General features: G+C 37.3%; 6 protein-coding genes and 1 long non-coding RNA gene across 8 annotated transcripts; 4 read left to right on the forward strand and 3 right to left on the reverse strand.

Annotated features, from left to right (window-relative positions):
- Nucleotides 1-9,641: 9,641 nt before the first annotated feature.
- Nucleotides 9,642-11,124, forward strand: LOC137740024 (B-box zinc finger protein 32). Its single transcript, XM_068479810.2, has one exon. The coding sequence runs from the start codon at nucleotides 10,089-10,091 to the stop codon at nucleotides 10,902-10,904; it is 816 nt and encodes a 271-aa protein (XP_068335911.2). The 5' UTR covers nucleotides 9,642-10,088; the 3' UTR covers nucleotides 10,905-11,124.
- A 2,297-nt stretch (nucleotides 11,125-13,421) lies between these two features.
- LOC137741030 (beta-glucuronosyltransferase GlcAT14C) lies at nucleotides 13,422-15,964 on the reverse strand. The gene is made up of 4 exons (XM_068480837.2): nucleotides 15,198-15,964; nucleotides 14,839-14,914; nucleotides 14,596-14,705; nucleotides 13,422-14,419 (listed from the first exon to the last, which is right to left on the reverse strand). The coding sequence occupies exons 1-4, from the start codon at nucleotides 15,736-15,738 to the stop codon at nucleotides 13,869-13,871; spliced, it is 1,278 nt and encodes a 425-aa protein (XP_068336938.2). The 5' UTR covers nucleotides 15,739-15,964; the 3' UTR covers nucleotides 13,422-13,868.
- A 2,866-nt stretch (nucleotides 15,965-18,830) lies between these two features.
- Nucleotides 18,831-23,531, forward strand: LOC137739688 (uncharacterized). The gene is made up of 9 exons (XM_068479352.2): nucleotides 18,831-19,269; nucleotides 20,546-20,755; nucleotides 20,894-20,996; nucleotides 21,272-21,351; nucleotides 21,421-21,498; nucleotides 21,808-21,899; nucleotides 22,435-22,546; nucleotides 22,839-22,964; nucleotides 23,052-23,531. Exons 1-9 carry the CDS (start codon nucleotides 19,027-19,029, stop codon nucleotides 23,160-23,162), a joined length of 1,155 nt encoding a protein of 384 aa, XP_068335453.2. The 5' UTR covers nucleotides 18,831-19,026; the 3' UTR covers nucleotides 23,163-23,531.
- A 1,648-nt stretch (nucleotides 23,532-25,179) lies between these two features.
- Nucleotides 25,180-28,563, forward strand: LOC137740251 (F-box/kelch-repeat protein At1g51550-like). Its single transcript, XM_068480098.2, has 2 exons — nucleotides 25,180-25,906; nucleotides 27,429-28,563. The coding sequence occupies exons 1-2, from the start codon at nucleotides 25,480-25,482 to the stop codon at nucleotides 28,397-28,399; spliced, it is 1,398 nt and encodes a 465-aa protein (XP_068336199.2). The 5' UTR covers nucleotides 25,180-25,479; the 3' UTR covers nucleotides 28,400-28,563.
- A 913-nt stretch (nucleotides 28,564-29,476) lies between these two features.
- LOC137739767 (Galactose oxidase/kelch repeat superfamily protein) lies at nucleotides 29,477-34,639 on the reverse strand. 2 transcript variants are annotated; one of them, XM_068479472.2, is made up of 7 exons: nucleotides 34,253-34,639; nucleotides 33,367-33,552; nucleotides 32,058-32,287; nucleotides 31,525-31,695; nucleotides 30,841-30,946; nucleotides 30,311-30,517; nucleotides 29,477-29,909 (listed from the first exon to the last, which is right to left on the reverse strand). In XM_068479472.2, the coding sequence occupies exons 1-7, from the start codon at nucleotides 34,469-34,471 to the stop codon at nucleotides 29,739-29,741; spliced, it is 1,290 nt and encodes a 429-aa protein (XP_068335573.2). In that variant the 5' UTR covers nucleotides 34,472-34,639; the 3' UTR covers nucleotides 29,477-29,738. The 2 variants fall into 2 exon arrangements, with proteins under 2 accessions (XP_068335573.2, XP_088556587.1); XM_088700461.1 differs by lacking the exons at nucleotides 29,477-29,909; nucleotides 30,311-30,517 and adding an exon at nucleotides 30,528-30,680.
- A 9,056-nt stretch (nucleotides 34,640-43,695) lies between these two features.
- LOC148694209 (uncharacterized) lies at nucleotides 43,696-44,857 on the forward strand. Its single transcript, XR_015966965.1, has 3 exons — nucleotides 43,696-43,961; nucleotides 44,167-44,475; nucleotides 44,836-44,857. It is a non-coding gene; the product is annotated as an uncharacterized LOC148694209 (long non-coding RNA).
- A 205-nt stretch (nucleotides 44,858-45,062) lies between these two features.
- Nucleotides 45,063-46,081, reverse strand: LOC148694210 (23 kDa jasmonate-induced protein-like). The gene is made up of 2 exons (XM_088700468.1): nucleotides 45,573-46,081; nucleotides 45,063-45,462 (listed from the first exon to the last, which is right to left on the reverse strand). The coding sequence occupies exons 1-2, from the start codon at nucleotides 46,026-46,028 to the stop codon at nucleotides 45,283-45,285; spliced, it is 636 nt and encodes a 211-aa protein (XP_088556594.1). The 5' UTR covers nucleotides 46,029-46,081; the 3' UTR covers nucleotides 45,063-45,282.
- Between the last annotated feature and the right edge of the window lie 25,078 nt (nucleotides 46,082-71,159).

The raw sequence follows: 71,159 nt of genomic DNA on the forward strand, positions 1-71,159 counted from the left end.
TTTGGTTTCGATTTTGGCTTTTGAAAACCACACCGAAACCAAAACCAAACAGCACCATGAATATTAATAAGCATTTAATTAAATGTATATATTAGATGTCATGTTTTAATAGGTTGTTTGTTAGAGTCCATACATTTAGTATGAATCCAACCACACTAGAATATCATCAGTCATCACTTTCTTTCTCTTCGACATAATATCACCACTCATGAGTAGGGGTGGGCACTTGAATGCATTGTCCTACAATAGATATGTGATCAACGGGTAAATGTTCCATACAAAGGAAGTTGAGAAATCGAAATTGCAAGGGAAATAATGCTTAGCTTCCTCATAGATTTAAGGGTGCAACCATGCAAGTCTATTTGCTGGGCAATTAGACCATCTCCAAATGAGATGTCAAATATGCCAAATAGGATTAAAAGACATTTAGGTGTTCTCCAATGGATATGTCATATATGATATGGCATGTGAGTCATTTGACTCCTTACTTTCTGGCTGCTTTTTTTTACAGAAAACAAAGAAGGACTTAAAAATATTTATTTGAATTTTTTAATACATGGATCCCATTAACAACCAATAGAATAAAAACTACAATTAATTTTGCTTATTTTTTAATAGTTAATGTAACTCTAGGCCCAATAAAATAATAAATTAAATATTTGACACATTCATTGGAAAAGAAGAGAATTTAGCACTTGTATTCAATTTGGCACATCAACCATCAAATAAAAATTTGACATATTATATTTGACATCTCATTTGGAGATGCTCTTATAATATACATCTGCCATGAGTCCGTAACATTGGATCATTGATACATGTTATCTACTACACAGAATATGCATGTAAAGTTGCAAACCGTTCATGCATTTCTTCTTCCCAAGCCTTAAAACTTTTGTGTGGCACTTGGTACCTAGCTAGCTAATAAGGTTGCTTTGTGAGGACTTTTTACTGGTTTTTAATGAGGAATTAGTTTCATTTTATATACTGATTATGACATTTTGTAGCGGTTCGATTAGCTACAGCTTATGTTTAATTTGTACCCCTTAAGAGCACTCTCTATGATGTCTAGATTGGGAAATGCTTAATAATATGTTCTAATGTATGATGTCTTTCATTTTAAGTTCTGATTTATGATCTTACTAGAAACTACTTTTCTTCTAGATAAGTTTTTTTTTTTTTTTTTTTTAAGTTCTTTGTTGATTGCATTCATGTAAAGCTTGAGGAAACGAGCGTTTAGTATTTTAAATTGTATATGTTTTCTTAAAAACCGAACCAAATGGTTTGGTTTCATTTGGCTTCAAACTGCACTGAACCGAACTGTGCCCACCCCTAGTGGAGAGCAACTTACATAAGATGGATTCACCATCAGGTGGCATTTCAATTCAATAGTACAATGTCATGTGTTGAAAACACATTGATTTATTGGAATTCGAAACCACATTATCAGTAAACCCATTCCATCAGTCCTTCTTTGTGTTGTGAGATTTTTTTCTTCTTGTCTGGGAAATATATGCATATTAGAACAAGTTTGATGGCTAAATCTGATACAAAAAATAAAAATAAAGAAAGAAAAAACACAACTAAAAAGTTAATTTAAGGGTTTGTAACTCGAGTAGCAAGAGCATTTATTCATGCACTTGGGGTCTTCCTATTATTTGTTAAAATAAGTAACGATTACACACACTATACCCAATTGGCCTGCTTAGTGGGCTGATTAGGATAGGTTGTAACTAATAAAAATGGATTTGAGTTCAATAAATTTTTTATTGTGTCAAAATATGAGATGACAGATGGGTTATGAATCCACAATAAAATGAGTTATATAATCTCTTTTTCCTAAAACTCAATCTCATCCAACCCACCAGACAGCCCTGTTAAAATTAAAAATGATGTCTTATGTTTATAAACTCTCAATCCAATAGACTATTGACACAAACTAATTTTTAGTTTGTCGATATTGTTATAAATATATATATATATATATATATATTTATATATAATCGAATTTAAATTTCTCATCCGAACCTATAGCAAAAAATAAAATAAAAAAATATAATGGCACTAGTTGATTAAACACATGTAAAATATGTTTGAATACAACTGTATGTTGGGCATGGACAAACGTCATGTGTAAAAGGTAGTACTGTTTTTCGGTTAGGTTTCTGTTAACACATGGACAAGTTAGGGATCGATGATTATCGTTGGCATGGGGTCAAATTAAAAAACGTGTTTAAAACTCCCAGTTAGAACCCTAAACCCAACCACATGTTCATGTTTGTCTCACAAGTCACAACCTCGTAGTACTTTCTTTCTTAATTTGTATTCAATCCTGTTTTCTGCTCGTGAAAGTTATATAATTCAAGAAACGTAAAACTGCATGTTAGAACTAATCATACACTTATTTTCTAATAAGCGAGAAGTGTTAGAATTAGTCGTATACCGGTCGATTTATTGATATTTTATTAATTTTCCGATAGTCTGTCTGTATCTTCTATTTCTTCGATCACACGATGGGTATAGGTCTTTTGCTTAATTAGGGAACTGTGGCATGTTGATGGATTTATGTTGGATTTGCATAAAGAGAGAGAGTGAGATGAATTTTGAATTAATTGTATGTGCTGTTGCTTGAGGAGAGGGATTTTCATTTTTATACAACAAATGGGGACTTTTTTTATAAATTTTTTTTATTATTGTTAAGAGGAGGTGTGGGTTCAAAACTATTATAATAATTTAAAGAAGGGGTATGCTATCTACACATTTTTTTTTTACTTATCACACACCTTTTGTTAATTTCTGTCTTTTGATATTTTTTAATTCAATCGATCTGACGCCAGCAAATTAAGAGGGTGTGTTGGAAGTAAAAAAGGGTGTGTGGATTGCACACCCCTTTAAAGAAATGGAAGTTTCGAATCTGGAACACATGGATGGAAACCCAACACCGTATCCACTAAGATATTGGACTATATGCGAAACATAATTAAAATAAGAAACAACAAATGGAGACTAATTTTGGTGTCTATTTTGCATTCTTTTACAATAAAATTGACTCTCCATTAATAGATCATCTTTTGCAAAAATAAATTCAATCCGAAACCTTTATCCATTTAATGAAATTTCAAAGTTTCTAAGAACAACATATTTGTCAAATTATTTGGTCACAACTAGGCTTTGATAATATTTTGCAATTGTATCTTCGAAGTGAAACTTAGAAAGTAGTCAGTTTAAATTGTTAAAATTCAATGTAGACACAAGTCCGAGAAATACTTCTAGTTTCTCATAAAAACAAATGAAGATCTATTTCCTTAAGTCTCATTACAATGTGATGTCAATATAGCAATATTAACACGGCACTAAAGTCACAAAGTATCAATATAAAAATATGATATTGTCAAATTATAGATGCAAGTGTCAAAGCGTTAATTCGTCATAACTCAATTTTCATCAACGATAAAAAACCAATCAGCACGTTCTAACGCAACAAAACCTTATTTTGAGATTCTAAGAGTATCTCCAAAGGAGATGTCACATTTTAAATATAAAATTTGAATTTGACAGCTTATGTGGTATTTTGACATCTTTTAAAATTTTACTCTTCAACCGATATGTCAAATTAAATATTATTTTATTACACTAAAACACAATCCACATATCTACTAAATCATCAACCTAAAACAACGCTAAACCAATTCGGGCCAAAATCCGGTCCGAACCGGATCGCGATTGCTCTGTTAAAGTAGCAGACGATGACGACGAAGATAAAATTTGGTAAAGTAGCAAACGATGACGACGAAGACAATCAAAACAACAATAAAAAAGGTGGCGATGATACGGTGAAGGCGAGTTGGCTCAGTGAGTTGAGTGAGTTGTGGGAATCGGGTGGCGAGTTGAAGCGGGAGGGAAAAAGAGGAGGTGGTGGCAGGGTGGTGTCAAGGCAGCAGAACAGCGACGTGCAGAGCTCGACGAGCTTGTCGAAGAGGAAACGACGTCGTGGTATATGATGGCTTGGGGAAAGAGGAAGAGGGGTAGGAGATAAAAATAATAATAAAATATTTGAAGCTACTATCAAATTTGACAGCAATCCCCTTGCTGCCAATCCATGTCATCGCCACATAAGATTGACATATTGGTTGGAGAATATTGTTGTGGTCATTTTTTACTGTTATAGCTTATGTGGATATTTTGACATCTTCTTTAGAGATGCTCTAAGAAACATATAGGGTGCGTTTATTGTACCGGATTATCTCTAACTGGACTAGATTTAAGGACTAACCTGGACTGGTTTAGACTAGATTAAGCATGATAACTCAGTGAAACGTTTGGTGCAGTGTCAAACTAAAAAGTTGGATAATAACAAATTCTAATATTATATTATTTAATTCATATTTATTAATATTTTATATTATTTAATACATATTTTATTACTACTACTGTCACATCCCCACCTAGGGCAGATCACTAGCACTAAAAAGTTGGATAATAACAAATTCTAATATTATATTATTTAATTCATATTTATTAATATTTTATATTATTTAATACATATTTTATTACTACTACTGTCACATCCCCACCTAGGGCGGATCACTTCCCGGGCCCGCTCCACCACCGTAGCACGATATTGTCCGCTTTGGGCTTACCATTCCCTCATGGTTTTGTTTTTGAGAACTCACGAGCAACTTCCCAGTGGGTCACCCATCATGGGATTGCTCTCGCGCACTACTCGCTTAACTTTGGAGTTCCCATGGAACCCGAAACCAGTGAGCTCCCAAAAGGCCTCATGCTAGGTAGGGATGAGAATATACATATAAGGATCACTCCCCTGGGTGATGTGGGATATCACAACTACTGTCTGGTTTTTTCATTCTAGAAACCTCCCATCTCTATTCCCAATTCTTTTCCGCTAATCCCCCATTTTCTTCCTTATTTTGCTCCGTCCCTCTCCCTCTGTTTCTTCCAAATTTTTATTCGTCCATCTCCTTCTTCATCTCAATCTTTTTCTTTGTATTTCTATCTGTTCATCTTCCTCTTTTCTTCCTAATTTTTCTAGAATACAATTGGCGGATCAGAACCCAAATCAGAGTCTAAGTCATCTGGGTATTCATGGGTCTGCTTTTTCAACGTCAATGGCGAAGGTCTGCGATCAAGGAGTCTGGACTAGGTGCAGTGTGATTAGAGTGACTGTTGTGCGTTTTAGACGCAGAACGATTTTTGTAAAAAAAAAAAAATTGGCTTTTTTGTTTAGAATTTTGGATTTTGATCTAGTTATGAAAGTGGAAATATTGCAGAAATTTTTGCCTATTTTGCTTCGAATTTTGCAGGATCTGGATTTGGAAATGGTAAATGAAAGGGGCGAAGTAGGGCACAGTTTATATATGGGACCTAGGTTCCGAATCTGGCGAGGGACAAGTAGATGGGAGGGGCAAAGCGAGGAGGGACGAAGTAGGGAGGAGTTGGCTTAGCAGTCTGGCCGATTTTGGGGGGTCTCGCTAAGACCCTTTAGCAAAGTGCTTAGTCCTGTTTAGTCGGAATAAGTCTCATTAAAGCTTGTCCCGGTTTGTATCAAACACAAGACTAAATTACCAATTAATCCAATCTAATATAATGAATGCTAATGACTGCAAACAAACGTACTCATACACTACCCCTTATGTAATTCACAAACAACCAACACATAAAATTTGTGTGGTTCTCATTGCCCAAAACTCCTCAAAAAAAAAAATCTCACATTTCAAAAAGGAGATTGATACCTTTCTCTAAAAGGAACCTCTCATGCAATTGCTTTTTGTACCATTGATTTTGTGCACACAATAACCTCTCGATTGATTAAAATTTGAGTTACAAAAAAAAAGGAGAAAAAGATAGCTCCACATGTCGGTCCCACCGACGAATCATTCGCATTCCAAATCACGCCAAACTTGCGGACAACCACCGGTTCCTCGCTCCCCACCGCGAGAGATTTTTCGATCTGAATGTTACATCATATGTTACTATATAAATAATAAAATATATATGTTAAAAAATTAATAATTTAAAAAATAAAACTTTTCATCATTTGTAAAAACACATAATGTATCATCTGTGTTTCGGTTACAATGAAAAATTTTCTTCTCCACCGCGTGGTTCTACGTCAACCGTCAGCTTTCGCCGCACACGTGGCGCTCATCCGCTGGGCCGCTGCCTGATTCAACTTTTTAAACCGATTTTTTAAATTTCTTGCGCAGGTGCAATGGTTTGTTTTGTGTGGTTGAAATTGGAGTTGAAAAGTAACTGTTTGCTGAGATTTTGCCACGCGTCGAAACAGTATGGTCACGCTTCACGACGAGCGTTATGAAGGCCATGAAACACCTCCGCCGTGACCCCACCACCGTCTTCTCTCGTTCAAAACATAAACAGAACAATGGACGCTTCTAATTTTATCCACTATAAAATATCTTCATAAACTTGCTTAACTAATAATTTTTTACATTTTATAATACTTTCCTTTTGATTTTTCAAAATTGTATCACAAAAAATACTTCTGTGCATCAGAAAATATCTAAAATTGTTTTTCTTTGTAAGTAAGAGATTTTAAGTTTCATTATCGTAAAAAAAAAAAATTACGTTAAATGTCAAATAATAAGTACAAAAATTTATTTTTTGATTCAATTGAACATTGTAACGATGCTTCTCATGACTAGAAATTCAAGCGAAAGTAATTAGCCAAATTTACCTTATATAAATAAAAAAATGATAAATTATAGCTCATGCAATTCAATTTATTAGAAACTAGTTTTTGCCTACATACTCTGTGTGTATAAACACAATTTTTTTAGAAAAATGGGAAGGAGAGAGGGAGAGAGATAACTTGGGAGGGGAGTGGGAGGTTTTTGTTTGATTTTTTTTATTTATTTTAAATATTGGAGATATTTTAACATTAGCTCTAGATGAGTTTTCAATAAAAACAGTAAAATTTGGACCTGTGAAATTATATTACTGCACATTATTTTTTTTTTGTGATAGAAGACTAAATAGTTTTTTCACGTTCTTTTACTTGACAAAGAAGGTTTCATTAATGTAGTTTTAGATAATTTATTTTCTAATTTTGACTCTTTTTTTCAATGCCACTATTTCTACTAACATGCTATCATCTAGATGCATGCTTTAAATATTTTGTGTTGTGAGACTTGTAACTCTATCAGTTATAGACACTTCACAACTTATTTTCCATCAGAATATTTTAAAATATTACCCGCTCCGTTAGAATTATTAAGTTGAGCACTCGATTTAGGCTGCTAATATCCAGGAGAGAATCTTGCCTTGTATGGCTAGAAATGTCTTCCCTTTCGACTTCTCAGGGTTTGGGCACTTTTTTTTTTTAAAATTTAATTTCCACTTAAAAATATAAAAGAAAAAAAAAGGTTATTTATTTGAACGTTAAAATTCCTTTTGAGTTTTTAAGTGACTGTCAAAAGTTTATCATGCAAAAGAAGTTCCAAAATTCTGCAAGGTGTTTGGAGGTTGTGATTTACAAGGATGGTGACGTAGTCAAATAGTGACACGTGGTGATTCTTCAAAATGCCGCTCAAACTTTTGGTGGAGAATTAGTTGCTGTTGGAGGCCCCACTTCGCACCACAGTTGGTAGCAGCCAGATATTTTTTCAGGGTATCTCAAATTTATTATTTAATATTACAAAGGCCAAAGAACTGTTCTTCACTATTTTACCCCCTTTTTATTATCGTTTTACTGAATTCACCCTCAACACCAAATAATGCCACAATATTTATTTTTTAGGGTTAAATTCTGTTTACTACCTTCATGTTACATGATTTTCAACATTTAGTACATAAAGTTTTTTTCGTCCTAAAGTCATACCTAAAGTGTTAATTTTGGGACAGTCTCATACATCCGTTAGTCTGACTATTAAGTCTTCCGTTAATTGGTGACGTGATGCCCACGTAGACAATGACTGGGCACCACATGTCATTAAAAAATTTAAAAAATTAAACTATTAAAATAATTAATTAAATAAAAGTTAAAAAAAAAAAAAAATTCCTTGCGTCTCTTTGTCTTCCCCACCCCGATCCCCTTCCCTTCTCCCTCTGCACCTCTGCACATCCGCTCTCTCTCACTCCCCAAATCCCCAGATCCCTCTGCACCTTTGCACATCCATCCTTCTCCAGATCCCCTTTGTCTTCCCCACCCCGATCCCCCACCCCGAGCGACTTGCTGTGACACGTGCGACAATGGAGACCTTTCTGTGGAAGAGAGGGTCATCGTGCTTCCATCCAAGGACGAGGGACTTGTCAGGTTCCCGGAGCTTGACAGAGTGGAGTGTGTGGGAGTTGAGGATGGTGCGGACGGCGTTGAGTTCTTGGATGGTGAGGGGGTCGAGAGGGTGGTGGGGGGTGTCGGAGCTGTGGTCTTTAAGGCGGGGCGTTGGGATAGGGGGTTTATATTGGATGCGGTTTTTGGAGGAGCACTAGGCAGAGTTTGTTGCGCAGTTGCGGAGGTCGGAGACGTACGGGCGGCGCGTAAGGGAGGTGGGACCAAGTGAAGAGGAAGACTAGGCCTATGCAGAGGGAAAGGGAGAAAAAACGCAAGAATCTCCGATCTTCCATGGATTCTATGTTTCTGAGTTTGAGTTTGAGGGAGGGGGAATGATCGATGTACAGAGGTGCCGAAAAATGAGGGAGGGGAGTCGGGGTGGGGAAGACAAAGGGGATCTAGGGATTTTTTTTTTATTACTTTTATTTAATTAATTTTTAATTTTTAAAATTTCCACGTGGATGACACATGGTACCCAATCATTGTCCACATGGGCGTCATGTCACAGTTAACGGAAGACTTAATAGTTTGACTAATGGATGTATGAGACTGTCCTAAAATTTCCACTTTAGGTATGACTGTGGGATAAAAAAACTTGATGCATTAAATGTTGAAAACCACGAAACATGAGGGTAGTAAACAGTCTTTTGCCCTATTTTTTTTAGTAGAGAGTTAATGCTAGTGAATTAAATAGTTAACTGTTAATGAAAGAGTAAGAATCAAACTCGCACCGTAATACATAAAAATTATCGTGTTCTGTTATGCGGTAAAACGTCATCTGCGATAGTGCCACAATGTTTAGTTTTTCTTAATATGTTTTAATAAAAAAAATGATGTCCTTATAAATGGAGAAATATTACAAACTTATAGTGATCATATACATAAAATACTGCAACTGAAATCAAGTTTTGATTCCTTTATAATGCAATTAGTTTTTAGGGCATTTCTCTACACAATGAAACTTAGAGTACGAACAACAAGCAATATTCTTGAATTTAAAGACCATGCGAGTTTGGTGAGAAGTTTGAAAATGGTAACCATGTTACTTAAAGAATTTGAAACTGAAAATCAATGGGTCAAACATGTTATAATTATAATCGATAAAAAGAAAGTTTCTGTATGAGCCTTATCTTTTAAACCTCAGAATTTTTTTAGCTTCACCATTGGATAATGAAAAGCGATTCAATTAATATGAGGTTTTTTGAAGAAAAAAAAAATGTAATTAGAAGGGGATAGAAATGCAATAATGAAAAGTAAGAGGAGTGAAGGTTGCAAAACCCAGAGGTTGGAATACATGGAATACATGAGATAAGAGCATAAGTGGGCAGATTTCGAGGGAAACGAGGATTATGTGGAGAGAGACTGAGTTGTGTGTTAGAGGAGAAGTCTTGGAAGGCAGAATACAGACATGAACTCACGCACACTTATTTCTCTTCCTCTCCCTCTCCCTCTCCTCCTCTCATCATTCCTTCTCCTCCATAACTTTTCTTCCTCCACTCAAACACTCCCTACGTTTCCAACCATAAAATTATAAAAATTATAAATAAAAATAAAAAAAATCTCTCTCTCTCTCTCTCTCTCTCTCTCTCTCTCTCTCTAACCTCTCTGTCACTCCCCACACCATTTCATTCCTCCACTCCACACCGCCTTTCTCTCCATATAATCCCCCTCGCCACACCCACATATCCTCTCACCGCACCAACTCTCCCAAACTCCTCCCAAACTCCAAAATCGTCTCGAGACTTCGATTCCTCTTCTTCGCTCCGCAGGAAATAGAGAAATGAAGAAAGTTTACAGGTCTTGCGAGCTCTGCGACCAGGAAGCCTCTTTCTACTGCCCCTCCGACTCCGCCTTCCTCTGCTCCCGCTGCGACGCCCGCGTCCACCAGGCCAACTTCCTCGTCGCCCGCCACCTCCGCCAGCCTCTCTGCTCCAACTGCAAATCTGTTGCAGGAACCCTCGATCTCCACTCTCTCTGCTCCTCCTGCTCGCCTGAAAATTTTCCCGGTCACTGCGACGGCGACGCCAAATCGTCTTCGTCGTCGGATTGTTCCGCCTGTATCTCCAGCACAGAAATGGGGACCACAAAGACCGGGTATGAGAATCGGAAATCCGAGAGCTCCGTGACGGATGTTTCCGGTTCGAATGTTCTGTACAAATTCTCAGGCATGAAGAGGAATATCCTACCCAAATTCTCCGGCGCCAGGAGGAATAATAGCGTACGGAGGGTGCGAGCGCGAACTTCGAGGAGCGTGGATGCGAAAGCGGAGGGCAGTTTCGTAAATTGGTTTAAGAAGCTTGGGGTGAATGGTAATTTGGCGGCTGCGGTGGTTGCGACCGCGTCAAATGCGTTTGGATTTTGCCTGGAGCGGTTGGCGAGTGTGCCTCCGAGAGTGTGCCTCGCGGCGTCGTTTTGGTTCGGGTTGAGATTCTGTGGGGACAGGTCGGTTTTTACGTGTCAGAATTTGAGACGGGTGGAGGAGCTCTCCGGAGTGCCGGTTAAGCTGATCCTAGCCGTCGAAGCTAAGCTCGGGAGTGAGCTGAGAGTTAGGCACGCACGGCGGGACGATCTGGAGGAAGGCTGGGCGGAGTGTTGAGACTTGAAAGCGTGTGGAGTCCTTTCGCACGTGCGGCTGCGTACGCGTGTGAACTCCGGTGTCAATTATGATAGTGATTAACTAGTCCGTAGAACATTTAATTAGGCTCCAGCTGTGGGGAAAATGATTAAATTAACTTTGTAATTTCGATTGGTTTTCATTAGATCACAACCAGAAATTCTTGAAAATCGATCGATCTTGGTCACATTTTCACCACTAATTTTGGTTCTTCTTAGTGTTTTAATTCTTGAACATTTTATGGCTATTAATGCCCTAATATCGCTAGGGCTCAAAGTCTTATGGTAGACGATTTTAGCTTATATTCACGACACCACAAGAGTTTGACTCTCAAAGTGACCTCTTGTCCACATTTTGATTTGTGAGAGCAGAAAATTAGGAATGATGAACATCCTAGAGATTTTTCAATTATATTTATTCATTATATATCGTGTGATTAGAAATTATTGTAAATTTTTTTATTTAAAATTAAATATAAACATTACTTCACCAAAATTAATCTCGTAATATACAATAAACAGATGTGATTGGACGTTCCTTGGATACTCCCAAAAGTATCCAAAGAGGATCCTCATTCGAAAATTAGTGCCACACTATTCAAAGAAAGATCCATGTTACTAAAATGATGGGATTCCGCAAATGATGATTTAGTCTAGTAAAATTAAGTCCCTTTATTTTGTTAGATCTCAAAATTCATGGACATATGTTTTTTATATTATTAATTAACTCTTAATTATCTTTCTCATCAAAATATGGAACTAAGTTTAATTTCGTTTCAGTTTAATACGAAAGTAAAAGGTTACAAAGAAAACCCTCTCGAGCAGTTCAAACTACAATGCTTCATAACCACATTGATACATCATTAGGGAGGATTTGCAACCAAACAACATAAGTAAGAAAAAGAGTTACACGCATCTGCCTCAAAATTAGTCTCCTAATGGATGATTTGCAACCAAATTTTTGTCTTCTCAATTAGTATTTTTAGCATTTGTTGCTATAAAAGAAATACGTTTCTCGCACAACCGTATTATCATATGTGGTACAAGATATTAGGATGTGTTACCAGTCACCACATAATTATAAGATGCATGTGTGTGGTGGGTTCACATTTGTTGACATTTTCTTAAATTACACTCGACACTTGTGTTCAAAGCTATCACTCATCAAGTTAACTTGCTCATCTGACCAAGTAAACTTCAAAATATTGAGAGGGTCCTTTTTAGATAGTGTGGTAGTAAATTTGCCAGGTCTCAGTACGTAAAAGCAACCAGAAGGAAGAGGAATACTAAATAGGCAAGTTAGATGACATACGATGGAATTCATAAATAAGTTGGTATATTCAGTACAAAGAGTAGAACAATTGCAGGACCACCTGTCGGTTCAACAATGCAATGTCACGTACAAAAAAATTTACAAATAACATTATATCATTTTACCTAAACAACATAGTGATAGAACCATTATAGGGTGACCTCATGGTTAAGAACGAATTTCAAACTCGTATTCCACACGGTATGTTCTCGGTTCGATTCTTAATGCTGGTGAACCCTGCGATGATGGTCAGGGAGAGGCTAAAGTACCTCTGTGAGCCTTCCCGACCCCTGAAAATGTAGACTGTCGAGGCAAAGTCACCAACTAATATCCTTTTTGAAAGATACAAGAAAAACCAACACGATGACGGTAAAGCTTGTTCCACGTGAGTCATTATATACAAAGATAGGGTCCATAAAATAAAGCAGATATCATTTTTAAGATCAAGTACGATATTTATTCATTGAAATTTTGGAATGCATACAAACATAGAGGGTATAGTGCAATTACATGGGCCTCGACAAATTGAGGACTAAACGTGTTGATTTTGATTTCCGAGGCACTGAGAAGGGTTTGGTGGAGGAGGAGAAAGAAACATTCAATAAGTTAGGCATGTATGTGGCTGCAGTCAGTAGTAGTTGCAAGAATCCAATGAAAAGAGAGATTAGTGGGAGGATTATTTTCAAGCATGATTTCTTAATTGGTGGTAATTAATGATTGTCACTGCCACGGATTGGACACATTTCCGTCTTTGTACAAGCCTCGTGTATAATTAATAATTATCTGTCTAGACAATTAGGTCTGTGTAAAGATGCCTTGCCGACCCTGAATCCCATCTTTGGTTGGTTGGAGATCAATTGTTTTCTGCATCCATGGCCTACGAGATTTGTAGGGCTTTTTCTTGGCAAGAAGAGAGAGAAGAAATGCATCAGATCGTTAAAATATTACGGAATGAGTTTCATAAAAATATGTATCAATATTACATAAAATGTAATGTTAAATTTGCTTCCATAATTATATATGTATGTATTGTGAGCATTTTAGTACATAGTAAAATGATTTTTTTTTTATGGTAAGAAGATCATCTAATTATTATAACCTAGGGTTTAGGAGGATCTAATTATTATAACCTAGGGTTTAGGAGGAGAGAAATTTGAACGGGGCGGGCACATTGTCTAGCCATCTACATTTGCACATGGTTAAATGATTTCAAATAATAAAAGAGATGGAAATTTTAGATGTCAATACAATCTAATGTTATTCTTTTCAACTCGTAATTGAGATGAGATTCGACTCTCGTGAATGAGAGTTCAATACCAAATTATTGTTCGCTCGTTGTGGGACTTAACTCAACCTCTGCCTCCAATATCATTGTATATAAAAAAGAAATGGTTATCAGCTTGCGAGTTTCATAGCCTGTTCAAATTCAAGCTGAAAAAGTTTGGAATTTGGAAGATCCAAACAAAATTTGTCATCAAACGCATTGGGGGAGATAATGCAGAACTAATCTTCCTGTTTTACTAACCATACATGCTTAGTCCAAGCAGAAATCCAAGCCGTCTTCTCAAACGTAGTTTGAAGTATTATTTGTTAACAAAATTCTGGAAAAGTTCCTAATCCAAGCTTGGAAGAATGTCACTGTTCTTGGCAGTGACTGATTGTAAATCTTCCTTCTACAGCAAGCTTAGGCAAAAATTCTCGGAGACTAACGCCGCGAGGACCCGGCGTGACATGGTTAATGTTGCCCCAACTTGGACACAACTCTTCCAGACCAGCTGCTGAGTTCTCCAGGCTCTTACTTCTCCCTATCCCGGGGCACCATTCGCCCGGAACCAACCCTCCTGAAGTCCGATTCAGGACACTCTCATCGATCTTTTTTAGCAGCGGATCATCATCTGCTCGAAACGGTCTTGCAAAGGCTGCTCCACTTGCCAGCATTTGATCGTAGTGTGATATGTTTAGGACTTGCGCTTCTCCGAGCGCGTTTGTGTCCCAAATAATGTACCTTAGGTCATTGTTCACTAAAGAGTTTTGGAACTCAGGTGAGCTGCAGATGATTGTGTGGAAGTAGGATTCAAGAGGGTAGGGCACATTGCTGAGGTACATCAGTAACTTCCTGGGAAAGTTATCCCATCCTTTGACACAGTAGTTCAGGAAATCTCGGGTTAAAATCGTCCAGGGCGAACCTATATATTTCACAAAATTATAATGAAACTTAGAATTTCGCCAACTTGCAGCTATTCTAATCGCATAACATGTTGAATACGAGAGGTTTTCAGTAACACTACATGTCAGTGTGACTGTCAGCTCACAAGTTTCTCGTTGAAACAAAATCAGTTGAAATTCTTTAAGAACAACTTACCTCCAAAGATTTTGAAAGCATCTGGCATGGTTCTGTTCTCTACAATATACAAAAGAGGAGCAACATGTTGAAGGTATAAGCTAGGATCGTCAACGATTCGATCCATATGCCTGCAGAAAACCAACTTCCATTTAGAAAACTCAGGCCATGGTAAATGGTGAGTGAAAAACTCAAGGTGCCTAATTTCTTTGCAGAAAAATATACAAGAGAAACTAAAAATGGATAAAAAGGTATTTTTCTTACTCTTTCCAGCCAGTCTTGTTTGTAAAATGAATAAAATTGGTATTCCTTGGCAATGAAGTGAAAGCATGGAGCAGATCTGATGAACACAAAAAGTTTAACAAATTTCTAGTCAGTAAATCAAATTAATCAGTTAATCAAGATGGTTATACAAACTAAAGTCATAAAGTTGCCAAGTATACATGTATTCTATCGAAACTAAAAATGAAATCGTTATCAGAATGACCATTAGGATACTGAAACCCGAAAAAAAAAAAAAATATTCCTGTCATTATAGATATTTAAATAGCCAGATTTAAGTGATTTTCAGCATTAAGTGAGTTTGCCAATGATTTAAGTGCTTTTGATGTGAAAGCACTCACCATCCTGATTCATGAGTGGATAGTCAGAAGCACTTAAAGTGATGAACCAGTCCCAATCTGCACTGAGCTTTAGAAGCAATGCTGCAGCATTAAGTGTGGCAGCAAGAGCAGAAGACCCCATCTGGTTGAGAGCGTAACTTTTCCCAACAACATAAACATTTCCGAAAGATTGAAAAACTCTTTCGGATTGAACAGAGAGAACTAGCTGCCCTCTATCATAATCCGATGAACCCGAATCAAGCTGCAGCAAATAATGATTTCTTGGATGATATATTGCCTTCAAAAGCCTCAAAATCTTCTCACTTTCTCCTTTAGTTCCACATATCCAATAAGCAAAGATTGGGGGGTTGCCATTCCCTTTTAGTGGCGCTCTCATTGAGAGTTGGTTTTTGTTGCCATATCCAGAAAACACATTGTGAGATGATCTTGAAATTGCTCCCAGCAGGACTAAAGTAACCGAAAGTGCTAGGATCCATAGACGATAACCAAAACACCACGAAGAAGTGTTTGGTGTTCTCATTGGGGGAAGCTTTAGAACCATTGAAATTTGCAGACCTGAGCGTAGCCAAGTTGACTAAATTACGGTTTCTCTCTACACTGAAGTTCTAATCTTCCTCTCTGCAATTTAGATTAGATAAGACTATCGCTCGGATGAAGAAGAGAAACCATTCGAATCCGAAAACTTGGATAAAAGCTTTAGTGCTCTTGAGAAGAGCAAAAATGTATCCATGAACTTGAAAGAAAAGGTTGAGTTTGGTGAAGGGTTCATGGGAATCTTGGACCAAAACAAGTGACAAAGGCAGCTGTGGAAACAAGGCGAGAGGTTGGGGAGATTGGTTTTGAAGAAAACAATGAGAAATATTGTCAAAGTTGGAATACGTTCAACGCAAGGAAACGAATTGTCCATTATGGCAGGCCTTTCGAAAGGGACTTCGAGAAAAAAAGAGAGAGAGAGTTGATAGGTGACTTTTTTTTTATACTGATTAAGGTGTTCTTTCATTGTAATCATTTTAATTGTAACCACTTTTATTGTGCCACTTTCGTAACACTAAACTTTTTGTCGTTGGTTGAAAACTTTGAAATGCAAGTTTTTGAAAAACTAAACCATGTCATTGGGTCTGAATAAAAAATACAGGGGATGCTCACCTTCTTAGCTTCCTCTTCACTTGGATTTCATAAAAAAATTTTGTTTGACTAATTTTTATTTTTTTGGAATGATGCTGTCATCGGCACTCTAAAATTGTCGTCCCTCACGCTTTCTTGTACAAAATGCCGTTTATTTTTACAAATCTAAAGTATCATAGACTCTTCTAGAATGCCAATAACAAGAAACTTTGAAAAAATACGAGTTAAAAAAAAGTTTCATACTATAGGTTCAGTAGTTTTGGGCCAATCACGTTTCAGTTTTTGTAGTGACCCAATTCTTCATAGGCCACTTATCCTTACGAAGCCCATTACGTGGGCGGGTCAAAATGCACCCGACCCGGTTGCATCAAATCTCACTTTCATATGAAACCAGCAAATCCTTGGTGAAAAGATTGTAACAAAAGGACTCAATAAGATTGCTTTCCAGACAAGTAACTGCTCAACCTTTGCGCAAAAGTAACGGAAGAACTCTCAAGAGAAACCTGCATCATGGCGTTGTTGACAAATCGAAGACCCCTTGCCTCTCGAGAAGTCACGCAACGCAATCCCCGTTTCTCAAATTCAAATCCAGCTGAAAAGACGTAAATTGGAAAATGCAGATAAAGAGTGATCGACAAATCAAGACGAGCATGAGGGAGAGACTGGGAGAGTGATCGACAAAGAGTATTCTTCTTTGTTTTTTCGTTGTCACATTGGCAAGGATCCTCCCACTTAATTTAGTTTTTTTAGAAGCAGTTTGAAGGAATTAAAATGTCCTCCATTTGGTGTAGGTGATCTTGGATTGGCTAATTGGCAACAATCTTAAGGAGATTGCACACTCCTCATTGCGTTGTAAGTTGGACTGACATATCCTATAATAATTAGGCTTTGATTTTATAAATTGAAAACTCAAAATCAATGATAATTGATTTTGTTGATGAATGAAGAGAGAAGATAGAGTACGCCGCATCTCTTAGATTCAGTCTCTCAACAAATAGGAATGAGCAAAATGAACATAGTAAACCCACTCATGCCTACTACATGACTCAACTCATGTGTACAACTTAAGACACACAGCTGTGCTATAACAGGTGTCATTCATATAGCCTATGAGTTAGTTATAGTCTTAGCTATTCATTACAAACAACAAAAGGACTAATAAACCCATAAATTCAACATTTAAACAAAGTGTATTCTGCTAGGTTTAAAGTGTTATAAGGTATTCATCTCTCAATCTATCGCTCCCCAATCCCTTTATTTTATTGGGTAAATATTTTATTTTGACTTTTAATCTTGGCATCGTTTATGTATTCAGTTGTACTCTCTAGATCGCATAGGTCCTGTCCCCCTTCGGCTGTAATCCTTTTTTAGTCCACATATATTATTTTATAATCCTGATATTTTATCATTGTTAATAATATTAATTAGTTTGTAAAAGAATAGACATATTAATCAATCTACAATCTACAAAGGTCACCATTTGAAATTTCGCTAAAAGCATTTGAAAACTCAAGGCCTACTTGACATTTCGTTTTGTATAACATGAGTACACATTTCGTTTTGTACAACATGAGTACATTTGAGTTTTAGTAGTATATACTTTTTAGTACGTTTATGGGACATTTGAGCTTTAAAGGTACCACAAAGTTAGTACGTTTATGGTACTTTTGAGTTTTTGATTACTGAACATTTTAATTGTGTAATTGTGTTCGGAGGGATTAATTTTTTAGATCGCATCAAAATAAAAATAAAATCCCCTTTAATTAAAACTTATCTATTAAATGTGTTTCTTGACCTGTCGTTTATTGTAGGAAGAGATTAAATGAATTTTACAAAATTAATTTCTTAGATTATAGGCAATTAATTGAGGTTGGATGAATATTATCTAGTGTTATTCCTCTTTACTGGTAAGTGAAATCTTATGTTTGATTATTACTAACGGGGGTGTATTCAATTGAGAATTGAAGAGATTTTAATGGATTTATAAATCTATGAATTTTTATGAAGTTTAATTGATTTGTAGAGATTCCATATAAAATTTTGATTCAATTCTCTCGAAATCTCATGGGGAGAGGGGAGATTTGTGGATGTTTAAAATACACTACAAAATCTATCTGATTCCCTCTAATTCCTCAACCTTTTGAAATTCTTTAAAATCAAATTCTAATTGAATACACCTGAAATATTATAAACTTCTTTAAAATCTTAATTGAATACACCTAGATTTCTAAAAAATTTAATAAAATATCTTAAAATTCTGATTAAATACCATTAGATTCATTACAAGATTAAAATCCTTCAAAATCCCAATTGAATACACCTTCCTAAAACGAATTTGAATCATATTATTGGTAGAAAACTGTTTGTTAAAAAAAGAAGAAAAAGAAAATACCTTTCACAAATGATAAACAATTGGTACAATTCAAATCCAACACCAACACCAACACATAATCCCCTTATCATTAAATTACTAATTATATAACTTTTTATTAAGATTCTTATAAAATTATTCATGGTTGGGCTTTATTTGATTTTAGGTCACTTTCCTCCATTGCATGCCACTTCTAAAAACGCACAAAAAACACAGATTTTGGGGGCACACAGAACACAAACCCAATACGATCACCATCTGTAAACCCCAAAATCTCTCGTTCAATTTTCGCCTCCGTAAAATCTACACTCTTCCTGTGTCTGTGTAATTCCCATGGAAGCCCTCACAAGCTCTGCCTTCGTCCCGGAGGCGCACCCAGTTCTAAACAACCCCACTTCAATCAAAACGCCGAATAATCGAAGTGGATTTCTAAAAGTCGGTCAAAGTTGTCGTTTTTCGGGGATTCGGGTTCGAGCTCTCTCCGGGGAGGCCTCTGGCTCCGGCGAAAGTGAAGAGCTGAGGAATCTGAATAATGGGTTCGGCTTGCTTTCTGAAGACACACACTCTCTCTCTCAGGTATCTGCTTTTGCATCTTTCTCTACATATTTTGTTTGTATGTTAATTTTGCAAAGTTCCCAGCAATTGTGTGCGACTCTCTGTGTGAGTGTTTATTTATTAATTTAAACTTTTGATTAACTCGTATTTTGTTGTTAAGTTGTTGTGGGAAGTGGAAATTGGAGTGCTGTTCATATTGGTTTAGTTTTTGATTCGTAAGACTTGTAAACTTTTGTGATCGAAGAAAAAGCGAAGAATTTGTTAGAATAGAATTAATTAACCCGGAATCCTCTCTGTAATTTTAGGAGTGTAATGTGTTAATTGTATTTATTTTATTTTAGGATTCCGTCCAGGTTATGTCAAACCGATTGTAAATTATTAATTCAAGGTCTCATATTTCTACATGGTATTGTCCCATGTGTGAAGTCTAACAGCCACACGTCACTCGATCTGTGTTGTCCACGTGCTAGGCTTGAAAATTTTACCACAAGTGAGGGGTTGTGTTGAGAGGGAATCTCACATCGGGAAAAGTTGGGACCTTGGATGTGCTTATAAGTGATTGGTGTACTCCCCATATTGCCAATTCACATATGTATTGGAACTCAGATATTGATTTTGCTGAAAAATCAACAATCTTTATCAAGCAAGGACTGTCAAGTATCATTGATATCATAGATAGCTAAATTTTGATTTATTCTTGATATTTCACAAAACATTGCTCAACAATTATATCTACAAGGGCTCTTCTAGAAATACGCCCCTCGGTGCTGGAGCAGGATGTGAATATTGTCTAATTCCTTCTAACCATAGTTGATACGGCAGATTGGTCCCAAAAAAAAAAAAAAACAGAGAATCTAGTAGACAGTCACAAAGCGAATTTAGCCAATTCACAATGCCTGTCTGTGAATGGGACTGAAAATCTAACTTAAAACCTTGGATTTCTTGCCTCCAGCCATTAGAACAACATTTGGAAAGTACGTGAGTTCAGGACACCATAGAGCATTGCCTGCCTTGCCAACTTGCACCCTTTGTTTTGTGGTTAAGTGATTTTCAACAGCTAGCCAAGCTCTAATGTTGCTTAGGAATGGCCTCTTTAGCACAAGGTAGTTTTTGAAGTGTAGTATAGCTTTGGTGTGGAATTAGAACGCATGAAAAAAATTTAAGAATGGACAATTAGGTCTCTCACATTTGTTTTGCAGTGTTAGTTGCGTCTTTTCTGCACGTATCTGTTTTGTAGTTCTCTAATTTTATAATTGTTTCTGACCATATTCTGTTTTCTGTTTTTCTTTTTCTGAAGGGTGATTTAAATCACTTTGATAGTAGCGAGAAGAATGTGGATGAGGCATTAATGGTAGATATGTCTCTTACATCCTCTTCTGCAAGTGGAGCAGGAGGTGGAACAAGAGCTGGACTCTTTAGAACTCCAATTTCTGGCGGGGTGCAGAGTGCAACTTCAGTTCATGGTTTACCCCGTCCCGCCTTAGCTGTACGCAATCTTATGGAGCAGGTAAAAACATTTTTTTTTTTTTTAATTATTTATGTTTAACTTCTTAAGATGCACAATATCTTCACTTGGAGAAGATTTATCTTGCTAGTTGATTTTTTATTTTTAAGCTTCTAAGTACGTCTTGCTTCTTAATTCAAGGCCAGATTTGCTCATTTGTGCACCACAATGTCTCGCATGCACCATCGGCGACAAGGATATCCATTTGGTTCTCTAGTTGATTTTGCACCTGATTCATCAGGGCGTAAGTTATTGAACTTTTACATTTAGTTAACCAGTTCTTTGTCATTCCTCAATAAAAAAGAATTTGCATGTAAAGTTAAAGTCTAGGTGGTCTTAAAGTCCTCTTACTATGTTCTTTTTGTTTGTACAACCTGAACAATCGTACAGAGGCCATTTAAGAGTCTTTTGTGTCTTTGTTTATGTTGGTTGACAATTTGAACCATAAACAAGTTTGTTTCTTTTGGTCTGTATTTTGGACCTCTGCCGATAAAGCTATTATTTATCAATGATATGCAGATCCTATATTTTCGTTTTCACCGTTGGCCATCCACACAAGGAATTTGTTAGCTGATCCAAGATGCACACTTGTTGTGCAGGTTAGTGATTTGATTGCTTCTAGTCTATTTTTTCTCCATTTGGATTTTGTTAAAAGTTAGCTCTTGTAGATTCCTGGATGGAGCGGCTTGTCAAATGCAAGGGTAACCATTTTTGGTGATGTCTACCCACTTCCAGAGCATCAACAGGTGATTTTCTAACTCATACCCTGGCAAGGACATATTTGGTTGCCTGGCCACAATTTTGTTTTTTTCCTCTAGCCAGTGGTTATCTGCAACAAGAAGCTCTCACCTTAGAATGTGCTGAGCTTGAAGACTACAGTGTCCCAGGCATCCCATTTGGTGCACTCTTCTTACCAGTCATGGAAAATTTGAGTTGTCAGCATACTTTTAACTCGCAGCTGTTGCTGCTGCATGTCTGCTTAAATATGTGTGATAGAGAGCAATGTATTACTAGACAATTAGCAGTAGGTTCATTGCATTTGGCTGTGTTTGTAGGAATGGGCTCATAAGCAATACATAGCAAAGCATCAACAGGGGCCTTCTCAACAATGGGGAAACTTCTACTACTTCAGGATGCAGAACATAAGGTTGTTTGTTTGTTTTGGCTTGAGTAATTAGTGTTATTTATGTTGATTCCTTGATGAGAAAGGTTCTTGTGTTTCATGCTGTTTTCTTTGCATTGTGTCTGTAATTGGATTTTGACTGCTAGTGCTCTTGCGAACCATAAATTGTCAAAACCATTTTGGGACAGGAACCTTCTATGGACTCCTGAAAGTAAACCTGTGTCAAGGTCCTCGTAAAGGCGTTGTCCATTTACAACTGGGGCAGGCTAGTTGTATTTTTTATTAGGTGGTAAAGTTGTGACCGCGAACCATTAGGTAGAATCCATGGTGCTGGATGCGGCCTTTCTCTTTTGCTTGTTCTTACAGAATGGAACTTTTAGGGCACAATAGTAATGCGCATTGGAGTGGGAATTTATTCGCAAGGATGAATTAGGTGATGCGTTGACCATGTAGAGGAATAACTCTGTCCAAGTATTTCCATGTTTTCTGAGACGATCATAAGTGGTACTAAATGCATTTCTTGGCATGCTGGAACTTGTATTCTTTTTATTTCTTGCAGTGACATATATTTCATTGGTGGCTTCGGCACTGTTGCTTGGGTTGACGTCAAAGAATACGAGGCCCTGCAGCCTGATAGGATTGCAGTTGATGGAGGGGAGCAGAACCTGAAGGTAAATACTCTTAATTATTTTATTAGAGAGGAAATTATATAAAGGGGCAAATAGACTTTTGAATTTTCAATAATGTTAATCACACGCACATACATAAGGCTGTAAGGGATATTTCTTTTGTGTTTTGAATACGCTCTCAATAGATCTTGGTCAACTTTTAGCATGCTAGTATTTATCTGCTTGTATGGGGCCTTTAAGTTGATGTCGTTTCCCCCAAGTAAATTTTGCAAATTTGCATATCACTCCTCTTTGCCAGTTAGGCCTACCCAGTTTTAATTTTCTATTCATATAGGAACTCAATGCAATGTTTTCAAAGCCCCTAAAAGAGCTTTTATCTGCCGAGTCTGAGGTGGATGATGCTGCTCTCATATCCATAGACAGCAAGGGAACTGATATTCGGGTCCGCCAAGGTGCACAGGTAGGTTTCTAAAGTAACAACCTTCTAAATCTCTAACATTCCTCGGTTTCTTATGATTCAAAAAATCATCTTCCGCTCCATTTGCAGTTCAACATACAGAGGATATCATTTGACGAAGGCCATTCTGTCGAGACACTGGAGGAAGCGAAGGTTGCTCTCCGAAAGCTGATAAACAAAGGCCGAGTATTTAAGTTATAGAAGTGATGAGTGATGACGGTGATTTGCTCGTGATGCATTTCCTTACAAGAGAATGGACAGATCGGTGTGGATGGACTGTAAAACAAGTCGCTGTTGTGTCGAACTGGGGTAAAAATAACCGCACCCTGTTTCGTCAAGCTACATATAATGCTGTTAACCTATAGGAATTGTAATAGCTCCATTATTTAGTTTGGAGTTGCACACAAGGTGTTGCTTGCTCGTGCTCGGTGGCCCTTGTGCTACTGACACCCTTCTTCGTAGACTCACTGAACTCTGCCTCCTCTTGATTACTCTCATCTTACTTTTTCTCTATTTTTATTCTCAGTAATACTTTTGCGCTTCAATATAATACTGGTCTTGATACCCTAATTTTCATGAATCTGACGAGAAGAGTAGCGCGGCTTGTAACTCAGCAGGATATTGAAAAGATTAGTTGTATGAGAATGTTGTGTCTGGCCTTGGGTAGGGTTACACGTGGCACGTCATCTATTCGTGCAAGACTCGTAGAGGGGGACCTTTTGGATTCTGGTTCAATACAGTCCCCTTTTGTTGAACTCGAATGCAGAGGAGAGAATTTTTCGTACTAAGATGTCACATTAGCGGTATTTTACGTCGGCGACGCATTGTTACGAGACGGTTATTATTTCGTATAAATACAACAATTCGTTGGACCCGCATACGCGAGGAAGACGTTAGACTTTTCTCATCCCATCTTGTCAATAATGTGGATAATCTCTCTTTGAAATGGATAATATGCCGTGGGTTTACCAACTTGATCTTGTTGGAGCTATCATTGGTCCATTAGATGCCTCTGAGAGAATCCAACTTTCAGATCCAACGGTCCACACCTTGCCACACGTTTGTCAGGGGATTGGATTTCTCCACGTCATTACATAATCTCAACGTCGGGACAAACATTCTCAGGTAGCATCAAAATTCCATGAGCTCGCAGCTTGTGCCTGGCAGACGCAGTTTATAACTTCACCGACTTTCAATGGTCCTCTCTTGCATCCTTGATTTGTCTGCAAAAAGAACAGACAACCCCACATTCTATGTCACACCGCTGGATGTCAGAAAACTAAATAAGTATAAGATTGCCAAATTAGGATATCTGTTACATCAGGTGGGGCCTAGCGTGACATCGATTGAAACTAAAATACCGAATTTTTATGTATTTATGAGAGCTGTTTTACAAAAGATGTGGTATCTAATACGGGTGCACCTACACACGTTTTAATCTTGTGTAGGAGAGCATATCCTCCACATGCATGAAACTTTGGAAATTACCAATTTTACCATTGTAAATAGAGACATGAAACTACTTGAGCTTTCATGTGACGGCACTTGAAAGCCTTGTGTTTTGATGTTTCATATATGGGAAATCATATACGTACACTTTTTTTTAGTCTCTCGTATAACACAACTTTTTATTGAATCAACAAAAAAAAAATATCGATAAAAACATTAACAGTAATAATGAAGCAAATCAAGAAAGAATTAATAAATAAACATTTTTTTTGTTTTTTCGTTTGTTTATTAAATCTCATGACAAGAAATAAAAAGGCGTGTGGGAAAACCTAAAAACGATGTATAAAAATCACCTCCCTTCATATATTTAGACATGTCAAAACATGCAACACTTTGATTCAAGCGCATCACTTCTTCTAACGTCGAAAAGAAAAATACTACTTAACTGATAGCTAGTCGGTTACTCATATTGGCAATGGGTGTATTGTATCATGATCTTTTTAATTAGTTCGTGCTTACATTATTCGTAGTAAAGAGAGCTGAGTCGAATACATGACTTCAAGTGCAAGAATAAATGTTCTTTTTTTGACTACTTTTAACTTCAAGTTTCTTGCTGTAGGTGCTTACATTTTGAGTTTCAATCCCTTGGCTCACCATCTGTAGAAAGAAGAGACTTAGATTTTTGTCCCATAACCCATAACTTCAATTTCTGGTTAAACTCAAAGTTAACTCACAATAACAACCCTAGATAAAAGATGAGCTATGCTTTGTTGGAGTGAAATTTGAAATTGAAAAGCTCATAATTTTCATAAAACAAGACAACAAACAAGAGGGGCACTACAATCCAATCCTCCTCTCCCTCTTTTCCCAAACAAAGTTGTACCATCTTCTGAAACCAACAATGGAAAGGAGAAGAAAAGAAAGAAAACAGAAAACATTTACCTTTCCTTTTGCCAATTACCATGAACAATAATCTGAGCAAATCATAAAACCCCTTTTTGTATCCCTCTATAATTCCCACTTCCTCAACAACACAGCCATTAAACCCCAAAAACCCAAGCTTTCATCAATGGCAGAAACCAGCACTAGCAGCAGAAGCAGTAGCTTCGGTTACTCCTCCAGTGGCTCACCAATTTCCAACTTAGCCCAAGACCACCTCTTTACAATCCTGCTGCGCCTCCCTGCGGATTCAATTCTTTGTTTTGCCATGACCTGCAAAAAGTTCAGAGCTTTGGCAGCATCTGACAGTCTGTGGGAGTCCATATGCAGGAGGGACTGGGGACCCAAATCAGTGGAGGCCCTCAAAGCTTCAAACTTTGGCCTACAGCAGCTGCCATGGATGAGGCTCTACAAGCAAGTCTCTAGGGTTGATTCTGTTTATTGCCGTAAACTTTCTGACCCAGATGGGGGATTGGGATTTCCATGTCCCAGGGCCTCTCATTCCCTAAATTTTGTGTCTGGTTGCTTGGTGTTGTTTGGTGGTGGATGTGAGGGAGGTTAGTCAGTTAATCTTGCTTAAAATAATCCCTTCTCAAATTTTGTTTTGTTTGTGATATATTTCTTTTGATTACAAGTGGTACTACTTCTCTAGCTACACTAAGGAGGGGAGGGTTTGAACGCGATAGGGAGGGGTTTGAACGCGATATGTAGTAGGTTGAAGAGGAAGACCCTATCAATCTAGCACTTGCATGAATACCTCGTGTTCTTGAGTTTGATGATTTGTTGTTAATTTTGTTGGTTTTAATTAATTATACTGCATGTTTTATTGAACTTTATGATCTATTGGCTAGATGGAAGCCACTGCTCATGCATTGTTGTCTATATGTTCATAACTAGTTTATGTGCCTAATTGGGCATGGAGTCTGCTAGGTTTTCATGCCCCCTGGTACTTGTTCGATGTCAATTCTACTGTCTCTTTTAGGTTTTGGAGGCTTGCTGATCTTGCAAAATGAGTTGAGATATTGTGAGCATTACTCGACGAGATGCCTAATTGTTTATTGTTTAGGATCACCAGGGTAATGCTGAAGATTTTGGATTTACAACTGATTTCCTGTTATCATATGTATGTAGGAATAAGGCTTTTAGAAGTCTGACCAACCTGAAACTGACCAGATACCGAAGGTGTCTACATTAGAAACACTGGCCTTACGAATATTTGGCAACCTGCTCAACTTCTAAATCCCCTACCCCTCCCCCTCCTCCTCCCCCTCCCGGTTTCTTATTTAGATAAACCAAAATTTTCAGATTTTTGTAGTTAGCAGATATTGGTTTGAACAGAGTACAGGATGTATCTTGGAAGCACATATTTTTCTTAATCAGAGAGGTGAAAGTGATACTAGTGTTAATGCCAAGGTTCTCCTGATTCCGATATATGCATTTCTCTTAGTTTATGGATGATGAAAGCATTCAAGGCTCAAGCAGACCACTCCAAAGCCGTTGCTTGGTTTGGTCCTTGTATCCGCCTCCTGCAGGAAACCTATATGTTTGCAGGACTGCAGAATATTAAGTGAACAATCCAAAAAAAATTACTCGTGTGTTCGTTTTTGATATTCTGAAAGTTCAATCTAATAGGTTTCTAAAACCCTATTCAAGTGCCTCTCTTTTGTAGATTGCCTGTGTCTAACTTGTAGACGGCAATAAAATTGTTTAAGAAACAATATAAACAACTGAAGATGCTTGAGGCTGCCTTTCTATAACTGAACACCATGTCTAAAACTGTATTCTACGTCGAATATTTTCATGGTCACTAGGTAAGAGAGTTAGCCGTACCTTCCCCTGGAAAATTCAGGACGCGTATAATTCTTGGATGTGTACCAGTTGGTCCCCTTGCTAGGGCTTCAAATTATTACAGACATTTAGAAATTAAATATATGAAAATTGTACACACTATACAACAACCACCATCTTAAATAAATTGTCTTCTGAATTTGTTCCTAGTTTGGGCATGCTTGTGTTTCTTTGTTATGTACTTCAAATTTTGATATCTGATTATTCTGTTTCTGTTGTTTGTTATTTTAGGACGCCATCTAGACGACACATGGGTGGCATACATTGGTAACGATTTTCGGAGAATGTTGAAGTGGCAGAAGATAAATTCTGGCATTCCAAGTGGTAGGTTCGGGCATTCGTGTGTTGTAATTGATGATTTTCTTGTTATGTTTGGAGGAATAAATGACAATGGGGGCCGTCACAATGATACATGGGTGGGGCAAGTGGCATGCCATGAGAGTCTTGGTGTCACACTCTCATGGAAGCTGCTTGTTGTGGGATCCGACGCACCTTCCCAGCGAGGGGCTCTTGCTGCGTGCTGCATTGACGGCAGAAAGATGGTTATACATGGAGGAATTGGGCTCCACGGTGTGAGATTGTGTGACACATGGGTGTTGGAACTCTCAGAAAATTTTCGGTTTGGAACTTGGTACGAAATCGGGACTCATCCATGTCCCCCAGCTCGTTCGGGACACACACTGACCTGCATTGGAGGAACACGAACGGTTTTATTTGGTGGGAGAGGATTACGTTACGACGTGCTTAATGATGTCTGGTTCTTAGACATTTGTGATGATAATCCGAAATGGGTACAAGTACGCTATGAGCTACAAAATGTTCCAGGAGGAGTTTCTCTTCCACGAGTTGGTCACTCAGCCACGCTCATGTTAGGCGGCCATCTACTGATCTGTGGGGGAGAGGATTCGTACAGACACCGGAAAAATGACTTCTGGATTTTAGACATAAATGCAGCTCCATCCATTACAATGCAGCAGCCAACTACGCTGAACTCCATGCAGGTATCGGTAAAAAGGTGGAAGAGGTTGAAGGCAAATGGTTACAAGCCCAAATGCCGGTCATTCCATCGAGCCTGCACAGATAACTCGGGGCGGTACTTGTTTGTGTTTGGCGGAATGATGGATGGGTTGCTTCAGCCGGCAGACCCTGCCGGGCTGAGGTTTGACAGCGAGCTCCTGCTTGTGGAGCTTGTGCTGAGGTGAAAGTGTTTTCATGGTTGCCAGTGCATTGCTCCATGTCTTGTACATAGTAGCTTATTACTTACTCTCTACGTCTCTTAAGAATTGAGATTATGTTTTGTTTAAGGAAAAAGAAAAAGGAATTGAGATTCTGACTGAAAGGCTTTTATCCAACATCGTTTCCTTCCCTTCTCTTTTGAAAATCTTCGTTTAAGAGTGTTTAACTTGTAAGTAGATGAGTGATTTTTCAAGGCGACCGGCCACCTAAATATTTTCAATTTACTATGTTATTATGTGTATATAGGTTTATCAATAATAAAAAATTGTCACCCACTTATATTACATGTGAGTATTGATAACCTTGCGTGCTGTCCTAAAAATATATAGTTTGGTATAATTTACGTTTTAAATTCAAATGCGAAATTAGAGTTTAGCAACATGTACCTCAACGGTAAATTTTTTGACATGAAACAAATAAAAATAAAAATAAAAATTAGCGAAAGAACTTGAATTAAATTTTATCCCATGTGTTCAAGTGGCTTTTCGTTTTGGAAACTAATTTTCACATCCTTTTTAGCTTCTCACACAACTCTATTTATGGTAATCAGATTGAAAAATCAAACGGAATCAACAACTAGAATTAAATAAGAGTGTGTACGAGCTAAAAAGGGTAAGTCACTTCCCTTTCATTTTTCCAAAACACAAGCGATAACAACGAACAATACAGGAAAACCCATAAGAAAATACATCAATGAAAGATTCTTGGATGTCACCGACTGTATCTACCACATGTCAAACACTGTCATCAGTAATTATGCAGCCTATGAGAAAGATGGGCCACATTAGGGATAATTTTCTCAACATTCCTTGCGATAAACACTCTTGTTCTGGTAATGATCATGCACGTGAAACTGAAGTTAATATACAAAGTTACATAACGAGGAACAACAATGAGAAGTACAGAAGTAGTATCTGTCCACGAGATTGCTTGGTGGTAAGTCACGGTTATACATCTCTTCTAGGGCCAGGAAGACTCACTGACTGTATCTACCACGTGTCAAAAGCCTCGTCAGTAATTACACAACCCGTGAGATAACTCTCTTGTTCTGGTAATGATCATGCACGTGAAATTCAAGTTAATATACAAAGTTACATAACGAGGAACACCAATGAGAAAGACATAAGTAGTATCTGTCCACAAGATTGCCTATAAGTAGGTGACTTTTCTATTACATTCCCTTTGGTGCAACAGGGAAGAACATTTCAATTCCAGAAATTTAATAAATGAATAATTGGTTGGAGACTACGAATGGTTAAACCGGCAGAAAACAATTGTGCCCAAGAATCAACAGCAAGGAACCAATCACGAGTTCAGTTTTAATTTCGTTCTCCACAACTCTCCGATGACCTTCTTTGGTTGGGGATTATCCGGTCCTTTGTCTCGCTGTCCGGATGTAAAATACAACCACCCATTCCAGAAACCGACTAGTGTGGTTTTAACTCGAAATGGAAGTTTCCCAATAACTGACCACTTCTGCAATTATCGAAAATCAGAAGAGTAGAAACTAACATTAGAGCTTAAACCCTTAGGACATAAGGAGCACAGGGGTAATACGTATCACAACAAATTAGAAGAATTGCCGAGATTTCGATAACAGAAGAAACTTATGACCCCTTTATAGAAGCTATAGCTTGTTTGTAGAAATATGAAGCCTGCATTTATATCAATTACCACATACAAGCTACCATCCTATTTGCATAAGTTGAGCAACTAAAAGAAAAAGATGAGGTAGTTGAACACATTGTGGTACTATAATCTCCATATCAACAGTGACTACCTTGCTGTTTTGAGTGGTTTTTTTGTTCATTTGTGTGGGTAAACGATTAAGCATATATATTGGTGTCGTAAAAGTATAATGAGGAGAACAGAAATACCAGTGTATTCAAGTTGAACTGGAATATTTCACCAACCAAAGTCATCTTCTTAGTTACAGGGTGCTTCTCAGTTGTGCCTCCAACGATAACAATAGAGTTGTTAACAACAGTCCAAGCGAATTCAATATGGGAATCTGGCTTAGGCATAGGAGGCAACTCTTTCCACTTCATTTCGTCATCCATCATGTAAACATCACTATATACAACCTGAAACAATCAGAAATAACAAAATGAAACTTATTTAAGAGGACAAGTCCAGATTTCTCCTTTGGTTGGGAGTTCTTGCCAAACTCATTCTATGTTTGGGTATGGCTCTGAAGCTTCTTGTAAGTAATTGAGTGGTTCCTTTGTAAATAGTGCATGATTCTAACTGGGCGAGTAGAATATGTGTTGGCATGTGTATTAAAAAGCCTAAAAGATCCGTAGTAGATCCTTTTCCATCTGAACAAATGATAATACATAAAAAAGGAATATCTGGTGCAACAAAACTCACTAATAACAAAAGAATAAAAAATATGTTAACATCTTACCTCATTCCTACGAGAGCACTTGAAAATAGGTGATCCGGGTTTGGCCATGAAATCACCCTCTTGACCACCGATAAGATAAAGACGATCATCAACAACTACACAAGCCCTACAAGAAAATACCAATGACAGAGAACACTGGTGAATTTTAGTTGATGGGATATGCCATAGATAAAGCAAGATTGGCAAATAAAAGGTCACATTGTAGTGGGAGGGTTGGGCGAAGAGGTCTTAAAATTTAAAAAATATGTCAGAAAGGACCACCCAAGGCAGCACAAATATTATTGAAAGGAATTACTCCACCAGTTTTCACATTTCACTTGCATTTACCATTTACCACTCCAGGAGAGAGAAATTTTGATACATTGGTAATTTGGTATCCAGTAACAAGAAGCCCTTTCTGCCTCTATCTACTGACTCTAGGATTTCTGACCAGAGCTTTGAAAGTTAGCTCATTAAACATTCTAAGCAGGGATTATGTGTGATTGTCTTCATGTTATTGCCCTTTGTCATTGCTAAGTATCAGACACAATCTGGAATCGATTCACAAGTGTAAAAGAGGACCTATTAAATGACCAAGAGAATACTTGTACTAACAGATTGCCCAGAACCTTCAGTTATGGTTGTTGGTATATAAGTTCAAAAATTATGATTTAATATTATGTATTTTCAAGACAGTAAACAGACCTATGAGGTCCTCCCCGGGGAATAGGAATTTCAGTCCTCCATTCCTTTTCTAGTACTTTCCCATCTTTTACAGCAAGACTCCAATGGTCCACTTCAGGTGTATATCGGTTCTCCCCACTACCACCCATTACATGTAGTCTACCTTTCCAAAGTTGAGTTGCTGGTGCATACCTGAAAAATTCCAAGTTAAAACCAAACAATCTAAGCATGAACTACAGAAGAAAAACTATGTATGAGTTACTTTTGAACTACAAAGACCTAGTAATGCAAATCTTAAACTACAAAGACCTAGTTCACAACAACTGTACAGAAGTTTTCATCAGCTAGTAGAAACCATATATGGGCACTGAGGCGAGCACACTAATATAAATATGAGTGTGGGTTTTTGCAGCACTACAAACCAATAGAATAAAAATCTAAAACCGCGTAAAGATTAACTTGGAGCTACCAGTTCTGATTACTAACTAACATTCAGCTGTAATAGTTTTACAAGAATAAGGTGGTGTTTAACAACAGAAAACACAAAAACAAACCTAGGAACTGGCAGAGGAGGCATGTCCCGCCACTGCTTTGTCTCAGTATCGAGCACAAACGTATGAGCTGTAGGCCCTCTGCACTGTGGCCCATACTGTCCTGTGACAATGTATATGTACCTTCCGTCGGTTACCATTCCTAGATGCGAATGTGCCATTTCTTTTGGCATATCAAATCTTTCTCCCCATTTGTTATCACTGAAATTGTACATATCAACATGCGAATGTACCTAAACAAAACAATAAACAGAAAAAGTTACAGCCTTTTTCGAGTTTTGGACCTTCTGGTGAACAAGTGAATAAATAGCTAATCTACCCCAACAGCAGCAGTTGGTAATGGTAATCCCCAGTAGTTGAGATGAGGCTAATTCTTTGATGTCACCACTCAGCAAGCAGTTTGTGATTTTCCTTGCTTTTTTTGTTGGTAATAAACATTAAAATCTAATTTGAAATGGATATAGGGATAACGTGTCCCTCTATAATAGGGAAAAAAAGCAGAGAATTACATAATGAACTTGCAACTATTTCAGAATGGCAACACAATCACACTACAATGCTTTGATCTAGGTTCCCGTAAAAGACACCACAGTTCTACTCAATATCAATTAAGTCAAAGTATGTCTCCCCCGAGACAAAAAAAAAAAAAATCCCTTTTTCACCCCATCTGATCTCACTTTTTCACTACAGGATTCCAAAAATTCAAAGAACAACGATTCTCCAAAGCAGTTTTTTAATTTTGCTTAATCGCCACTCCTAGAAATCCCTAATCCACTTGCAAGACGACAATATAGTCCTAAATCTTGAGATATCTATCAAATTTCTTTAGGTCTAATAAAATCCTTCTCGTTAAGCATATTGATGCAAAACATGGCCAGTTTCTACATGATTGCATAGTTTTATTTTCTATCTTTTAAGTTTTTATTTACCCTCACTTGCTACAGTGTGAAGTATTCACATTAAGTACTTCTACATTATACTAATCGATCTTCACTTCTAAAAGTCACATAGCCCATAAATAGCCATAAGTATTCTTTATTAATTTTAAACGTTATAACCAGAAAAGCATAAAAAGGTTATTTCATTCAGGGACTACAACAAGATCTCATGGAGACGTAAGAGCAATCTCTACAATAGTCAGTGGGGCAAAGTTAAGCTAAAATATATCTTCTCAAGTATGAAAAGCTGGATGTAAAAAATATGAAACTGAGACTATTTGAATCTAAAAAAAAGGTCATAGCATGAACCACGTAGTAGAGATAGGATGAACAATAAAAAAGAACTTAGTAAATGAGCAAAACAATGTTCTCACATAATCAATGGTACCGTATCCAGCAAACACGAAGAGAAGATTCTTTATCTGTATAGCAGCTCCATCCAAACGAGGTACGGGTGCCTCAGCCATACTTTCCCATTTTAATTCTGGTCCAGGCAAATCAGCAAAGGTTGCTGATAAAACTCTTCCAGGAGCAGTATCGTTTTTGTAATTGACGCTTCCCTGTAGGTAACATAAACAATGGTCAATATTCACAGCTGAAACAAGGATCGACTAACTTTAATGGTCATTAAATTCACATAACAGGAAGGGATACTACAAGAGAGTAAAAGGGACAGTGTATTGTTTTCAAAGGAGTGGAAATTCACGATATATTCTCATAGCTTGTGTTGTTCCTACATTTTCAAGTGGAACCCGAAAAGCATTCCATTTCTCAAAAACCGAACAATACTGGTAAGAATTCTCATCAAGCAGACAAAAATCACGCAACAATGAGAGTGAATGGGCTCATGGAAATCCACAGACACACTAATCTTAATTTACAATTACCAATAACGTCTTCAATAATCAAACAATTCTCACATCAAGTAAGAAAAGCACACTTACTCGCCATCTAAACAACTCCCAGACGAAAACATTCATGCAAACTAAGTAGCAACAATGTCAATGAGATTCAAATGAGCAACCAAACAAACTAAAAAGGCACACTTCCTCCCAAATCATACAAAACTAAGATCAAATTCACACGGAAAACCATATAGCAGCACGAAGAAGCATCAACAAAACAACCAAACAAAGAAAAGCAATCAACTTTACCGCATTTTCCCACAATCCAAACAAAACCCAGATGAGAATTCACATTAAAAAAAAAAAAAAAAAAAAAAAAAACAAGAATTCAACAACTAGAAAGCAAACCCAATACCTTGGTGGGGGTTTCATGGCTAGTTTTCTTGGGGGAGGGGATGATAGTGGGTTTTGAGATATCGACAGGAGAAGCCCAATTGTCGGCAATGTCGTTATAAGAACGGATAAAGCGAGGAGAGGAAGCCCACAGGAAATCGGCAATCAGAGCAATCCCCAGCAGAGCGACGCATATCAACAGCAGCCGAGCCGATGTGTGCTTCGCGGAGGGCCTAACCATCTCATATCATATGGATTCGCAGTTTTAGGGAGGGAGGGGGAGAGAGAGAGAGAGAGTCACCGCCAACGGCGCCAACGGAGGAGGGTTAGAGCTACTACGCGTACCGAAACAGTGATTATTGCAGTGAGGCTGGAGGTACTTTTACAATTATTGGTTTTCTCCAGGGTCAGAGAAAATTTACTTATTTTTATAGGATGTTAAAGTGAAGGGTTTTTTTTAAATATTTTTTTTATCACAAATAATTCTTAAAATTGATCAAATTGATCATATTGATCTCTTAATTTGAAAATCGATTAATATCGTACCTGAAATTCGTTACCTCACATCAATTTAATTTATGTTGTCCAAATCCATCAAATTTTATAAATTACGTTGATTGACAAGTGGTGGATTGTTGCATTTGTTTAGAGTCATTCTCTTCAATCCACTGTGTTTTAGGTCAAAATTCTCTTCGTTCCCTTCGTTCATGTAGTAAGTAGTATTATCGCTTGTAATAAAAAAAATACTTTTTTAGTTTAAATACCATTTATGAGTTAGCAATAATGTAATTCAAATTTTTCTTTGGCTAGAATCGAATCTAAAATCTGTCACTTACAAGTAAAATACTTTTAGACCTAGTACTAAATGCATAGCCACCTTTTTACATTTATAATAATTATAATAAAAAAATAAAATAAAAGTACTAATATACCCCTGTTAAGTATATGCAAGGGAAAGTGATCCTCTCAGGATCCCTTCCATCTAATCCACAAAGTCTGGGAATCTGGACCATTTAAATTTGATTCAACGGCTACAGTTATTATAATTTTTAAAATAGACCCCTATTTGTAGCCGTTGGATCAAATTTCAATGGTCGATTCCCCGAACTTATTGAATTAAGAGGAAAGGATCCAGAGATGATCCATTTCCATATGCAAGGATGCAATCATAATTGCTTGGGCAAACATATATAATTAAAATTTGAATATACACAGTAAAAACCCATGAAATTTTCGAAATGGGATTCCGTATGTTGTCTTTTTCTTGAGAGTGAAAGGCATATTTATTGCCAACATAAAACGAAAGTTACAAGCCAGAACTTACAAAGCCAAGGCCCCAAACATAATATACAACAAAAAGGTGGGCCTTCCAGACAAAACAGTCGAAAGCCTAACCAAGAGATTAGGCCCAAAAACATAAAGAGACCGAAAGAAACAGAAAACCCTAGTCTTCCTCAATTTGACTGCGAAACTCAGATCTTAAAATCTCTAAAATCTAGGCAACCAGATTCACCAAATAAGAAAACCCTAATCGAATTCAATTGATTTTAAAAGAAACAACAGCAAAAATCATCGAGAGAGAAAACTCACAGAGAAGGGATTGACTACGTCTTCTTCTGCAAAAGGGTTAGTACCGTAACGACCAACCATGGGAGAGAGATTTGAGCGCCCAAAGAATCTTGGTTTTTTCTAGAAAACCTCTTTGTAAGGATGTATTAGTATTTTCATATTAAGTTTTGATTATAATTATCATACACTTAAAATAGTGGTTATAATTCTATATGAGGTTTAAATTTTAGTTTTTTTTTTTTTTTTTTTTAACAAATTTGCCCTAGCGGATCCAATTCTCTTTTCTTACTTTTCTTATTTCTAAGTTCTCGCATTCCTTATTTATTCCATTTTTGTTAAGTAAACATGCCCTTAGAACCTAACTACATATTTAAAGTCGCTTATTACTACAGTCTAGTACTATTCTTCTTCATTTGTAATTAAAATGTCATAGATTTGATTCTTACTAAACACAAATTTGAACCAAATTATTAGGGAAATTGATATAAATTGGCCATTTTCGTAATCTTGGTAGCAAGAACAAATTGGCCACGCAAACTCCATGCACAAAAGTGAAATGACAAAAATACCCATACTTAAATTGTAAAAACTTACATCTCATTATGTCATTTTCTGATTTCAAAAGAGAGCTTTGAGCTCTGAATTTTTGGGTTGAGCTCAGGTTTATAAGCATATCATGTGCATATCGTGTACATGTAATGTACATACAATGTATATAGTGCGTATTTTTAACTTGTTCACACAAAACAAGATTTCTTCTATGTCACTACCAATTTCTCCTTCTCCGTTATCAATCCCACCACCCTTTCTGTTGACCTCGCATCCTCGATACTCTGCGATTTTGCATCCCCTTCAATCCCACCTGACACCTCCTTCCCCACCCTAATCTCCTTCGCGGCCATGACTTGGTAACTCCCGACACCTCTGAAACCTCAAGGTTCAAGTAGGGATGAGCAAATACCCATTGGTTATGGGTAATCACGGTTACCCACCCATTTAAATTTCACAGTTACGGTTATGGGTAACTGTTTAAATAAATAAACGGTTATGGGTATAACCCTTTACCTGTGAGATTTAAATGAGTGGTTATGAGTATTAACCATGGTTATAAACGGGTAACTGTTTATTCGTTTATTTTATATATGTAAAATTAACACAAACCATGTTCCCTATCGGACAAAACTTAGATCAATACTATTGACTATAGTGCATGATTTTTGTAGCTAATATAATATAGTTTTCCTTAACCATTTTAAATTTCATGGTCCATTATATATATATATTATGTTAATACTTTGCCTTATGGGTTAAATAATCCAAGAATACTTAGCAAATTTTATATTACCTTCATTGATAACAATTAAAAATATCGTTAGTAAACTATTATTTCAATTATTGGAATGGTATAAGGATAAAAAAAAAATTAAAATACGGAAATGTATGATAAATGTACCAATAACGGTGTTTAATTGTCAGAAAAAGAAAATTATGACAAACTTTTCTTCTTTAATTTTCAAGTTGTTAAAAAAACATATAGAAGGGTGAAAAGGGGGGTAAAGGGTGAAAAATAAAGGATAAACGGGTTTAAAGAGGGTAAATGAGTAAACGGGTACTAAATGCTTACGTTAAATAGGTACACGGTTATGGGTACGGTTAACCATTTATAAACGGTTATTGATGGGTATAACCGTTTAGGAAATTACATAACGGGTAAACGGTTATGCGGATTTGAACATAAACGGTTATGGATAAAATAACTGCGGTTACCCGCCTCCCATAACCGTTGCCCATCCCTAGGTTCAAGCGCAGCAAAGATTAGGGAAAAGAGAACAAAGTAATCCCAATTCACTTCTTGTGTCAATCCAAATTTCTCTTCTACGGTTGCAGGTTCACTTTACGATCACTAAATCAAAAGCCGTTTTTCATGTACTACCAAATTCATATGTGCTTATTACCAGCTTTCTGTTGGTCATGCATGTTGTTGATATCACTGTGTACTTCTCATGTTAAGAACTTGGCTTCGTGAATTTGTTCAGGTCCAATTCAAAATGGCATAGAGGAAGAAGAATTTGATTTGATGGTTCATGCCCCAGATCTCGTCAAGATTATTGAAACCTCAATCCACACTTTTCAGCTTTTCCTAAAGATGGAAGCCGCTTGTTTCTTAATTTGCTTTAGTTGAACTTCTTGTTTCTTTGTTTGAGAATTGAGTAGCGAGAGAGAGGTGGTTGAGACGGGTTGAAGAGCGATTCCAATTTAACTTCTTTTCCTTCCTCTTACTCCCGCGCCGTGCCGATGGGGTTTAACAGGGATCGCAAGAGAGTACATCGCAATAATTCATTTATATGGAAGGTCAATTTGGTTATTTTAAGTTTTAAAAAAAAATTCTATTTCTATCATACGGTTGAACATGTGCATGTTCTGCGCATATCTCAAAAATCCTATTTTGGTCTCAAAAATTAAGAAATTTTTTATTTTATTTAAACTCATATAACTTTTTCTACACTCAACTTAAATTTCAAATGTTAATTGTCTTTTTTATCCTATTGCATAATTACTGTTGTGATAGCCCGTCCCGAATTATTTTATCGATGGCATGAAATTATGATTTTGCCCTTGGACGTTAGTTGGTGTCATGGGTGATTTGTTTTTGGTTGGTGGTTGCCATCTGGACACACACACTAATCCCTTTCCCCGTTGACCCCTTTTCTCTCCTCCTTCTCTGATTTTTCTTCCATTTCCATACAACTTGTACGGACAACCCTCAATTTCCTTTCAAACATCACAGATCAAGGTCGTGAATGGTATGTTGGACTCTTTGCAAGCTTATGAGTCAAATGGTGGTGGTGGTTGGACATGGAAACCTTAGAAACCTTTGAAACCAAGAATCCCGATTTTGAGCACTGTTCATGCACTCGTGATCGTGAAGTTTTTAGAAGTTTTTAAGCTTCTAGGGAGCTTTAGAACGTCTTCACGAAGCTCGGAGAAGAAAAACGAAGTGTTTTGGACGTCGGGAAGTTGAGTTTGGCGAGTTTCAAGTTTGGCCAGAATATTGAAGGTTTTTCAGGCGACTTTCCGTTGGTTTTAGGTCCCCAAAGTGGTATGGTTTTGTTCTACTCATTGTAAGCTTTAATTTGAGACAAATTTCATGGATTTTGGTTAAGAATTGAAGAAGATATGAAGTTTCGAAATTTTTCCAGAAACCGGCGAAAATTCAAGTTGCAGACGGCGGCGACCGGCGAGGCTCATCGGAGAAGGAGACGAATATTCTGTTAGAGTTGACGGAATATTCTAATGGCGTCAGGTAACGGCCGTTAACTTCTGTTAAGATTTTAACGGAATATTTCTAATGGCTGTTAGGCTCAGTTAGGGTTTGGCCACGCGTGGTGGCACGTGAGAGGTCCAAAAATTATTTTATAAATATGGGGATGTTCGTGAGGTTGAGTAGATCACGTTGGTATATTCAAGCACCCCATTTGAGTAATGTATGAGAAGTTATTAGCTAGTTTTGTTTATGTGCTTTAAATTGACGTTTATATAGTTGTTTCGCATATAGGTGAGACCTATCCTGGGGACGAGCGCAGTCACTCGAGGCTCGGGGGCTAAGACCCTTCCACATACCAGTGAGTGGGTTTTTGGTTATCTGTATATCTCTATATATTTATGGTTGACGCTGTGGACACTCAGGTAAGTACCAGGTGAGTTATCGAATGTTTATGTGAATTGAGGATTTTGTGAGATGTTTAGAGAGCTCATTGACCTGCACCCCGGTGTTAGTGTTCCGCCCGAGTTGAGGGCCTAGCCTTCACGTGATTGTTCACCTCTCGCACCACACACGCTCACCTTGTATCCAAGGCAGATGCCAGCCTATCATACAGACCACTTTAGGTGGTTCCGACTTGTAGGTGACTTGCGATAATTCGCACAGCCTTCACGTGATTGTAGCACTAGAGCGTATTTATTTATACCCAGCTTGTCGTACAGACCAGTTTAGGTGGTTTCGACTCGTGTGCAGGCATTTTGTTGATGAGATATATATATCGTTGTTGAGATGTGGATTTAAGCTCTAGATTCAGCCATATAGGTCACGTTAGGTGACTCCGGCTGATATATCATTTGTATTGATTTATATCACCTGGATTACATATTTCATATTGAGATATTTGGCATGGCAAATTCATGATTAAAGCTTGTTGAGCATGGTTTTGAGAAACAAATATATTCTATTTTTTGGGAAATTATACAGGTTTTACGGCGAGGGGTTACTAGCTTTGATAATCGAAATGGTTTTGAAAAGCTTTGTTTTTGCCCACTCATACTTTCTATTTTGTGCCCCTCTAGGTTTTAGGGAGAAGTGCTTTGGTGGTTCACGAGGATCTTGACGGTGGTTCTGACAGAACAACACAAATGTAGGATCACCCTTGGGTGTTGTTTAATTAGTACTTGTTCAGTCGGACTGCACTTAGGCTATTTATGCTCTGTATGTGTATTTCACACTTACTCTCGCACTAGCATGTTATCTTAGTACTGTTAGTCGTTTGGTTTTTATTTATTCGTATTTCTCTTTATCATTTTGTTTCCGCACTATGCACATGGTTACGTCACTCTCACGTGACGGCCAGCACGCCTTGATTTCGGTCGGGGTGTGTCAACTATCAAGTACAAGATAAAATTAATAATAAAACTAAAATTTATCTATAAACTCACACACTATAATCAGACCCTACATCACTCCTACGTTCATTCTGGCTAATCCCAAATATTTAGTTCCAAAATTAGGAGTGCTTCAAATTTTTTAGAAAACAATTGATCAAACAAACAATGACAACTTACATTAACAATGGAGTTGTTCTTTTTCGAAAGAGTAATGCTAGAGATACTAAATTAGCAAATTAAATAAGATGTCACCAATAAAAAATAAGTACGTTTTGAAAATGGTATGGAAATAATTTAGAAAAGAAACTTGAAAGGTCTGTGAAAAATCATTCGAATAGTGGAAGAAGTAGGAAGACATGCTTGCTTGTTCACTTGTCTTCATTGGAATTAGATTCCTAGGTCTACAAACAAAGCAGCTCATGCGGCTGCATTGTTGGCAATTCAGGACTGTACTTATCTTCTCCTTTTGTTAGGAGTCTCTTTGTATTTTCTTCTCCATGCTACTTTATTAATAGAATTCCTATTGAAAAAAAAAAAAAAAAAAAGAAAAGAAAAAAAAACCCAAATGATCCACCATATTCACAAGCGCTTTAATGGCATAATGAATGGCATAATGAATGGCGGCATAATGATCTTTCAATGTTTCTACCACGTTGCACTCTGCACAACATGAGGATTTTTGTTTAATTTTACAAAAGGTGTCAAGGATAGAAAGAATTAGCATTACAGTACTCTGACCGCTAGAACCCGAACAACTCACATTTCTTTCTGGTCATCATGAATCTCTTTGAAAACAAAACTATTCAATTAGAGATTTTATTTTATAAATAGGTGTGAAGATTTTACATTTTGAATTGGATTTGTGAGGGTAGTTTAGGTAATAAATTTAGGTTTAAAGAGATATTAATTCTTTAATAAAAAATAATATGAGTGTAAAGAGTAAATTAGGTGTAAAAAGATGAAACATGAGTCCAAATAAAACTTCCTTTAAGAAAATGGCTCCTTTCTGTCAATTTCCCTCTAATAAAATGAACTGTATGAGTCACGTCATATTATAACATAGGGTGAAGTGCCGATTTAGCCCTTGAACTATTACCTCAGTGAAAATTAAGTTCCTGAATTATTTTTCGGTAAAATAAGTTCCTAAATTCATTAAAAATTGCTAATTTCAACCCTACTATTATATTAAAAGTTATTTTATCCAATTTTTTGTCAACTTAAGTCACTTGACACGTTTTAAAATGTAATACCGACTTTTAATTTCTCGCCTATAAACCCTTAACATTTCATATAGGTTGTGAATCTAACTCTAGTTTACCCTCCAAAGTTAACTCCATCCACTAATTTTTAATAAAAAATTACCAATATACCATCCAATGTGTATCACATGCAAGTAACGTGACTTAAATTGACGGAAAATTGAATATAGTAACTTTGAATCTAATATTAGGGATATAATTGACAGATTTTATAATTTAAGGACCGATTCTTCTAAAAAATGGTTTAGAAACTTAATTTTCACTCAAGTGATAATTCATAAATTAAATAGGCAATTACCCTATAACATAATACACGTTTTCACCTTAGCAGTGATCTATATGTCTAGGGGTATACTTTCTCGCCGTCTTCCCAACTTCTTTCCACCGCACAATGCCGAATTGATCGAAAACTTCAATTGCTTTTCACAATTGTATTGAGAATTTCAATTTTCCAAAAATTAATATTCAATTTGCCTTGGCATGAGAAATATATGGAGAAAAAGGGCGTTCTTCGTACATAGATATAATAAATTAAGAAAATAGGCGCCTTTGTTCTTATCAGTCTTGTTCTTCTATTGGATTCCAGAGAAAGACACAATTAGTAGGATTAACTGATATTAGTCATCCATTCAGGCATCCATCAAACGAATGCACACGGTGCCCAAAAACAAAAAAATTATAAGAAACCACACAGCATCCATGTGAAGTTCCTTTTTTTTTTTCGTGACTTTACAGAAGAGGGAAGAAGACGGCAAGAGAGAAGGGTGGGGAGAACGGCAGCGAGGCACATAATGATATGGTGCGAAGGCGATCTCAAACTAAATCTGATTTGCATGGATTAAATTACGTTAGATTAACCAAATGATTAAAATTTGTTTAAATGTACGTAAATGCACAAATGGTAAACATAGAGACTCGGAATCCATTCCGTTATTCTGAAATATTGCAATATTAAGCTTAGTATCATGCATAAGATTCAAATTCAGACTACAGGCCTATTATTGTAATAGCATTAACATGGGATAGTATTTGGCTGACACCATTTTATTATGCATCCCAGGTTAATTGAAAGGCCCCACACATACAAGAAAATAAAGCATTACATATGCACAAACAAACTGGGATAATACTTAGGTAGGTACTTGCTAGTAAGGACTACGTATACTCATTTTTTGATTTGGTCCAATTAAAAGATGACACGTGTTTTTAGTTTTTAAAACAATAAAACATGTGTTGAATTATTATTAGACCAAATCTGAAAAATGGTCTATAAATACTCACGAGTGCGTACTTAAGCATTATCTAACGAGCTTAGACATGTTCTGAAATGGGTATTACTCCAACGGTTGGGGGGAGACTTGGGCATGTCCCGTAGTGGGGTTTGGTTCTTTGGCATGTTCTAAAGTGAGTATTGCTTCAACAAATGGGGAAGTGTCAGTGCCAATTGTCATGGTTGACGAGCATCCATTCGATTTGTCCACTGTGGTCACGGTAGAACTCTCTAAGGCAGAGTAGATATCGTCCCACGCAGTATCAAAGTGGCCAGCTTTGCGAACCTCAGTATCAAAAGGTCTCTTTTTGAAGCTTGAGACGTCCTCTACAAATCCTCAAAAGGAATCTTCCTTAAAATATATCATCCTAACCTTCAAAATACTCAAAACGTCTAGAAACGTCAATTTGGGAAAGCTGCGCGCCGAGCCTTTAATTCATCGCCACAGTTAAACAGCGTAGTAGAAAAATTTGAAATTTTGATACAATCATCTTGAAAGACTCACAAACCTCCTCCAATTAGAATCACTCCAAAATTCATCCGTGTGATCACTTTTTGCTCCAGAGGAAGTCGAATGTCCTACATTGAAAATATGTAACAAAATATTAAAATTCTACCAAAATAACTAATAAATTATAACTAAGAATATGATAAAATATATGGTATAATATGGACTCATCAGTCTGATAGGACAAATACCTCAAACTCATGATGGTCTAACCTCATCCACTTGGAACAAAAGGAGAAAACTAACGCAACAGCTACATAGCTTAATTTGCAAAATGCATGCCCCGGATCCCATACAAGCTGAAATTCAATCCCACCACTAACCCAGCCCTATGTCTCCCCGACACCTCCTTCCCCAGCCTAATCTCCCCTGCCGCCAGGACTTGGTAACTCGCGACACCTCTGAAATCTCAAAGTTCAAGCACAACAAAGATTGGGGAAAAGAGAACAAAAACCCAGAAAAACTCCAAGTAATCCCAAATCACTTGTGTCAATCCAAATTTCTCTTCTACAGTGGCAAGTTCACTTTACGAGCACTAAATCAAAAGCCGTTTTTCGTGTACTACCAAATTCATATACGCATATTACCAGCTTTCTGTTGGTCATGCCCTGTTGTTAATATCAATATGTCTGTACTTCTCATGTTAAGAAACTTGGCTTCGTGAATTTGTTCAGGTCCAATTCAAAATGGCATCGAGGAAGAAGAATTTGATTTGGTGGTTTATGCCCCAGATTTCGTCAAGATTATTGAAACCTCAATCCACACTTTTCAGCTTTTCCTGAAGATGGAAGCCGCTTGTTTCTTAATTTGCTTTAGATGAACTTCTTGTTTCTTTGTTTGAGAATTGTGATAGATGTAGAGAGATTGAGTAGCGAGAGAGAGGTGGGTAAGACAGGCTGAAAGGCGATTCCAATTTTAACTTCTCCTTTCGTGGAACAGGGGTCGCGAGAGAGGCCTTCGCAATAACCCATTTATATGAAAAGGTAATTTGGTCATTTTAAGTTTTTAAGAAAATTATATTTCTGTTATATTGTTGTGTATGTCTGCATGTTTTGTACATATATAGCTATAATCAATTAAGAAAAAAGAAAACTAATGAAAATGGTTTGAAAACTTTAAGTTTTAATGATAAGAACAAAATAAAGGGTAAATTGAATAGTACTTTCTAGTGTAAAAATGTGGTTTTTCGTTAAAATGAACAGTACCGTGGGCTTTTCGTTAAAACTCGCTTAAGAAAATAGTTGCCTCTGTTCTTCAATTTTTTTTAATTAGTCTTGTTCTTTTATTGCATCCCAGAGAAAGACACAATTAGTAGGATTAACTGATATTAGTCATCCTTTCAGGCATCCATAGTAAGAAACCACACAACATCCATGTGAGGTTCTTGTTTTTCGTGACTTTACAGAAGAGGGGAGAAGACGGCGAGAGAGAACGGCGGGGAGAATGGCAGTGAGGCAGAGTGATATGGTGCAAAGGCGATCTCAAACTAAATGTGATGTTGATGGATTAAATTGGTTTAGATTAACCAAATGATCAAAATTTGTCTAAATATACGTAAATGCACAAATGGTAATTATACACACTCGAAATCCATTTCGTTATTATGAAATATTACAATATCAAGCTTATTATCATGCATAATAAGATTCAAATTCAAACTACAGGCCTATTATTGTAATAGAATTAACATGGGATAGTATTTGGTTGACACCATTTATTTATGCATCCCAGGTTAATTGAAAGGCCCCACACATATGAGAAAATAAAGTATTACAAATGCACAAACAAACTTAGGCATTTTCTATAGTGAGTATTGCTTCAACAACTGGGGAAGTGTCAATGCCAGTTGACATGATTGACACGCATCCATTCCTTGTGTCCTTGCTGTACGCTTGACTTTTCTTCAACAAACCATGGAGATAACTCCAATAAGGTTCAAAGTGATTAGGCTCTCGAATCTCTGTATAGACCTGCAGTTATCGCAAGTATAAAAGATGTCAAATGTGTTTAATTTTCCTTAGTCGTTAGTGTAAATAATATAATATCGTTAATATATCAAAAAGGAGTCAGTAATACTCACTGTGTTGGCCGAGCTAGTACTGTCCGATGGGTTTCTCCAAGACAACATCCAGTCGCATTCGTCGCTAACATTCATTAGGCCTCGGTACACAATAGCAGCATTGGATCCAGAAGACTCTCCGGCAGTATTGACGTGCAGAAACGCACCCCATTGACCATTTGCAATCAGCGGTGGGTATGGTGCCTTCCCGATCTTCCCAAACCAATCATTCTTACAAGCATATCTTATGGTGTCCCCAGTTGCATTGTAAACAAGGCAGAGTGTGGAGACTCCGTCGCCATACTGCTTCTTCAATTCCTCCACATATGATCGAGCGTTGAAGTCCTTCTTGTCGGCATTTTTCATAGTCAACGCCACGTGTGCCCTGTCTAATTTTCCTATTTGCTTGTTGACATACTCTGGCATCCCCTTCAAAGTTTCATCCGTGATGGGGTTGCCAAAAACGTTATATGCCATCTTTACACTGAACTTGATTAATTCTCTCTCTGTCTCTGTGTCTCTCTTGATTTTCCTCTAAAGCATTTCTATCAGAGGTAATGCATATTTATAATCCCATGAGCAGAGCAGGGATGTCCACCAAAAGGAAAAGTCTGAAATGTCCCTTAAGAAAAGAAAAAGAAAAAGAAAAAACGGTCACGCTCTCATGATGCAGCTAGCTTTGGAATCACTATTATTAAAAATAAAAATTGAAATAAAAAACGTGAGGGATGCATGCAGCATTGATGGAATCACATTATCACGTGAACAGTATTTTCAAAGTTATACATTAGGAAAACATTAGTATTTTCAAAGTATTTTCACATTATCACATTATCACGTGAACAACATCTTAGATATACGTTTTCGCTTGGACATCATAAGGAAGATATGCATTAGGAAAACCTAACTTTTAAAGCATATACGTGGAAATTCATAAGTAGTTGGTAAAATTGCATAGGATTGTTAAGGGGACGGCAAAACCCTAGGCTTTTACAAATTGATTTTCTTTAAATTGTTCTCTAGTTAATCTCTTTAATTGTTTTATTTTAAAATTCGTTTTTATTATATTAAATTCTAAAATCAACATTTTCCAAACTTTGTTTTCAATAATTAATTAAGAGTTGGTTTTAAATACAAATTATTCATTCAATTTCTGTGGAAAACGACCTTACTTGAGCTGCTATACTACGACAACCTTGTACTCTTGCAAGCATTTTTAAGTGTTTTTATCCCTACTTTTGCAGGTGGTAAAAATCATATCATATGTAATTGTTGAAAAATAGGATCTAATTGTTATATCTTAATCACAAACAAAATCAAGAAATAATTCTTGCAAGTATATACTAATTGAATTGCGAACTCTTAACCAAATACAATGTCAAATGCACGTAATATAGGTTAGAAAAACCAGAAAATTGCGGTTGAGTCAAGAACTTGGTCCTCTCTCCTTAAGACAATTTACGCATCTCACTATGGTGCTCATGGTTGATTTTGCGCTTGTTTCCTAAATACAACCACCTCGTCCTTACAATAGTAATCATAAGGCCCTAGCGAACCGCCATTGTTCTGAACTCTCTCAAAGACTTGCTTAATTTCTAAGTTATGATGATATGACTCACAAAAACTTGTATGACGCAGTTAATCAATTTATTAATGACTATATATATATATATATAGAAGTTGCTGTTTAGAATAGTTGTCTTTCCTTGGGGAGAATTCCCCTTTGGTTAGTGGGGCTGGTCCATCATATATGTGTATTTTTTTTTTAGTATTCATGAGCAGGGATGTGCTATATGTAAAAAGGGGTGTGTTGTATGTAATCTCATAAGCAAGGATGTTGATCAAAAGGAAAAGTCTGAAATGTCCATTGAAAAATAAAAAGAAATAAAGGTCATGCTCTCACGATAGAGAAATTTTCAATGTCATGGGAACACAATCGGGTACACAAGGTATCATAACATAATTTGGAAAAAGTTTAATTGTTTAGGTGTCTAGCCACGTAGTGGAGAAATTTTCATTTTACCGAGAACACGTTCTAGTACCCGAAGTGTCATAATAAAAGTGGTTATAAGTTTTTTTTTCTTTAAATATCCAACCATTTGTATTATAACACTTAGTGTACTAGGCCATATCGCTTACTCAATTGCCTCATAGAAAATGTGTGTCACTCCAATTGAATAAACAAACCAAGTAGGCAAATTTTTTATTTTATTTCATCTTTAACATCTAACTTTATCATTTATTTTTATTTTTTTCGTTTACATGGAATACTTTATTATAGATAGAGGCATGAGGCTCTATTTGTCTATAATGTTGAAATGAGGCAATTGCCTACTTTGTGGGTGTAGACAACATTTGCCTACCCAATTGACTACACAACTCGAGTACGTTTTTGCCTGTGTGACTTATGAAATTGTGCTCCATTGACTACTCATTTGCCTACTCCATTAGAGATGCACTTGAGGAAGGGGGCTGAGACAGCCATGAAAGGTTGCAAATCTTCGAGTTTGGTAGAGATGCATTGAAAAATTACGTCTAATTGTTATATCTCAATCCAAAAAAAATAAAATAAAATAAAATAAAATAAAATCAAGAAATAATTCTTACAATTATATACCAATTAAAGTACGAGCTCTTAAACAAATACTCGATCAAATGCACACGAATATGGTTTAGAAAAACCAGAATTTGCAATTGAGTCAATAACTTGGTTATCTCTCCTTAAGACAAGTTACGCGCCTTATTACGGTACTTATGGTTGATCGGCGCTTGTTTCTTAGGATACAACGACCACGTCCTTATAAAAGTAGCACTCCAAATAGTAAGCCCTAGCAAACCATGATTGTATTAAACTCTCTCAAAGACTCACAAGGTTCCCTTCTCCCAAGTCCCAACCACCTAATAAATTCTGGAGAAAACTCTTCATTTTCACATCAATGACAATTGAATTTTCAACATAAGGAGTCATCCTAGCCCCATAATCAATCTTAGCCAATGCTTTTATTCAAGGGAAATCTGACGTGTCATGATACAAGTGGAGAAAATGTACCTCTTTCTTTGTGACACTTCACTTATTTTATAACACGTGAAGTACCCACTTGAATTCCAGGTACTTCAAAAAATTTATGGACAAACAAATGCAAGCATTGGAAAAATATGATAAACTAATAACTCAATTATTTCTTTTTCCATTTCACATTCATTAACTCAATATGATTAAACTGGGATGACATCATTCTTTGTTGCGTCATCACATCACAACACAATACCCTCGAGGCGGCTGGAAAGCTATATTTGGCCCACTGGCATTCTGTCGTGTTCGAAGTATTTGTTTACTCAGATTTAGTGCCGGGTTGGTTGCATAGGAAAGATGTATAAACAAATGCAGTACTTTTTACATTTGCCACCCAACTTCATGCTAATGCTCCCTCTGAGAAGGATTTGGATCCTCGCCGGATCTCCTCCCTGGGGTTTTTAGGAATCAAATCACGTGGACCGTTGATAAAAAATCATGCGGTCTCAATGAAATGCTTTTTATGTTTTTTAAAGTAAAGTAACCTCGTTTTGCATGAAAAATGAAAAAATTATGACCGCACGATTTTTTATCAACAATTCACGTGCGTTAATCCCTAAGATCCCAGGATGAGGATCCGGCGAGGATCCAAATCCCTCTGAGAAAACCTAAAATCAGTGGAACGTGCTACATCCCGGTTTAACATAAACACTGGCTATTCAAAATTACACTATAAAATGCATACAACGGGAATTTAAGTTTAACATATCCGTAAGAAATATATAGATTATGAGGGTAAATCCCATTGAAGCTTACCATTATAGTAATTAAAAAAGAGCTTCAATGTAAATTAATTACATGATTACTCCAAAATTTAGGAAAATTGTATGATAGGGCTTTTATCCTTCTTTCAACCGACTTCTCACTCCTACCATCTTCACCAAAATCGATATTAATAAAATAATAAAAAATTAGATTTTAATTCTTAAATAAGATGACGTTTAGAAAAATGTCTTATACAAAATTAAAAATTGATTTTAGTTTCTAAACTCTATTTAATGCCAGCATATAAATTTTATTTCTCATTATGGTAAGTATCTTATATAAGAAAATATTTTTGTAAAGATTTTTTGGTACACATGTTTTGCATATTTTCTTATGTGCCACTAAGTCATTACAATCTATTTAGGTACAAACATTTCGGTACATTAGGTTAGTATAATATGTTTAGGTACGAACATTTCGGTACACTAGTTTATTATAATATATTTAAATACCGACATTTTGGTACACTAGTTTAATATCATATATTTAGGTACGAATTTTTTGGTACACTAATGTTTTTGCATATTTTCTTCTGTGCCACTAATTCACTATTATATATTTAGGTATGGATATTTCGGTACACTAACTTAGCAAAATATATTATGATACGGACGTTTATGTACACTAACTAGAGGAAGTAAAATAAATATAATGAATTAAAGTGTGTATAATAATAAATAATTTTAATTTTAATATAATGACATTAAATAAGATAACTATTAAACATTAAAACAAATATATAATATAAATTTGAATTAAGTACACATTAGAGAACTAAAACCAATATCTAATTTAACACTAACTATTAAACATTAAAATACGTAATAATAAATAATTTGACTAAATATAATGAATTAAAATGTAAATTTGAAATGTGTATAATAATATAAATTTGACTAAATATAATAATATAATAAATAATAACTAACTATTAAATAATATAAATTTGACTAACTATTTATTATTATGTACACTAACTAGAGGAAGTAAAATAAATATAATAAATTAAAATGTGTATAATAATAAATAATTTTAATTTTAATATAATGACATTAAATAAGATAACTATTAAACATTAAAACAAAAATATAATATAAATTTGAATTAAGTACACATTAGAGGACTAAAACCAATATCTAATTTAAAGCCAGGTTTTTATTGAATTTTAATCTTCTTCAAGGATTAAAGTTCAAAACCCCATAAAATAATAATTACTAATAGAGGGAATGAATATACTGCCGAAAGAGCGAAACCAAGAAGGGTAAGTATGCAATTTTAATTTACTGTTATGGGACTATGATTTTCTAGGGGCGGAGTAAAACTGATCAGAATACTGTTAACTCAGAAGTCTGGTCATATACTGAATAGCTCAAAGCATAGCTGGTTTAACAGAGCAGTGATGCCACCATCATCCTATTCCGGAGTAGTGAGCAAAGTCCGAGGGACTTCGTTAAGGATGACCATGCTTGTTCTGCAAGACATGGGATTTGATCCGGTATGTAATCAGCCAAATCTCTATATGTCTTGGAGTTCTTTCAATCTAGGAATTAGCGTGCGCCCACAAGTAATCACATTCCTAAAGAATATGCAATATCTAATTCTAGATATCCTCTAGGATTCTCTCGGCTTAGAATAAGGGCTCTATCCTAAAAAGGACTCTCCCGACTGGTATATATACATCTCTCTAGGATTTGTCTCTGATAATGCATTTTTATTTTTTTACCCATTGCTTGAGTCTTATATTTTACTAACTTGACCGTCAGAGTATAACAAATTTAGACGCGCAGCTCGATTTGTTTATAATGTTGAAATGAGGCAATATTGCCTACTTTGTGGATGTAGACAACATTTGCCTACCCAATTGACTACACAACTGGAATATGTTTTTGCATGCCCGATTCTTGAAATTGTGCTTCCTGGACTACTCAATTGCCTAATCCACTAGAGATGCTCTTGAGGAAGGGGGCTGAGACACCCATGAAAGGTTGCAGATCCTTGAGTTTGGTAGAGATGCAGCTGTTGAAAAATTAGAGTCTAATTGTTATATCTCAAAAAAGAAAAAAAAAGTCAAAGAAATAATTCTTACAATTATATACAATTTAAATTATGAACACTTTAACAAATACAATGCTAAATGCAAATAAATATGGTTTAGAAAAACCTGAAAATTAAAATAGGCAAACCAAGTAGGCAAATTTTTTTATTTTATTTCATCGTTAACATCTATTTTTATCTTTTTCCTTTACATAGAATACTTTATTATAAATAGAGACATGGGGCTCGATTTGTTTATAATGTTGAAATGAAATATTGCCTACTTTGTGGGTTTAGACAACATTTGCCTACCCAATTAACTACACAACTGAAGTACGTTTTTGCCTGCGTGACTCATGAGATTGTGCTCCCTTGACAACTCATTTGCCTACACAATTGGAGATGCTCTTGATGGAGGGGGCTGAGTAAGTACCCATGAAAAGGTTGCGGATCCTCGAGTTCGGCAGGGATGCATCAGTTGAAAAATTAGAGTCTAATAGTTATATCTCAATCACAAAAAAAAATATAAAAAATAATTATTGCAATAATATACCAATTAAAGTACGAACTCTTAAGAAAATACAATGTTGACAGCACATGAATATGGTTTCGAAAAACCTGGAAATTGCAATTGACTCAATAACTTGGTTATCTCCTTAACAAAATTTACACGCCCTACTATGGTGCTTATGGTTGATCGGCGTTTGTTTTTTAAGATACAACGACCACATTTTTACAATAGTAGCACTCCAAATCATAAGGCCTTAACGAACCGCGATTGTATTAAACTCTCTCGAAGACTCACAAGGTTCATTTCTCCCAAGTCCCAACCACCTAATAAATTCTGGAGACAACTCTTCATTTTCACATCAATGACAATTGAATCTTCCACATAAGGAGTCATCCTAGCTAGCCCCATAATAAATATTAACCAATGCTTTTATTCATGGGAAACTCGATGTGTCATGATACAACTGGAGAAAATGCACTCATTTTTTTTTTGGTACTATAATTATTTTATAACACATGAAGTACCCACATGAATTCCGGGTACTTGAAAAAATTTATATACCAATAAGACAGATTGATGTTCCTCCAGCATCTCGAGATGGATCCCAAAGATCATCCAATCACTTCTGTTCATCGTACATCATGCGGTCAGTTTTCGTTAGGTACTGCTTATATTTAATTTTAAATAAAAAAATTTACAATGATTTCTGACTGCACGATGTACGATTAACATATGTGATTTGAGGATCCCCGAGATTCTCACAAAGAGGATCTGGCGAGGATCCTCACTCATTTAAAAAAAAAAACCTAAAAATTGCAATTGGGTCAATAAATTTTTAGGGTCAATAACTTGGTTATCTCTCCTTAAGACAATTTACGCACCCTACAACGATGCTTCTGATTGATCGACGCTTGTTTCCTAGGATACAACGAGCACGTCCTTACAATAGTAGCACTCCAGACTATAAGGCTCTAGTGACTCGCGATTGTATTGAACTCTCTCAAAGACTCACATAAATTTGAAAGGTTCATTTCTCCCAACCACCTAATAAATTTTGGAGACAACTTTTCATTTTCAGGATTCACATCAATGACAATCGAGTGTTCACATAAGGATCGAGTCATCCTTGCTCCATAATGATCCTTGACCAATGCTTTTATTCAAGTGGAACTTGACGTGTCATGATACAAGTAGATAAAATGATATATTTTTCTAGGGATACTTTGGATGCGATCCCTAACTATCAATATTCTTTGATTGAAATCTTGTTTTTTTTTTTCAATTTTTGATCGAAGTCCCTGAAATTAATTTGATAATGTATTTCTACGTAGGTTACTATATTTTTTAAATTAAAATTTTAAATTTATACTTGTTTATATTAATGAGATTTTAAATAAATAAATAAAATCTATAATTTAAGGGATTAAAAATATTAAAACATAAAATAACTCTCCAATATATTGTGTGCATATATATATATATATGTATGTATGTATGTATGTATGTATGTATGTTTGCATATAAACATGGCTACATTCATCAAAATTAACAAAAAAAAATTATTGTACCAAAATATGGGTACATTCTTCAAAATCACACAAAAAATAGTAGATATTAGGCTTAATAACATTAGTGAATTTCTTTGATTAACTTGACATGGATACATTCTCAAATCAAGAAAAAGAATGTACCCATATAAGTTTAAAAATGAATTAGAAAAAAAAATTGAACATATTTTATATAAATAAAATGGTACATTTTACATACAACAAATTGATATATTTAAGAATGGGTACATTTTAAGATTAAACAAATTGAAAAATTACATGAATGGGTACATATAAGATTAAAAAAATTGAAAACCTTTTTTTTTTTAAATTCGGGGGTACAACCTTATTCTAAATTTTTTTTTTTTTTTTTTTTTTTTTTTTTGGAAATGTTTTGAGTTGAAAATTAGTTAGGAGTTTAATAAAGATGTAAGTATTAAAATCTCAAATCAATTATTCATTTTTATTTTAAAAATTATGTAACTGACATGTAAATTCATTATAGCATTAATGCTAAGAACTTTGATCAAAATCTGAAAACTAATAAGGTTTCAGTTGTTAAACATTAGTAACTAGATACCAAATACTAATTTTTTCCATTTTTTGGCACTACATTTATTTTATGATGTGTGGAGTACCCACTTGAATACCGAGCACTTGGAAATTTTTGGCATGTTCCAGGCAATCCTTCACCATGCTTGGCCACTAGTAGCCCATCCTTTTGAGTTGGAAGTGCAGCTTTGGTCCAGATTGATGCGCTTCGCATATGCCTGAGTGTGCTTCTGCCATGGCTTGATTAGCTTCTTCCTCACTTAGGCATCTTAGAAGTACTCATTCAAAAGAGCGTCAGTAGAGTGTTCCTTTGTAATAAAGGAAGCGAGGTGCTCATTGACGTATTTCAGAGCGGTGTCTAAGATCGTTCAAAATCTTTCTATGCTCCAAGTAGTCGATCAGCAGTTGTCTCTACTCTTCAGTGTCTACTAGAAGTACTGAGATGACGTTTGTATCATCCAGTAGCATTTCAGTAACGGGCCGAATCACCCATCTTTGGCAAACTTGCACATATGTGGCTTTGTCTTCTCATAATGCCATATTTGAGGCTAAGTTAGTAAGAGTGTCTGCCATTTGATTTTTTTTTCTTGGCACATGCTCTAGCGTCATGACCTCGAACTTTCGAAGCAGTTGAGTTGTTAGTCGGAAGTATGGGACGAGATCATCTTTCCTTACTTCATATTCAATCAAGAGTTGATTGATTATGAGCTTGGAGTCGCCATATACTTCTAGCGTTGTGATTTCCATGTCGACTGTCATTTGGAATTTGATAATTAGTGCTTGGTATTCAGCAACGTTGTTGGAGCATGGTTGGCTTAGCCGGAAAGAATAGGGTAGTATTTGTCTTTGTGGTGACATGAATACTACTTTTGCCCCCTCTCCGTCTGCTCGTGCGGATCCATTGAAGAACATTGTCCATGTCGAGAAGATGTCGACATAGAATACCTCCTCGTCAAGCAAGTCATCTGAGATTTTCCAATCCACTGAGATTAGATGATCGGTAAGGAAGTCTGCTAGTGCTTGTCCCTTGATGGCTTTAGTTGGAACATAGATGATCACGTATTGATTGAGAAGCAATGCCCATTTTGCTAGTCGCCCAATCAAAACTGGCTTGGACATGATGTATTTAACTAGGTCAGTTTTGGCAACCAAGTGGATGGTTTAAGCATGCATGCAGTGTCTAAGCTTTTGGACATCAAAGACTAAGGCAAGGCACATCTTTTCAATTAGGGTGTAGTTGAGCTCGACCCCAGTGAGGGTTCTATTTAGGTAATAGAGTCATTTTTCCTTTTGGTCTTCATTTTCTTGTGCTAAGAGTGCTCCAATGGAACCTTCTTGTCCTAAGACAGATGGGCTTGCTAAGTACCTTTTTATGCTTTTGAAGGCATTGCGGCATGCGTCATCCCATACGAATGTAGCGTCTTTCTTCATGAGTCGACTGAAAGGTTGACAACGTCTGGTGAGGTTGGAGATGAAGCGTCTTATGAAGGCAAGTCATCTTTGTAGACTTTTCAGCTCATGTAAATTCCTTGGCTCGGGCATGCTTTGAATGGCCTTAATCTTTGACTGGTCCACTTTAATGCCAAGGTGCTTGGCAATAAAGCCGAGGAATTTCCCAGAGGTGACGCCAAATGCACATTTTAATGGGTTCATCTTAATGTTATAGTGTCGTAGTTTGTCAAACACCATTCGTAAATCCTTTAAGTGATCGGATCTCTTTTCGGTCTTAACAACTACATCATCTACGTAACATTCTACATTTTTCTGTAGCATGTCGTTAAAGATATTCTACATGGTACGTTGATATGTGGCTTCAACGTTCTTCAAACCAAAGGGCATTACCTTGTAGCAGTAGATACCTTTTGGGGTGCGGAAGGCTGTTAGTTCTTCGTCTTCGAGAGGCATGTGGATTTAATTGTGCCCAGATGAGCCATCCATGAATGAGAGCGTTTTGTGACCAGTGGTGGCGTCCACCATGATTTCAATAATTGGCAAGGGAAAGCCATCCCTTGGGCAAGCGTCGTTAAGGTCTCGGAAGTCTACACAAACACGTATTTGTCTAGATTTTTTAAGGACAATGACGATGTTAGAGATCCACTTAGGGTATTGCACCTCTCGAATGAAGCCTGCTTCGATTAGCTTGTCAATCTTGGCCTCAATTTGGGGGATGAGTTTGGATCGATAACATATTTGAGTTTGATTTATTAGTCGCGTTCTAGGCTTAATTGCCAGACAATGCAAGGCAATGGTAAGGTCAAGGCCAAGCATTTTCCCATAGGTCCAAGCAAAGATGTCTTTGTACTTTAGGAGCAGTTGGTAGTACTCTTCAATCTCTTCTGTACTTGGTGATGCACTTACGAAGATAGGCTTCGGTTCCCCACTTATACCTAAGTTAAGCTCCTTGATATCATCAACCGTGGCTTGACCTCCATCTTCGAGTTGTGATGGCGCATAAGTGACATCCTTCTCCGGAACTTCGTCTTCCTTGTCCTTTTAGATTGTGATGTGGAAAACGTCTTGGACCTCCTCTTCAATGTCGTCTACTTGGGCTTGTTGGCGTGAAGATTGGCCACTGTGGAAAACTCTTCTTTACCCTCAGTTGTCTTTTTATGTCCAATTCTAAGGTTGCTTGGCGCTTCATCCTTGAAGGAATCGAGCTGCGAACGTCATCTTTTTCTGGTAGACCATCGAGCTTTTCTTTCTTTGGCATTGTCTTCCTCTTTCTAGAAGTCTTCTTGGTCTCTACAAGACTTTCCAAGGTAGACCGTCGCGAAGGAAAGCTATTCATGTTGCTTTGTTTCTTAGGTTTTGACAACCTTTCGAAGACAAAGCTTTGGGATATTGGCGTGTTAAGTCGTTTAAAGACGGAAGTTCATTCTTGACCTCCAATGCGATAAAGTCCTGAAATTCTGGGTTTTGAACGATTCAACCTATCTAAGATTGATGTTCAAGAGGTAGGTTTAGGCTCATCTTGATTTTGTTCAATGCTTACGCTGATGTGTGAGCGCTAGTGTTGTTCACTTTTCCTGAAATCTTCACGGGTGTATTTAGAGTGAAGTCAAGAAGCCATTAATAAGTATCCTTATCGTTTTCCTTTGGTCACTCTTCTGTCGTAGAATTCTAAACCAAGAACATACTAAAAGTCAGGTGCCTACTCACTCCTTTCATCGAAAATTCTACGCGTCGAAGGGTGTTATCTATATCTCCTGGCCACCTCAGTGGCCGTCGAACGTAGATAACCTTCATCGACTGCGTGAATTGAGAAGCAGTCTTAAACACTGGGCTCGGCCTTTAAGCTCTCTAGGTTCGAGTAATGAATCAGGGGACATGGCCGAAGTTTCCTCTCGGCAGGTCTAAAACAATTTCTCTCTGCTATCTTCTTTATGATTTACCTTTTTCTAAAAAAATTTCATGTGTAGCCTTCTTGGGAAATTGAGCTTGACGCTATCCTCTTGAGTACTTCTAGTGTAGCCGGCTCATATGCCGTGTCGGCCGAGCCTTCTATGACCGCGGTCAAATTTGCCTTCCCCAAGTTACAGGAACTCCTATCGCTTTCATCTTACAAGTCCTTCAATATAAATGCCTCGACTCTGTAGGAGAGTGCCTGAACGATCTTGCAGCTGGTGGCTTGCTGAGCACCGAAAGTGTCATCCACTTATCCAATATCCTAGAGCGGACCCGGCAATACTTTACTATTTAAAATGGCTCTCAGAGCCGAAGATAACCTAAAGGCTGTAAAGACCGCTCATGAAGCCAGTCAGCCAGAGGTTGAGGCCATAAAAGTAAAGAAAACACAGCTGGCCGACCTTGATGATCAAATTACCGAGCTACAACATCAAATTGCCGAGCTTCAACGACAAAAGTCGGCCGTTGCTTCGGATCTCGAAAATGATTTTGAAGCGAATAAAGCTCGACTAACAGACTTCGCGCTTGGTGCAAGGCAGATACATCAACTTCAGTTCGATAAAAGAACAAGGCAAGGCGAGGTCACAATGGGTGAAGTAAGGTGGTTGGAACTAAAGGTCACTCTTGAAACCTTCCTTCCTTCGACCCTTTAGGATTTTTGCTTTCGTAATTAATTGTTGGAATCTTTTGTAACTTCTCTTGTACGGCCTTTAATGAAATGAACTTTTATTCTCGTATTTCCCAAGTGACTGGATAGTATTTCTTTAAAAATTTTCCATTGATTGGTAATTTGTGAATTAGACTGGTTCGATATTCAAGGTGGCATGCCCCCTTGTCGAGAACTTTTTGGACGATGAACTGTCCCTCCCAATTTGGTGACCATTTCCCGAATCTAGGATCTTTAATACCTACGGGCAATACGGTTTGCCAAACTAACTCTCCTTCGCCGAATGTTTTTTGAAGGTGTTATGCCCCCTTGCCGAGAAATTTTTGGACGACGAATTGTCCCTCCTAATTTGGCGACCATTTCCCGAATCTAGGATCTTTAATTCCTACGGGCAACACGGTTTGCCAAACTAACTCTCCTTCGCCGAATGTTTTTTGCTTGACACGTTGATTATAGGCTCGCTCAACAAGCTTTTTCTGTGCTATCAATAAATTATAAGCATCAAGCCGAACTTCCTTCAAGTCTTCTAACTCTTATCTCATGGCCTGGTTATATTCGACATTGAACAAACTACTTTGCTCAATTACTCACAACGAGTTTATACTCAGCTCGACTGGTAACATTGAGTCATGCCCATAAGTCAACGCATATGGGGTTGTCCTGGTTGCTGATCGGGGTGAGGTCTGATATGCCCATAAAGCCTCGTTGAACTTCAAATGCCACATACCAGGCTTTTCTTTTATCATTTTCTTAAGAATGCCGATCAAAACTTTATTACTTGCTTCAGCCTGTCCATTTGCTTGCGGGTAATACAGCGTGGATTGTTCGGGTCGGATTTTCAAGTTCGTCATTTATTCTTTGAACCTATCGGCTGTGAAGATTGTGCCGTTGTCAGTTATGATCAATTTTGGTATGCCGAATCTCGTCACAATATTTTGTTCTATGAAATTGCAAACTTCCTTGGATTTTAATTCGGCATATGATTTTGCTTCAACCCACTTAGTGAAGTAATCGATTGCCACCAGTATCCATGCATGTTTAGCTGCCCTAGAAGATGGTGTAATTTTACCAATTACATCCATGGCCCATCTTCTGAATTGCCATGGTTGGTTGACCGAGTGGAGTAATTCAGCTAGAACTCTCTGTATAGGCCCATGAGTCAACGTATATCGAGTTGTCCCGGTTGCTGATTGGGGTAAGGTCCGATATGCCCATAAAGCCTCGTTTAACTTCAAATACCACATACCAGGCTTTTCTTTTATCATTTTCTCAAGAATGCCAATCAAAACTTTATTACTTGCTTCGGCCTGTCTATTTGCTTGTAGGTAATACGGCGTGGATTGTTCGAGTCGGATTTTCAAGTTCATCGTATGTTCTTTGAACCTATCAGCTATAAAGATTGTGCCGTTGTCAGTTATGATCGATTCTGGTACGTCGAATCTTGTCACAATATTTTCTTCTACGAAATTGCAAACTTCCTTAGATGTTAATTCGACAAATGATTTTTGCTTCTACCCACATAGTGAAGTAATCGGTTGCCACCAGTATCCACACATGTTTAGCTGCCCTAGAAGATGGTGTAATTTTACCGATTACATCCATGGCTCATCCTCTGGACGGCCATAGTTTGGTGACCGAGTGGAGTAATTCAGCTGGAACTCTCTGTATAGGCCCATGAATTTGACATTGTACACATCCCTTTGCGCACTCAATATAATCTTTCAGTATACTCGGCCAGAAATAACCCTGTCGGCGAAGCAGCCAACGCATCTTTCGTCTAGATTGATGAGCCCTGCAAATTCCTTCATGTATTTCTGTAATTGCTTGGGCAGCCTCATGTAGGCCAAGTCATAGTAACAATAACACATCCTCACATTTTTGATACAACTCATTCTTATATGACACGTAGTTTGTGGCATGGACCCTTGTCCGTTAGTCGTGTTTATCACTAGGGTTATCGAGATATCGCATAATTGCCCTTCTCTAATTGTCTGGTAATGTCTAGACATCGCAAACCTCTATAGGGTCCTTTCGCTCCAACAACGAAGGTAAGGACATGACTCGTGTACGGATCACACTATCGCGTTGGAGAACTTGCTAATTAACCAAGGTCGGTGATAGGAGCATATTTAGGCGACTTACTTAGCTTGTTTTCGTGCATTTATATTGTTAATTCATAGTTGTTTTAGTAGTTTAAGCCATTTTCGTGTGTTTTTAGGTTCATATGGCTAAGGAAGCAAAAAGATGCATTTTGGAGCAAAATTGGACTTGGAATGGATAGCTTATGTTTGGAGCAAAAGGAATGGACGAAATTGAAGGATTCCTAATCCATTGTAGCCAGCCACATGTGCCCATAATCATTCACACCAAAACCTTGCACATGCTTTCCCATTTCATTATTCATTCACTTTGCACCACCAATTCAGCCACATGCACTTATTCCTTCATTATTTCACCCACATGCTCTCCCATTTCAGATTGCATTCCATTCATTCCACCCTTTAATCACATGCATAAATCAGCCACATGCATCTCCCATCACCATTTCAGATTTCCACCCACCTCCTAGCTGTCATGTTCCCTCTTATTTACCTATAAATAAGCATGCATTTCAGCCACAATTCATTCACACTAATTCATACACATTTCAGTCACAAACTCTTCCATATATTCAGAAAACCATCTCATATACACATTCATTCACGCTAGGAATTCATTCCCTCTCTCTAACACTGCCATACTTCACCATTCTTCATATTTTCTGCCCAAAAACACTCCTTGCCTTCCCCTACATCCATCCCTACCCTAAACACATCATTCTACATCATCCATAACCCCCAAAACTCACCAAAACCCCTTGTGCCGCAACAACAAAGAGGAGGAGAAGAGGCCTAAACGTTCATACAATTCAAGTTTGAGTTGTTGGAATTTTTAGGTGTACTTCCTTTCCTTGATTTCAATGTTTACTTTGTTATTACTCTCTAAGTTTGTTGTAATCATGAGTGGCTAAACCCCTAATTAGTTAGGGGAAAGTTTGAAGCCATGAACATGTTTGAAATATGAATTGATTTCTTCCAATTGTGATTTGTTAAGTTGTGATTGTAATTCAATTATCATGTGTATTAAAAACTTGTTTTTGTATGTTGATTAGGGATGCATACTTAGTCTTCATGCATAAACTCGATGCTAGTTTATAAACGAGTTTCACCTAATCGTCACAAGTTTATAAACATGAGTAGTGAAGGTTGCTAGTCACAACCGCGTTAATTGAATTCTTGGCAAGAGTATCATGCATTCATAGTTACAATTGCCTCGTCAACACTTATAATTTTCATAGAGCATCATGATCTCTCATTGTATCTCTTCTATGCATTCATGTTGAGAACCATTGGAGAATGATTTGAATTGTCGCATGCATCATCCAATTCAATAACATAAGGAAAATTTGAGAGTTAATTAGTGCATCACGGTTAACTTGGGGTGTTGAGCATCATAGTTAATGAAAAGCAATTGGAGAATCGATTCATATATAAATGTGTCATGTGTGGAGAATAGACCTCTAACTAATCCATCCATCATCTTGTTTCTCAAATCCGTTTATACAATCTGCCTAGTTTATTAACTTGTTTTGTTAATTCAATTTTCGTCAAATCAAAACCCCCCTTTACTTTCTTGTTCTTTGGTGCTTAGAATCTGTTTAATTTATGTTTTAAAGTGTTTTGAATCAAGCCATAATCTTAAATTCGTCCAAAATTGGGTTTAAGGTCAGAAACTGCCTAATTAGTGTTTTTAGGCAGTTTTGAGTCTTTTGAACTTGTTTTGAGTCCTTTGAGTCTTTGTGAACGTTTTTAACTTTGTTTTTATGTTTTTGAGTCAATTTAGAGGTTTTAGCAAGCCCTCCTAATCCCCGGTCTAGAACGATCCCTACTTGCATCCTTACTACAATTTGACAACAAGAGGGTTAATTTGTGTGCTTAACTATTTTCGCATCAGTCGGGTGTGCTCCTTGTGACACAGGTATTTCTCAGCCTAGTTTGCCCCCCAGGAGTTGTGTTCCCGAGGCTATTTGAGCTAATTTGTTTACGTTAGTGTTTCAAACTCGTGAAATGTGTTTGAAAGTAACGTCATTAAAAGACTCGACCAAATAGCTGACAACCATGTGATAAGGCGCCAGAGTGCAACTCATGCAACGAAAAGTCCCATTGAGTTGGTTAATCACAAGTTTGGAATCATCGAAAATAAGGACACGAGTTGCCTGCAAATTGTGTAGAACACCAAGGCCGATGATAAGGGCTTCGTATTCGGCCTGATTACTCGTACAATTGAAATCAAGCTTGAGAGAAAAGTACCAGCGACTGTGATTCGGGGATTGAATAATGATCCCAACGCTAGCCGAGACTGAAGTGGTAGAGCCATCTAAGTACATCGCCCAATAATTATCACGTGTTTCCACCATGCTGATTTCAACGTCATTGCCCCTAAAACTGTATGATGAGGGATGTTAGGCTAAAAAATCAACCAACTCTTACTTTTGACAGCTTTTTAGGGCACATATTGTAAAGTGAATTCAGACAGTGCCATTGTCCACTTTCTTATTCGACCTTTTACTATCGATCGAGTAAGCATGTAACGAATAACATCAGTTTGGTTGATGATCTGAGTGACCGACGGGAGCATGTAATGCCTGAGTTTTGATGCAATGAAAAATAAGGCTAGACAGAGCTTCTCGACGTCAGAATAATTAATCTCTGGTCGGTTGAGATTTTGGCTAAGATAAAAAAATGACATGTTCTCGCCCAGCATCGTTATCTTGTGCAAGAAGGCATCTGATGGATTCTTCGGCCGCTGAGATATACAGCTTGAGAGGTGTGCCACGTCGTGTTGGGATAAGGACGGATGGAGTCGTGAGACCTTGATCTGTGTAAACGCCTCTCGGTGTTCTACACGCCGTTCGAAGGTGTCAGAATCCTTAAGTTTCAAGAGCATGGAGAAGGCTTTCATTTTTCCTGCCGAATTGGTAATAAATCGACGGAAAAAGTTAATCTTGCCGAGCAATGACTGTAGTTGTTTCTTGGTCGTCGGGGGTGGAGCGTTGATGATTGATCAAGCCTTATTTTCGTCCACCTTAATACCACGATAATGTACAAGGAATCCTAAAAAATTACCGGCTGATACATCGAAAGCATATTTGGCGGGATTCATTTTAAGGTTGTGCTGGCGCATACGCAGGAAAGCCTAACGGAGATCATCTAAATGTCTCTGCCGAAGTTCTGATTTGATTACAACATTGTCAATGTAGACCTCGACGGTGGTACCAATCAAATCATGGAATATAGTATTCATGGCCTGTTGGTATGTGGCACTGGCGTTCTTGAGGCCGAATGGCATAATGACCCATTCGTATGTGTTGAGTGCCCATGGGCAACAAAACGCGATCTTATGGACATCAGCCTCGACGATGAAAATCTGGTTATAACCAGCATGTCCATCCATAAAGGATAAGATCTCGTGGTTTGCTGCCGCATCAATTAACAAATCTGAAATTGGCATTGCATATTCATCTTTAGGAGTTGCAATGTTCAAATTTCGAAAATCAATACAGATACATAAGGCACCATTTTTCTTTAAAACTGGGAAGATGTTTGCTAACCATTCGATGTATCGAGCTGTCTGAATAAACCCAACTTTTAAAAGTCGAACGAGTTCATCTTTTATGTCTACTTCGGTTGAGAATCATCGAGGTGGTTGGCGGAATGGTTTACACTTAGGTTTAATGCATAATTCATGTTCAACTAGCGTCGATTTAAACCAGGCATCTCATGGTAACTCCAAACAAAACAATCCTTAAATTTTTTAAGCAAATTAAAAAGCTTGGTTTTTACATGTTGGGGTAACAAAGCACTAATGAACAAAGGTTGTTGGTCTTCGGCAGTTCCAACATTTATTTCCTCTAAAGGATCTTTGACTTGAGGTTAACTATCCTCGAGCTCGGCTGGTGCAGCCTAAACTTTGTCTAGTGATAGTACTGGGCTGTTGTCTCTTTCGACCAAAAATTCGACTAAGTTTACACCCAAATTTGGTTGCTTGGAAATAGCATACCAATTGGCCAGCAGTCGTTCCATGGTAAAAGAAATTGCGGCCCAGCATCTGTCTCGTCTGCCTTTAGACATCAGTGTCTACGATCAGATCGACCAACCCAAGTCTCGTCGAATCCTAATGGACAGTCTCGGCGCCTACCTCGATTACTTTTTGTACCAAAATTCGAGTCGGTCGTCCTTCCTTGTTCAAACCTTGTAAGGTAATATAGCCGACGTGATCATCGTAATACCGTGCCTGAATCATATTGGCTTCAAAACGACTGATTGTCGGTCGAATGAACCGCAACTGATTTGCCGTCCCAAAGGATGAGAACATGATATGATGAAGAAGGAATGCAATTTGTTTGATGTATCCAATCCCGACCGAGCAATGCATTATACTCAATCTTGGAGTCGATGATAAAGAATACAGTTATGTGATTGCGACCTGCAACGCTTACCTCCAAAAGAAACACTCATTTAGTCTGGGACTTATCGTTGACGAAGCTGCTTATGGTTATGCCTTCTGGAATGAGTTCGTCGTTAGATCGTCGTAGTGCCTTCATGACGGATACAAGCATGATATTGACCGTCGCCCCACAATCAACGAAAATTTTGGAGATTGGATAACCTTCAATGTGAGCCGTGACATACAATGGCTTCAAATATTGAAGATTAACCGAAGAAGAGCAGAGAAACAGTACGGCCAGAGCTGCTTTAAGTTTGTCGTCTTTACTCGCCTGCCCATCTTTTTCGGTGGTGATGAAATCGACTTGTGTTGCTTCCTCGGCAACTACGTCCCCATTCGAGAAATTTGGTTGGTGTGTGGTTGGTTGAAATTTAGTAAGTAAAACATGGACCATGCTAATTTCCATATTTTCGAGGACTGAAGGGCCTATCGGGTCTTAGTCGTCGTCCTCGGCATTATCGAGTGTAATATTATGCTCTAGAGCATCCTCGACCTGATCATCTTTTGCCTCATCGGGTATTTGCTTTTGTGGTATGTCAATTGAACCTGTTTCATTCTGGTTGTCATCCTCGAGTTTGTTTGTTACTAGGGTTTGATTTTGTCCCTGCAGTGCTTTACGGGCTCGTTCTTAATAGGTGATTTGGGCATCCCTTGTGTCTAGGTAGGCATCCAAACACACCACACAATCCTTCTCATTGGCCATCAGGCCGAAGAGAGATACGGTCGAGAAAACTTCGAAATGATATCGTAAATACTAAAGGTCTTCGAGAGAAAACTGGAGCTCGGTGGTATTTATGTCTATGTATGGGTCAACTTCGAAGTCGAGGATCCGAGCTTCACATATATGCTAGAACCTGGCCTTCATTGCCAGATCAATGGTTTTCTAGATAATCTGTTCAGCATTAGGGCAAGTTAGTTCCAGGTCGAGGGCTTCTTAACATGCCTTAAATAGGCCGTACAAGTCATTAGCAGAATGTTTCTTGTGAAATTCTCGCTTGTACTCCAAGGATTCGTTGAGGAATAGAGGGTGTAGATTCCATTAGACTCTTATTAACGGCTTTTGCGGGGGTAATGAGGGAAGCTTGCTTTTAGCTTCTTGCTTGAAACGAGCTTTCATCTCCCCAGGCCGAATGAGGAGTTTGATGCACTTCTTGAACTTTTAATAGTGGTTTCAAAGTCACAATCAATTACCTTTTTCCCTTAAAGTAATTCAGTCATGATTATCGGGGGTTGTCGGTTATCTCCAATTTCTTCTGCTTCTTTCGACTGTTATTTGGTAGCCGAAGTAGCCTGTGTTGCTTGTCGTCGAGCCATGCATTTTATCCACTAGCGTCAACGTTTGTGAGATTTGGATAATGCTATATACATGCCGATAGGAAAATTGTAACTATACCAACGTTGGTTACGTGGCTCAGGTGGCTTGAAGGTTTTTTGATTCGCCGATGAACTCGAGCTGCCAGAGTTATGCAAGTAATAATCCTCATTATAAAACGGAATGTCGAAATCAAGAAGCCGTCTGGCTAAGGTTGGGTCGTTCGTTCATATTTGAGGGCCGAGCCTATCGAACATCTTCTGGCGCTGGCATGTGCCGAGTACCTTTAGAGATGTTGTCGCGGTTGTGGATGGTTGTCATGGTGTTGGATCCTGAGGTGGTTTCTCCTTTGGTTCGGTTAGGATAACGCGTGCTTTAAAACAACTGCACAAAACCATCGGTCCATCAGTTTCTTCTGTACTAGAGTCTGACATAGATTCAACTATGGCCGATCCTGAAAACTCTGTAGGTGGTTCGTTTGAAAATAAACCAATCTTGAGTCGTTGCCAAGAGTTCTGCTTTGGGACATGTTGTATTGGAACGAACTCGGCCTTCCCTTTCCCTTTGCTCTTGGGCAAATGAGCATATATCATGCCAACTGTCGTTGAGGGGAAAGGATCAACATCGACAATCAGCTGTTTTTCAGGAAATTTTAGCTTGCCTTTATCAATCCAGCTTTGAATAGCATCACGAAACACGACGCAGTTATTTGTGGTATACTTATTCGAGTTATGGTACTTGCAATACGTTTTTCCTTTCAGCTCTTCGGCGTTAGGAATGTTATGTCCTGGCCGAAGTTTGATGATCTTTGCCAACAACAATTGGTTGAAAATTACATTGGCCTTGGTAATATCAAAAGTGTAAACTTTTGATGTTTTAATTGTCTCTTTAGAGGCCGAGAGTATTTTGGCATCCTTGGAATTAATTTGAGCCAATGCCTTGCATACGTATGGTTTATCTACCACTATCTCAGCCGTGTCTACACTGGTGTATTAGGAATCCTCGCATTCGGCCAATGCGTAGTTAACCATAGGACTTTTGTAAATTGTTCCCCAGGATGAGGACTTTGAGATCTTTTCCTCTCGGAGCAAATAATTATATTGCTCGACGTGTTGGGCTAGTTCGTACATATCTAGGAAGTTTGCCCCCAAGAATTTCTTTTTATATTCCACATCCAGGTCGTTCAAAGCGATTCTGACGAATTCAACTTCAAGGAGAAGTACTCGGCACCAATTTCTGGAATACTTGAACCTCGTTAAGTATTTCATTAGCAACTCGTCAGATGCTTGAGCCATCCTAACCAGTGATGAAACTGACATTTCCATCCCTAGTCGGTAGAATTGTTCATGGAACTTTTCGACCAATTCCTCCTAGCTTTGGATGGAATTAGGCGGGAAATTGATGTATCAAGCAAATGCTGAACCTGTCAGCGAGAAGTTGAATAGTCACAATTTATGAAAGTCACTATTAACATCTCCACATTGCGCAATAAACCAAGCTACATATTCTAACGAAGATAGGGACGATTCGCCAACAAAAATGATGAAGTTTGGGATTTTAAAACCTTTAGGATATTTGAACTTCTCTACATAGGTTGGGTATGGATGGATGAATTTTGGGAACTTCGGCCTCTTTTTGAAGGCTAAATCGATCATTTTTTTAACCTCAACTAAATCAACAGCTGGCATTTCCGCTTCTTGGTCGAATTCATTCGTTTTGCTGTTTGATCGGCCTTTTTTTTCCAAATCAATCGTTCTAACCTGAGCAGATCCTGTCTCAGCATGTATCAGTAATAACGGATTACTCTTAAGTGAAACTTGTCGTAAACGATCAACGAGTCCACCTCGTAAACTTTATGACTCGCCATTACTGCGTGTTACCTCAAGTATGCTTTTTACTTCTCGATTGAAATTCTAAGATTTCTTTTCAAGTCTTCTCTGGAGAAACGATCTAGTCGGTGATCAGAACCTTCGCCACCATCCTTATCGCAGTCCTCGATTATTCATTCAACAAAAATTACTTTTTTCGCTCTGGTGAAGATTTCCACATCACAAGCGTGTCCGCCAAGACTAACTTTCTTTTCTCAGCGTGTCGCACTTATGGGTTCAGGTGTAATGGCAACAGGAAGATTATGTGCTTGTGACAGGTCATCATGATTTGGGTTTTGGATTATAGGTCGTTGATTTACCCATCCCTATTTTCTTTTTTACTGACCGTGTCTCAATGGTCATGAACTTCATAACTTTAGCACTGGGTCCCACCGGGAGTGCCAAAATGTTGATCCTAAAAACTACCAAGCCTACATTGCGCGCAGGCCGAGTAATTAATAAGCTAACTACGTCCTTCAGTTGATGCGGGTATGCCAACTCGTCGGCCGAGCTCGGTCGAGGAGTGAAATGTGTTGATGTTGCATTAAGCGCGTTGCTGACTTCTTGATCTTGCGACTGCAGCCGAGGAAGGAACACACCTCGACGTTCGGGTTCTAGAGCCTGAAGACAAGGCTACTAGTCTTGCGAAGTTCATGGATCGTCGGCGCCGGGTTCGGTTAGGGTGATTATATTCATAAGAGTATAAGCATGTCGAACTGGTACCAAACTATATGGACACAAGTACTCAAAAGAGATGTATGTCTTTATGGTAAACATGGTTCGACCGTCAGAATGCTGAACTCTAAAACTTACTTATGAGTATCCAATCATAAAACAACTCGGCGTTCAATGTGCCGAGCCCAATCATCTGTAACACCTCATTTCGTCAAGAAGGCTAATGAGATGAACTCTGCCAACAAGAATTCAAAGATCCTTCTTGGCCGAGACTTGGATAGATAACCAGTCGGCGTTGATGCAGTGCTTTTATCCAAACTGAAGGTGCTCCGGTGTCGGCTGATTCTACAGCAACAGTGTTGTTTATCCAAACTGAAGATGTCACCGGTTGCCTTCACAATAATATTTATCCAAACTGAAGATGTGTTGGCGGAAAAAGAAAATAAAAATCTCAAGGTTGTTGAGAGGTTTCGTGCAGAGCGAGAGTTTGTCCAGGGCAATTTATGTGTTGAATTAAGGGGGTTTAGAATGATGCACCCCCTTCTTATTTATAGCAGCTAATCTCATCATGGTTGAGCCAGAACTACACTCGGATTAGGATTCTTTAACCTAATCTAACCAGGTCTAGGCCAATCTTACTTCCATTAGGACTTCGATTCAACCTCTTTATTCGGCCATGTTCACTTCCCGAATCTCAGCATCCTCATTCCATTAAGACTCCTTATTATACTAGGATTTGATTTACCCCATCAATCCGCCTCATACTAGGACTCGGCCAATCTTAACCAAGCGGCCCATAATAACTAGAATTTGCGATGGTTCTAGAAACATATTGTTGGGCCGAGAACAACTCCTAACTCGGCCCACACCAATATTTTAGACCGAAACACTTTTATAGTAATAAACTATAATTTTAAGAAATTTAATTACCATTTCATTCGAGAGTATAAAGTTTGAACGCCCTGAAATTTGTGGAAGCTCAACACCTGAAATATGAATAGTGACAAAAAGGGCTCAATTGTTGAGAAGCATTTAAAATAAATAATTTAGAGGAAAAAAAAAAGATTTGTAGTATCATTTATGGTTTTTGCTAAGATACATATATTTACAAAGATAAACTTTGTCTCACCTTGAAGAGAACAAGTAACCATGCTAAATTTGCCTGATGTTCCAGACTTAAATATTTATTGTTGTGTTCGTACTTTCAAAGTCTCCAAACAGAGTACATGAAGATATTAAATTTTTTTTTTTTTTAAATGAGTAGAAGAGCACCGATAAATTCTTAATACAGAGAGCTAAATAAATATATGTCTAAGCTTGTAGGGGTTTTTTAATTTGATCTAATAGATGTAGAATTTAGGTTTGAAAGTAATTAAATGTATATCATAGATTTCAAACTGCAATATAATATTGATTAATGCGAACAAAAGTATAAAAAAAAAATTAAAATATATGAAATTGAGGACTTACTTGGATTGAGAATTTACGTAATGTCAGTTCACCGCTGTACTTTCATGAACAGAATAAAGGGTTAATTATACAATTTAAGACAGTGAAGAGACAAATTGGTACATCATTTCCCAAAATGTGATGAAATGATGTTTAAAGATTGTAAAACTAAGTAAACAAATCACAAACTGCACATCATGTGTATTAAGAAGATGGGTAAATTATATAAAACTTATTACCAAATGAAAATAATTGAGTGTGAAGTTTGATTAAACTTCACACTTGATTTGTGTTGTCCACATGCTAAGCTTGAAAATTTATCACACGTGAAGAGGCGTATTAGAGTATCAATCCCACATCGAGAAAATGAAGGATTCTACTCTCCATATTGTCAATTGGTTTTACGATAGAACGACTACCACAGAAAAGTATTTTCCCGATAACACTTGTTTCCTAAGATACAACAACCACTTCTCTATCATAGTAGAGAGTATCAATTTTAGAAAATGAGGACTTTGCATATGTTTATAAGTAATTGGGCTATTCCTTATATTACAAATTGGTTTTATAGTAGAACCTCAAGTTTCTTCATGGTAACAGAGCAGGTTGTCATGTGCTCTACGTCACCTAATTTGTGATGCACACATGCTAGATTTGAAAATTCGCCACACATGAAGAAGCATGTTGACATTATCAATCCCACATCGAGGAAATGAAGGACCTTGCATGTGCTGATAAGTAGTTGAGTTACTCCCTATATTCCAATTTTTTTTTTTTTAATGAAACCACCACTACTAAAAAGTGTTTCCTCAATGAAATACAATTCGTCACCTAAAACCCTTATGTACTTGGGCAAAGTTCGTGATGCAAAAATTTGCGCAACGAAAAATATAACTTCGCAACGGAAATAATTTTCAAATGCGACATCTTCAAAATTATAATTTTAGTTATTTTAATTAGCTAGAGCATCAGGCAACCCCGTTCCACCCTCCCCCAACCCCAACCCCAACCCACCCACCAAGCCCTATGGATTCAAGCATAAATTCGCTTACCCAAAAAATTTGAGGCACATTTGAACATTGAGACCATAATTATCACAACTACATTTAACATTGAGAACATAACTATCATAACCACATTTAACATTGAAAACATAATTTTTCCAAGTCTTGTGCAACGAACACAAATGTCTAACCTTCAAGAA

This window comes from Pyrus communis, chromosome 9 (assembly GCF_041283825.1).
Source record: "Pyrus communis isolate YQ-2024b chromosome 9, ASM4128382v1, whole genome shotgun sequence".
NCBI lineage: Eukaryota > Viridiplantae > Streptophyta > Magnoliopsida > Rosales > Rosaceae > Pyrus > Pyrus communis.

Excerpts from the sequence above, each read along its gene's own strand:
- LOC137740024 (XM_068479810.2), top strand. The coding sequence starts at position 10,089 with ATGAAGAAAGTTTACAGGTCTTGCGAGCTCTGCGACCAGGAAGCCTCT.
- LOC148694210 (XM_088700468.1), bottom strand. The coding sequence starts at position 46,028 with ATGGCATATAACGTTTTTGGCAACCCCATCACGGATGAAACTTTGAAG. Across the intron at positions 45,463-45,572 it reads GTACTAGCTCGGCCAACACA|GTCTATACAGAGATTCGAGA; the intron begins GTGAGTATTACT and ends CGATAACTGCAG.
- LOC137739688 (XM_068479352.2), top strand. The coding sequence starts at position 19,027 with ATGGAAGCCCTCACAAGCTCTGCCTTCGTCCCGGAGGCGCACCCAGTT. Across the intron at positions 20,997-21,271 it reads TGCACCTGATTCATCAGGGC|ATCCTATATTTTCGTTTTCA; the intron begins GTAAGTTATTGA and ends AATGATATGCAG. Across the intron at positions 21,352-21,420 it reads GATGCACACTTGTTGTGCAG|ATTCCTGGATGGAGCGGCTT; the intron begins GTTAGTGATTTG and ends TAGCTCTTGTAG.
- LOC137740251 (XM_068480098.2), top strand. The coding sequence starts at position 25,480 with ATGGCAGAAACCAGCACTAGCAGCAGAAGCAGTAGCTTCGGTTACTCC. Across the intron at positions 25,907-27,428 it reads TGGTGGTGGATGTGAGGGAG|GACGCCATCTAGACGACACA; the intron begins GTTAGTCAGTTA and ends TTGTTATTTTAG.
- LOC137741030 (XM_068480837.2), bottom strand. The coding sequence starts at position 15,738 with ATGGTTCTAAAGCTTCCCCCAATGAGAACACCAAACACTTCTTCGTGG. Across the intron at positions 14,915-15,197 it reads TCCACTCATGAATCAGGATG|ATCTGCTCCATGCTTTCACT; the intron begins GTGAGTGCTTTC and ends TGTGTTCATCAG. Across the intron at positions 14,420-14,595 it reads TGCTTTCAAAATCTTTGGAG|GTTCGCCCTGGACGATTTTA; the intron begins GTAAGTTGTTCT and ends TGAAATATATAG.
- LOC137739767 (XM_068479472.2), bottom strand. The coding sequence starts at position 34,471 with ATGGTTAGGCCCTCCGCGAAGCACACATCGGCTCGGCTGCTGTTGATA. Across the intron at positions 30,947-31,524 it reads CCCCGGGGAGGACCTCATAG|GGCTTGTGTAGTTGTTGATG; the intron begins GTCTGTTTACTG and ends ATTTTCTTGTAG. Across the intron at positions 29,910-30,310 it reads AGTTCAACTTGAATACACTG|AAGTGGTCAGTTATTGGGAA; the intron begins GTATTTCTGTTC and ends CGATAATTGCAG.